Below are 72,089 nucleotides of genomic sequence, written 5' to 3'. Positions count from 1 at the left end.
GCCCCGGCAGGAAAAATAGATTGAAGATGATGAGCTCTTCAAAGTCATTTCTTGCTCTCTCATTCCACCTCATGCCCGGCGCCTCCCGCCCCGCCGTCCCCCGCTCCTGAAAATGCCTCGGATTTACTTAGCCGGCCGGACCGATGCAATTTTTATGACCTTATTGCTTTTTTACCATGGTAATAGTTTTGAATCAATTTATCAATCTGCCGGAGCCATCAGGCATGTTGCCCTCAAAGATCAAGTCCGGGTCATTCCATCATTGCACTCCTGAGCACTGAGATGGAAAGATACCCCCACCCCCCGGCTACCCCATCACTGCCACCGGTCATATGAGAATGCTCCTCAAACAGCTTAGCAAACATGCTCTCACCAGTTTAGCCCCTCATCCAGATCCCCCACCATCACGCCGCCTTTAAAAGCCCACTGCAGAGATTTCTTATTATCTATCAGAGGGGGACCGAGAGGCAGCGCCACAATAAGAGCCACTCCAGTTTCACAAGAGTGTGTGTGTGTGTGTGTGTGTGTGTGTGTGTGTGTGTGTGTGTGTGTGTGTGTGTAGTACCAGCAGCTCCTTTAATTCTGCTAGGCCATGAATGTGCTCCCCCTAATCAAATGCTGCCAGTTTTAAATACGTTCACATAAATCTGCAGAAATGCTCGTCCCAGTTGCTTTTCCACTTTCTGGATTGATTTAACTTGTTTTCAGATCAATAACGGATTGAAGAGGACAATTTATTCTGGGGATTAATATGTTTAAATGAGCGTTACAGCTCTACTGTCCTTTGTTCAGCTTCAGCAAATGTCAATTAATGTTCCATATCCTCGCCGAGATCAGGCCTGAGAGCTTTCATTCAATTAGGCTGAATTATCTGAGGCTCTGTCTACTGTACGCCACATAATGCCACATCAGTAACGCGATAATGGCAGCGAGGCTTTGTTTCACAGCGCTGCACAGCTGGGGCTCCCCGGAGATGAAAACGCTGAAATGTTCCTCAATACATTTTTAATAGTTTTCCTTCAAACATTTGACATCAGTGAGTGTGGAAGCAGCTCATCCTTAAAACATCCTTTAAATGTTGAAACGGAGAGGGGGGTGGCTGCTGGTTCGCTGTTTGCTCAGATTAAGTCTGGATACTAATATGACGTCTGTTGCTGTTTGACCTGAGAAAACACAAATGACAAGGAATTAAGGGAATTATTAAGGATTTTTCTTGTGATGTCAAGCGAATAATTGCGTGATTAACTGCTTCAGAGCACAAATACAAATATTTGCAGGTTGCAAACACAATCTGCTGGAGCCTATCCAGCTGAGACATCCGGCTTGTCGCGAATTTGACGCATATCAAAAACAAAAAAAAGAAAAGGACACAGAGAACAAAAGTCAGGCGCTAAAATCAAACATCCACCACTAATGAGGTTGTCAAAGGGACAGCGACATGGTTGGGTAGAAAAAGATAATCTTACAAGGACAGAGTCTCTGAATAAAGAAGAAAAGACGTTCATCAATCTGAAAAAATGACATCCACAAAAATACATGCTTCAGCGTGATATTACTGAGGCTGAACATCTCTTCATCTGCAGCACATTTCATCAAACCTTCCAACAATATGAAGAAATCTTGAGCAAGGCTGAAGATCAATACTGGTGATCTTTTGTGTGTTGGAAAGTTTTTCACGTCATCCAAAAGCTCTGACATGGTGGAGGAAGACATATATGAACATCTCCATCTTCTTCTGGGTCAGAGCTCATTTGAAATTGATTGAAATGAAGTGGGAAACTGTCCTGTGGTCAGATGCAGCAAAATTTGAAATCCTTTTTGGAAACCATGGTGTGAAAGAGGCTGCTCCTCTCCCTTTTCACTAAGCCCTGTTCTCCACATTATCATGATTTTGTGTGTTTATATCAGGGGTGTCAAACTCATTTTGCTTGGCGGCCCGGATTTGACCAATTTTATTTTCACATTTTTTTTTCTAATTTTTTTTTTTACTATTGTTATCTAATCCAATATCAGTTTAGTTAATTTTAAAGTAAATATGCACTTTGTTTACACTCTTATTATGTAAAATATATTTATTCAGGATCTTTTCTTGAAATTTCTCGTTTTTTTTTCAAATTATGTAAGATACTTTTAATATCATTTTACAAAGATAAACAGAAACAAGTGTTTTTTTTGTATTTCGCTTTTTTATAGGAAATTTAATTAAAAGCAAAATCTTTTTATTACATCCGAGAGTGTTTTTCTTTGTGATTTAGAGATTTTTCCAGTACTATTAAGTGTATTTATTTTATTAGAATTGGCGCAAATATTTACGCCAGTGTGCCGAAAAAGTCAGCACTTCTTTTTTAACTGTTTTACTTTTGTCACTATCCTCGTATTCAAAACTGAAATTCTCCGAATAAATATCTTCTATCATCTTTTTTAGCAGTGATATTTTTCCTGTGAAAATATATAATAGTAGTCAGTTAATAAAAATAAATAACCGTCTACGAAGAAATAAAATCGGCAAATACGTTCTAGAAAACTAAAAAAATGTCGAAAACTGCTCTCTTTGTGGAATAACGATGGATTTGTAGAAGAAATATATTATGGGATATGCTGCGATTCATGGCAATTATTTATGCCTTCCTTTTTAGTAAATTAACATTTCGTTTTTTTGCGTTGGAAACTTCTCTTGTGCCGCATGAAAATCTCTCTCGGGCCGCACATGTGCGGGGGGGGGGGGGGGGGGGGGCTTGATGTTATGACTTGAGTTACTTTTGTTGAATTTCCCAGGATTCATTTTTGCCATTGTTTCATTAATATTTTTGTTAATAAACATCACTTTTTCAGCACATAATCCAGCCTGCTGACCTGCTTTTTGGCAACATCCCTGTAAAAGTTTCCAGTGCCAAATATCACCTTTAGCCCTGTGTATGGGGCGGCGGTGCTACACATGGGTTTCCCCAGACTGAAGAGAAGAACGTAGGTTCCCTTCCAGATGTATTTTTAGGTCTTTTAGGTCTTGCATAACTCATGATGCTAAACATACTGTATCCATTACAAAAGCATATCTTCACGGTAGAAGCTGCTGAACTGACCTGCCTGCAGTCCAGACCTTTGAGCAACTGAAAACATTTGGTGCGTTATGAAATGAAAAATACGACTTCTGACCAGCTCCAATCAGACAAGAACGGGACAACATTCCCTTTTTCGATTGATCCAATTGATTCGATTGATTGGTCTCCTCAGTTCCCAGACCTATACAGACGTTTGTGAAAAGACGAGGAGATGCCACACAGAGGTGGACATTGTCCTGGGAGTTTAGATCAACAAGGTCCAGACTCCACCAATCCATGGTGCAAGACTAGCATGGAGAGAATTAAGATTAAAGAATTATGACAAGCATTAACACTAGGAGTGTAACAATATATCGTGCCACGAAATTTCGAGATACAAAAACATCACGATACGTGTCGTAGAGGTGACAAACTGTATCGCGATATTGGGTTATTAATATTCATCTATTGTGTTGACTAGTGTAAGAGGAGATATATTATGTTAAGTTTATTTTGGTAATTCATGGTTCAGTATTTTATAAATATATTTTGGTATATTCTGATGTAAGTCAGGGACTATAGTTACATTAGTCAGCATACCTGTTGTGATTAATATGTTTTACATAAGGCGGAGTGATACCGGTGGATGTTCAAAATTCCTACTCTGTTTTTGGGTCATTAAAGTACACGCCAACTCCGAAGCCGTTGTCCCCGTCTTTTCTCTTACTCACGACCCGAAATAAGATTAATTTACTCAAGTAAGGCTTCACTCAACACCAGCCTTACACTGGTGGCAGCGGGTTTTGTGGATTCCTAACTTTGCTGTGTTTGAGTTTTTGCCGGGGATAACAAGCTACCGCCGATTTTCTTTTTTTTTTTGTGTCCCGCATCGTGGCCGGCTCCTGCTACGAGCTAACGCGGAGGTGCAGGCTCGGTCAGTGCACGTTGGATTAAAGAGGACACATATATAAAAAAAAAAAAAAAAAAAAAATTCAATCACCAAGATACGAACAAAGGACAGTGTTTGTGAGTAACAGAGACTGGCAAAGTGGATACTATTTCTGCTCTTTGTGGATTTTCAAACTGCTGCATATGGGAGATGTGCTGCTGTGGACTGATCTTCATGGGGCTGCATGGTAATTTTGTCAACCTGTTACTCTGAATGCAACAACATTAAAGCGGACCCATCTAAATCAACAAAAGCTAAGACTTGGAAATTATATGGGCCCATTGTGAACTGTAACTACAACTTTTGTGCCTCTGCCAGAGAAGAAAAAGAGAACTATGACCAGTAACAGTGACTCAGGGAACGAACTGCCTTTTCACCCTGGTCCCACTCATGCTAATATGTGGCAATACTGGAAAGATTTTCCTCATGTCTTCGTGGGAGATGGAAAGGAGGACTTTTCTAGATGGTGTAGACGTTTTGAAGTGGCTGTAGAAGCTAACCCCAACTCGGACGATGACAGTTTGGCTAAGCTGCTGCCTGCACGCCTGGGTGGTGCCGCATTTAGTTACTGGGACAGCCTACCTGATGGTACGAAATCTGACTACACTGCAGTGAAAGACAAACTTAAGGCTGTTTTTGGACAAACTGCTTATCTCACTACATTTCAAAGTTATGTCAACGCACGCACTCGCCTGCCTGGTGAGGCGCTTCCAGTGTTTGCTGCTGAAATTAGCCGACTGGTGGAGGAAGCTTTTCCCACATATGGACAAAATGCTAAAGATGGAGAAAAATTCAGGCGCTTCATTGCTGGTATTGAGCCTTATCTTCAGGTGCGCTGCCATGAACAAGGATTGACGACACTGGAATCTGCTCTCAAGTTTGCAGTGCAGATTGAGAATGCTCATCATGCCAGCAGGATGTTTTCAAGCCCAAACACACTACAGTGTTTTTCACAAGCACAAGTCTCGCCTGCTGTCCCTCCTATGATGCCCACTCACCTTCCTGTATCTTCTACCTCTCTTGGGATTCACTCTGCCACCTCAGATGATCTTCAGAAAATGCAGAGAACACTAGAGACACTTACAGACAGGGTGGAGCAGTTGCAATTGGAGGTGAAACGCCAGCAACGACAAACACAACATGGTTCATCGGATTATAGACCTCGTCAGCGGAGCCTCACTCCTGATAGTGAGAGGGGCCGCAGCCGTTATTATCCCTCTGACAAGAAATCCTACAGAGACTCTTCCTATGATCGATACTCACCTCATGATGGTTACTACAGATCATCACGGCATGAAAGAGACTGGTATGACAGACGGGATACCCGCACTCGCTCTGGATCACCTGAACACTATGCACGTGCTTACAGTCCATCACCCAGAGACTACACAAGGCGTGGACGCTCTCCTGACTGTCGAGAGGACAGACAACAATCAAAACGTTCCCCAAGTTTTGGACATGTACGGTTCCATTCCCCTGCACACACCAACTCTTCTCAGGGAAACTACCAGTAGTTGACAATGAGAGCCAGTTGTCAGCTACTGATTCTAACCAGGCTCAAAAGGACCACGATGACCCACCTACTGATGTCACCAGAGACTGTTTAGCTGTGGTTGACGTGTCAAGCAGGTATGTGTCAGTTGTGATTGAGAACACTGTTGTACATGCTTTTGTTGACACTGGGGCAGACATTTCAGTTATCAGTGAAGAGTTCAGGATGTCTACACCTTCACTTCATAGAAAGCCGATTATAAAGCAGTTTATTCCTCTCACAGGTGTCACAGGTGATCCTCTTGACTCTGTTGGTTCAATAACAGTAAATCTGAGTGTAACAAGTGCACTACCCTGTTTAAAGGTAGGTCCAGTTAATGCTCGGCAAAATTATCCCTTGGCTAGAATCAGAAGGCCCAGGTAAACTCGGGAGTGGAGAGTAAGACACTGAATGCAGCTCTAGTTTAGTAAACCAAAATTTATATAAATGCAAAAAATAGAAAATACAAATGGCCATTCACAACAAAGCATTCACAATATATACAGTTCCCTTCATTAATGTTTGCAGCGCCTCGTTCCATCCATTTCCATAAAGGAAAAATTCACTCACTGATACTAGTGAGGCTCGTACACAGGGCAACGACCCAATAATTGAATGTCCAACGGGGGGGAAAAAATAGAAGTCCGTGTTGGGAGATGAGTATGAAAAAAAATGAAGGTGTAGGTCGTGCAGGTGTGGCAAGAGTTAGGGGAAAAAAGCGGCTGCAAAATGGAGCCTCCTACCAGCCCGACCAGAGCAGTGGCGGTTCAGTAGGTTCCTCAGTCCTCTTTGTGCTTTGTGCCCAGGCTAGGGCTCTAGCTCACCATCAAACCTGGCCAATTCTGGGTTTTAAATCAGTGATATGGTTCGGCATTCACCCGCTCCGTGGCTCCGGCAGTCGGCTCCAATTCTGGGTTTTAAATCAGCAACAGTCGACATCTAAGCGCTCCAGCAACCAAATCTTCAACGTGTTTCTCTCCCCGCTCCAAACAAACAATTCCTCAGCGTGCGCCTCTCCCCCTCCCGCACCCGTCACACGGCTTAAACAGGTGTTGACGGAAGTTGACGGCGTGACGCAATGACGTCCGGCAAACGTACCAAAATAAAAGTCTTTCAAAATAAGAGTTTCAAAATAAAAGTATTTTCCAATCGGGTTACATCCTCCCCCCTTTAGACCATGCAACCCCTGATGCATGTTAGACGTCGTAAACTCGAGATTGCACGTCAGTTACTGCACCGGTACGAAGTGCTTCGTTATAAACGTCAACAAAGCCATGAAATAGTGTCTGTACAACCGAAATAAGCGGATTGCCTAATGTACCATACTGAAGGCGATTAGGAGGTTGACGCTGCCGAACAGAACGTTTGATGACAGGTTCGACGACCGGATCGGGTGAGTTTGGAGCATCAACCAATGTCGGAGGTGGATTGAACAACTGTTCACTTTGGCTGGGTGTCCCTGCTTGGCCGGGTAGCACTGGTTCTTCATCAGGCAGATCCCCATGAACACCGGCAGGTGGTATTCCTTCAGTTTCAGTTAAGTCTCCACCAGACTCCAACTCCTCTTCTCCCACAGGCAGAGAAGCGTCAGGCTCATCAGAGGACTCCCCATCACCAGGTAAGTGCACGGTTTCCGGAACAGAGACCACAGGCTCCTCCTCCGACACAGGTGGACCAACAGCCCTGGGTAAAGGCCGAGAACTAAATCCAGAAGAGGGGTCAACAGAAAAACCGGGGAATTGAAATGTGGCTGGCTGAATCCGGACTTCAGGCACATTCCACTCATCTTCCTCCTCAACTGGGTCTCCAATATCATCCAACCTGGCTGGTTTCTGGCTCCGAGTTCGATGACGACGAGGGGGTGTAACTGGTTCTGGAAGTGCGTCACCACATGGTAGTAGGAAGGGACAGGGAAGGAGTAAATCTCGGTGTAACGTACGAGTTGGTCCATCCACCCAGCTCTCAGGTCGCACTGTGTACACAGGCAAATCTCCAGCACGTTTCACAACGACATACACATCCCGCTCCCATTTGTCCTCGAGCTTGTGCTTGTCTGACATTTCGCACCAAAACTCGGTCCCCTTCCTCCAGACTTGACGGAGTGACTCGCTGGTCAAAGCGGGCTTTATTCCGTTCGCCTGATTTTATAGCATTCTTTGAAGCTAGCTGGAAGCTTTCCTCAAGTCTGGACCGCAGGTTCTCAACGTACTGAGAATGAGAGGCAGATGGATGCTCCCGCACAGGCAAGCCAAAAGCTAGATCCACTGGGAGACGTGGTGAACGGCCGAACATCAGCTCGTATGGTGTAAAGCCAGTGACATCGTTCCGTGTACAGTTGTAAGCGTGCACTAACGGTTTCACATAGTCTTTCCATCCAGTTTTTTGCTTGCGCTCCAGTGTCCCGAGCATGCTAAGCAGAGTCCTGGTAAATCTCTCAACTGGGTTTCCCCGAGGATGGTAAGGGGTTGTTCAGGTTTTCTCAATCCCAGCGAGTTGGCAAAGCTCCTTGATCAGCTTTGACTCAAAGTCAGGCCCTTGGTCCGTGTGGAGGCGTTCTGGTATCCCATAGCACACTATGAAGTTTTCCCATAGACATTTGGCCACTGTCTTCGCCTTTTGGTGTGCTGTAGGAATGGCTATTGCAAACTTTGTAAAATGATCAGTGAAGACGAGAATATCTTTTGTATTGCTTTGGTCGGGTTCAAGTGACAGGTAGTCCATGCAGAGTAACTCTAAGGGACGAGTAGTCCGGATGTTAACAAGTGGTGCTGATCTTTCTGGGAGTGCCTTGCGTCTCACACACCGGTTACAGGACTTGATCGTGGTTTCAATGTCTGCTGCCATGCGAGGCCAAAAGAACCGGGAGCGTGCAAGGTCCAAGGTCCGCTCGATGCCCATGTGCCCAATGTCATCATGCAAGCTTTTAACCACTAATGACCTCAGCTCCTCCGGTAACACCAGTTGAAACACGACTTGCTCTCCATCTCGCCTCTTTCGGTACAAGATGTCCTCTTGCAACTCGAGGCGGTTCAGCTCCCTCAGCAACAGCCCCAGGTCTGGAAGTTCTTGCCTTGCTGTTGGGGGAATCTTCTCTCCCGTCTCCATCTGGTGGATAACCTCTCTTATGACTGGATCAGCACGCTGCTTTTCCTTGAGGTCCAGGTGTGACACGGAGGGAACAACTGATAAGCCATGGAGGTCCTCGCTGGCATAACAGTCAGGGACAGCTTTAGCCGACAGGCTCAGAGACTCGACCAGGGCGAAAGGACTCCCCGCCGAGCTGCCCATGACAAGACAGCGATGGCAAACGGCGGAGACGATGTCTGTGTCGAGTTCTTCCAATTCACCAGGTGTAATGACATGTTCTGCAGTGAACTTCTTAATCAGGTCCCGATCTTTCTGTTGTATCAGGTCAGCAGAATGGCTGTGAGGGCGGCGTGATAGAGCGTCAGCGTCAAAGTTCTGCTTCCCCGCCCGGTACTGCAGCTTGAAAGTGTAGGTGGACAGGGCGGCAAGCCACCTGTGACCAGCAGCATCCAACTTTGCGGTTGTTAACAGGTAAGTGAGTGGATTGTTATCAGTCACTACCACAAAGCTGGCTCCGTACAGGTAATCATGGAACTTTTCGCACACACTCCACTTCAGTGCAAGAAATTCCAACTTATGTGCAGGATACCTTGACTCGCTCACTGACAGACCCCGGCTGGCATAGGCGATTACTCTCAGCTGACCGTCCTGCTCCTGGTATAAAGCTGCTCCCAGTCCGGTGGTGCTGGCATCGGTATGTAAAATATACTGCAGCTTTGGGTCAGCAAAGCCAAGAACTGGGGTACTAGTCAACTTCTCAATTAGCATTTCAAATGCACTCTGACAGGTGGGGGACCACCTCTCCCCAAACGGCTGTTTTGGATCCTGGATTCCTACTGGACTAGACCTTTTCTGGGCCTTGGAGGTAGGTGCATAGCCCCGTGTCAGATCATTGAGAGGTTTTGCAATGGTGGAATACCCTTTTATGAACCTCCGGTAGTATCCAGCGAAACCTAAGAATGACTTGAGCTCCTTCAGGGTTCTTGGAATTGGCCAGGATTTTAGAGCAAGGATCTTATCTGGATCAGTCTCGACCCCCTTCTCTGAAACAATGTGTCCCAAGTATTTAACAGACGCTTGGAAGAATTTACATTTCTCAAGAGAAAGCTTCAGACCATATTCTCCTAAGCGATGCAGTACCCTCAGCAACCTGCGCTCATGTTCTTCCAGTGTGTCTGAGAAAACAATGAGATCATCGAGGAAAACCAAAACTTCTTTCAAATGGAGATCTCCCATGCTCTTCTCCATTAACCTCTGGAACGTGGATGGAGCGTTTGTTACCCCTTGGGGCATCCGATTGAATTCCCAAAATCCAATGGGTGTCACAAAAGCCGTCTTAGCTTTGTCTTCTTCATTCATTCCAATCTGATAATACCCAGACTTTAGGTCGAGAACACTGAACCATTTGGACCCGGACAAAGCTGACAGTGACTCCTCCAGATTTGGCAGGGGATAAGCGTCCTTAACAGTCTGTAGGTTCAGTCTTCTATAGTCAATGCATAAGCGTATGTCACCGTTCTTCTTACGCACCACGACAATTGGTGATGAAAATGATGACTCAGATTCACGGATGACACCAGCCTCCAGCAGGTCCCTTAGATGCTGTCGGACTGCTTCAATGTCCTGAGGGTGGATGGGTCCGGCTCTGTGCTTGAATGGAGTTTCGTCATGCAACTTTATGTGATGTTTCACCTTGTCTGTGCATCCAAAGTCCATGTCACTGCGTGCAAAGACATGCGGAATCTCGTTGAGCTTCTCAGTAATTCTCCTCTTCCACTCCGGCGGGATAGGTGATTCTCCAAAATCCAACGTCAGAGCAGGGGAAGTTTCTGATTGTGACTGGCTTGTTGACACAGTGTGTGATAAGATCTGGGGTGAGACTGCCAATTCAGCGATGGTGGAGAGAGGTGGAATGGTCACGTCCTGGTTTGACTCATTGCTAAGGATGACTGGGATCTTCTTGTGGCCCTGGCTTGGGATCACAGAGTTCTTGACACACAGCCCACCTGGCAGTGGTGAAGCTGGATGCTCCACAAGCAGCCATTGACCCGGAGACAGCATACTGGAGTGGATGGAGCCATCTATGAGGGTGGTATGACCAGCAGGGAAAAACTGGTGATTTGCTGGCCAACTTAATCACTCCATCGCTGCCCATCTGGTGTTGCTGGTGGCGGATCTGCAGCAGTTTTAGCACTGCTGTGTAGCCATGGGCAGTCGGCTGGAAGTTGACGCATTCACCCCCCATATACTGACTGTATAGCGGCTCTAAGGTGTTCATGCCAATTAACACTGGGGACTGATGGGCTCCGACATCAGGAACAACAAGCGCCAGTGTAGAAATACCCAACTCTGCTCCCAGGAATTCACTGGGGAATGTGACCACCATCTCCACATATCCAATATAAGGAACTGCTTGTCCTGCGGCTCCTTCGACTTGCAGTAGATCACACAAGGATTTCACTGGTTGGTCGGCAAAATGCTGGTTATAGAATGACACTGGGATCGTAGTGACTTGCGACCCGGTATCCAACAGACAATCAAGTTCTTCACCAGCAATTTTGATGTTGGCTGTGCAGCGAGATCCAACCAAGCCCGTGGGTAACCTGGCTGGAACAGAGGGAGTGATCTGGGTTACTTCATGACATTTCACTTGGTTTCTTTGGTTGGGACAATGTGGGTCCACAACAGTTCCAGTTCGCCCCACTACTGGAACCGACTCTAGTTTAAATGATGTCTTGAAGGACTGTCTGAGTGCTGCCATCTTTTCTGCTTTTCAGTGAACTGCTTCCTCTTTGTAGCAACAAGTGCAGAGTTCGGGGGATTGTCACATTGCGGCTTGATATGCCCATCTTCACCACACCGATAGCAGTAGCCGGGCTTGGGAACAGAAGGCGGGTTCTTTGATGGCTTGCCCGCCCTCTGCCCCTCACCCAACTTACAGCCAGGTGTGGACTTTAAAGCGGATTGACTAGAGCTTGACTGGGATGCAGTGAGAATCGCCAGCTGCTTCTGTACATCAGCCAGTTGTTGAGCAAGCTGCTGCGTGATGTTGATGAGTGCAGCAATTTCTCCTTTCTCTGTACTGTCTGTGTATGCATACTGTGCATGGGCCGCGGCTCTGGGGCGGGATGAGCCGAGATGTTGCTTCATGCGGATAGTTTTTGCAGCTTCACGATCTTCCTCAGTTCGCAGAAGGAGCAGAAATTCAGCAAACGATGGGGGATTATGTTTCCGTTGTTTTAATTGGAGTTCTGTGATAAGAGAATTGTCCCAACAGCCACGGCAAAACTGAGTCAGTAGGTGTCGACCAAAATCTCTGTTCAAAACACCACCTCGTTTTACAGCCTGATTCAGCGCCACCTGCAGACGTTGCAGGTAGTGGGACGGCTTCTCCCCAGCATCCTGGAATGTGTCCATGAACTTGGCGTATAGCTCATCACCATCCTGCACCGTGCCATATGCTGAGTCAAGTAACTGTAAATACACCGTTGGTGGAGTGTTGGACCTCAGGTGCTTAACCACATCCGCAGCAGGTGGTAACAAGCTGTCAAAGATCTTACGTGAGCGCTGTAGATCAGACACTGCAGGATCCTGTAAGAGCAACTCAACTCCAGAACGCCATATGTCATAATCCGACTCGTTCTGAGGTCTTGGTAATCTCCCAGAGAAGGATCTGAGACGCTGTGTGGAATGCATAGTACTATCATCATTCTTGACAATATGCTCGACCACGTAGCGTTGCATTTCAGGTGGGTTGAGGTTGGCTTGTGACATGGCTGGAAAAGGGGGTCTTGAGGTGGGTTGATCTGTGATATCTGGCTGGACCTTTGCCCATGGTTCAGTGCTCCGACCTGAAGCAGTAGACATCAGGTGTGGGTCCAGAGGAGACTCAGCATCTGTTGCAATGGGATGGAGCCGAGAGACTGACTGACCAAGCAGGGACATCCCCCCCTTAAGGACAACCGCAAAATCTTGGCCGGTCAACTTCGCAACTTTTTGTAATTCAGCAAAATAGTTCTCAGTTTGCGACCTCCCTACCTCATCCGCGCAGACGGTAGATAAATCTAAAATCTGGTAGCTAACCTCAACGCCATCACACTTGTATATATACGGCAAGGTTGGACGTAACGCAGCTAACGCAGCACCTGATTCATATTCAACCACGATTGAATGGTGGAAAACCAAATTGGGTGCATCAATACACTCAAACTTCGAAACAGAACCGTACTGCTGTAAGAACTCAATTATCTCATCGTCTGTTTCAGTTTTTGTCGCTTCCTTTATCAAAACCGCATTAGAAATCTTAATACCAAGTTTCTCGAATATGTCCATTTTTCCACAACCACATGAATACCAAAAAAAAAAATATTCAGGCCTTTCTCCACTCCTGGCTAGCTCACCACTAAATGTAACAAGTGCACTACCCTGTTTAAAGGTAGGTCCAATTAATGCTCGGCAAAATTATCCCTTGGCTAGAATCAGAAGGCCCAGGTAAACTCGGGAGTGGAGAGTAAGACACTGAATGCAGCTCTAGTTTAGTAAACCAAAATTTATATAAATGCAAAAAATAGAAAATACAAATGGCCATTCACAACAAAGCATTCACAATATATACAGTTCCCTTCATTAATGTTTGCAGCGCCTCGTTCCATCCATTTCCATAAAGGAAAAATTCACTCACTGATACTAGTGAGGCTCGTACACAGGGCAACGACCCAATAATTGAATGTCCAACGGGGGGGAAAAAATAGAAGTCCGTGTTGGGAGATGAGTATGAAAAAAAATGAAGGTGTAGGTCGTGCAGGTGTGGCAAGAGTTAGGGGAAAAAAGCGGCTGCAAAATGGAGCCTCCTACCAGCCCGACCAGAGCAGTGGCGGTTCAGTAGGTTCCTCAGTCCTCTTTGTGCTTTGTGCCCAGGCTAGGGCTCTAGCTCACCATCAAACCTGGCCAATTCTGGGTTTTAAATCAGTGATATGGTTCGGCATTCACCCGCTCCGTGGCTCCGGCAGTCGGCTCCAATTCTGGGTTTTAAATCAGCAACAGTCGACATCTAAGCGCTCCCGCAACCAAATCTTCAACGTGTTTCTCTCCCCGCTCCAAACAAACAATTCCTCAGCGTGCGCCTCTCCCCCTCCCGCACCCGTCACACGGCTTAAACAGGTGTTGACGGAAGTTGACGGCGTGACGCAATGACGTCCGGCAAACGTACCAAAATAAAAGTCTTTCAAAATAAGAGTTTCAAAATAAAAGTATTTTCCAATCGGGTTACATCAGTATTGCCCACAAACCTATGACACATGCCCTCCAAGTTGTTAGGAACTGTACTAAACCACTGATTTTGGGCTGGGATTTTCTGGTTGCTAATGGTATTATTGTAAACCCACGAAACATGTCGCTCTTGGTAGATGACAAAGTTATCCCATTGGTCAGCCCACACCAGTATGTTCCTAAACTAACTGAGGTGACAGTATCCTCCTCAGTTGCGGTTCCTGCCATGTGCGAAATGGTCATCTCTGCTAAACTAGACACGGCACTTAAAGGACTGGTACCCAACGGCTATACAGGTGTGTTTGAACCACACTACACAAACCAATCATCTACTGGTTTTGCATGGGCTGTTGCAACAGCTGAACAAGGTTTCATCTATGTAAAAGTGGCTAATCCCTCTAGTGACAAAGTCATGCTACACTGTGGCACACAGATAGGAACTTTTCATGCCACTTCTGGCAGTACCAAAGATGAGTACACTGTAAGGGAAAGCTCTGTTTGCAATGTAAACATTCAGGTGCCCGTGGCATCCAAGCCATTTGAACTACAGGATTTTTCAAACCCCGACCTGACAAGTGCACAAAATAGGAAGCTGAAAGAGACATTGCACTCATTCTCAGATGTGTTCAGTCAGCGCTCACATGATTTTGGACGGACAAACCTGGTCACACACAAAATTACTACCACACGTGACATTCCCATCTCACGAAGAGCCTATCGTACCTCTCCTGCGATGAAAACGGAAATTCACCGTCAGGTGGAAGAGCTTAAAGCTAACGATCTAATTGAGGACAGTGCAAGCCCCTGGGCTAGTCCGGTAGTTATGGTGAAGAAAAAAGATGGTACGTACAGATTTTGTGTCGATTTCAGAAAGCTGAACTCAGTTACCATCACTGATGCGCATCCTCTCCCTAGAGTCGATGATAGTTTGGATGCACTGTCTGGCTCTCAGTTTTTCTCTACCATGGACATGTCAAGTGGTTACTGGCAGGTTGAACTAGATCCTGCAGACCGACCCAAAACAGCATTTACAACAGGTGATGGGCTCTACCAATTCAAAGTGATGCCCATGGGTCTGAAAAACTCACCACCAACGTTTCAGAGACTAATGGAGCTCGTCCTGAGAGGTCTCCATTGGACGACGTGTGTTATTTATCTCGATGACATAATCTGTATGGGGAGCAACTTTGATGATCACCTTAAAAATCTGACAGACATTTTCACACGGTTCAGACAAGCAGGTTTGAAGCTGAACCCAAAGAAATGTGACTTTTGCAAATCTGCAGTCAAGTATATGGGCCATATTGTTTCACGTGATGGACTGGCACTGGACCCAGTCAACTGCCAACGCATATGTGAGTGGCCTGTTCCAAGATCACCCTCTGAGGTTCGAGCATTTCTGGGTTTGTGCTCTTATTACAGACGTTTTGTGCACAAGTATGCCTCCATTGCTCATCCTCTTCACAGACTCACTCAAAAACAGGTGTTATTCGAATGGACAGAAGAGTGCTCCACTGCATTTCAGACATTAAAGGAGGCACTCATCTCCCCCCCTATAATGGCTTTTCCCAACTTTCATCAGCCATTTATCCTGAGTACAGATGCATCTAACTATGCAGTTGGCGCAGTTCTCTCTCAGGTTCAAAAGGGACAAGAAAGGGTTATAGCGTATGCTAGTCATGTTCTGACCCGCGCAGAGAAAAAGTGGTCTACATATGACAAAGAACTTTGGGCCATTGTCTGGTCAGTCAGGCATTTCAGACACTATTTGAGTTGTAATCCATTCACTATCATCACTGACCACTGCCCCCTTCTCAGTATAAGGAAGCTGGATGTCACACATGACCCTACAGGACGACGAGGTCGTTGGGCTTTGGAGTTAGATCCATATCAGTGGACAGTAATACACAAGGATGGAAAGAAACACACAAATGCGGACGCTATGTCACGGATCCCTCCCTCACAGGGGGACACAGCAGTCCTAAAAGACACAACACCTTCTCTACGGGACGACCGTGCTTCTCCTGTTAGACTGGATACGCCTTCTTCACTTCCGGCGCTGCAGGACATGCCAACGCAGCCGCCATCTGTGGTAAGCACAACAGCTCAGGTTTGTGTATCGCAAGACAGCTCTGTTATTCGGACTGCTAACGCAGATGTTGACTTGTTGATAGACACATTCTCTTATCAGGGTAATGACATTTTGGCTGAACAACTTTCTGATCCCATTCTTTCAGATGTGTACACCTGGGTACAGCAAAACGAACGTCCGTACCTCAGACATGTAAAAGGGAAAATGCAGAGAAAACTGTGGTGGCAGTTCCCCAAACTTGTACTGTGTAATGACTTGCTCTGTCGGAAAGCCCACACTGCACCAGGACTGCCAGCTGTGTTTCAGGTGCTTATTCCCAAAACACTCATCACAGAGACAATGAACATTTTACATGGTAACCCCTGCTCTGGTCATTATAGTGCAGATCGCACATTCAAGAAAGCTCTGACTATGTGTTATTGGCCTAGCATGAGGGGTGATATTGACAATTTCTGTTATGTGTGTCATACATGTGAGGCTTATAGAAAACCTGTACCACAGCTCAGGGCTCCCTTACAGTCGATACAGGCTGAGAGACCATTCCAGTTTGTGTGCACAGATATTACTGAGCTGCCCTCCACTTCACAGGGACACCGTTATGTTCTTGTAGTGCAAGACCACTTTACAAAGTATGTCAGTGCATTCCCTATGTCAGATCAGAAAGCGGCTACTGTGGCCCAACTACTGTGTGAACGTTACATTCCTGAACATGGGGTTCCAGAAGAACTTTTTTCAGATCAGGGACGACAGTACGAATCAGATATTGTCCAAACAATATGTCAGAGACTGCACATAAAGAAGAAAAGGACCTCACCATACCACCCTCGTGGTAATGGGATGGTGGAGAGATTTAACAGGACTTTGAAAGAACAGTTGGCTAAACTCATTCATCAAAATGGTGGTGAATGGGATCACTATTTGCCAGCAGTGGTTCTCTCTTTTAACTCCACCCCACACTCAAGTACTGGTTACTCACCTTATTTTCTGGCTCATGGCAGAGAGCCTCGTCTGCCTGCTAATGTGACTCTGTCCACACCAGTAGTTTCACTAACACCACAGAACTATGGTGCAGAACTAGTGAAACGGCTTGACACCGTTTTCCAGGCTGTTCGCTCTCATCGTGAGGAACAGAGACTCAAGCGTGAGTACTACTTTAACAAGTCTGAAAGATTCAAGCCTTATCAATGTGGAGATCTCGTTTGGATGGATGATCCCACTACACAGAGGAAGAAACTTGACCCTAACTGGACTGGACCTTACAAAGTTGTCTCCTCAGACGACAGGAGGCTCTTATATGAGCTAGTGGATTTGAGACGTGCTGGGGCTGGACACAAAGTGGTTCACTATGATCGCTTAAAACCATATAGATCCTCTGGGGTTACATCCCCAGCACAAGTGGAGAAACCTGTGGTTTCACGGCATATGGAGACTCTTCCCAGGTATACCGCGTTATCTGGTTCACATCCCTTACATCACGGACTACCTGAGACGGGACAGGTTGTTGCCCCTGCCTGTCCCTCTGTTCCCCTGCTGAGGAGACCATCAGGTCGGGTCTCTCATGTCCTGCCACAACCCAACCAACAATCTGTTGCTGCTCCAGCAGTATCTGGTGAGACACGTGGCTCCTCTACAACTCGTTCGGGACGGGTTGTTCGCAGACCACAGAGGCTTTTGCTGTGAACGCCCCCCCCCCCCATCCCACTCACCTGACGGAAAAGGGACTGTTTTGCATCTAATATGGACTGTTGTTTACATTTGGTGGGACACTGTTTGAGTTTTCCACTATGTTATGACATGGTCTTTGTTACAAAAAAAAAAAAAAAAAAAAAAAAAAACATACATATCTTTGAAAAAAAAAAAAAAAAAAAAAAAGAGTTATGTGGTTGATGTCATTTGTCGTGGTTCACATTAGTGGTTATTTACATTTTCTGATTACCTGTCAGTGTAAGTTATTTTCTTGTTCGCTTTAGAGATGAGATTTATTTTTCATAACTGTTGAAATGAGGACATTTCATTTGAAGAGGGGGAAGAATGTAAGAAGAGATTTATTATGTTAAGTTTATTTTGGTAATTCATGGTTCAGTATTTTATAAATATATTTTGGTATATTCTGATGTAAGTCAGGGACTATAGTTACATTAGTCAGCCTACCTGTTGTGATTAATATGTTTTACATAAGGCGGAGTGATACCGGTGGATGTTCAAAATTCCTACTCTGTTTTTGGGTCGTTAAAGTACACGCCAACTCCGAAGCCGTTGTCCCCGTCTTTTCTCTTACTCACGACCCGAAATAAGATTAATTTACTCAAGTAAGGCTCACTCAACACCAGCCTTACACTAGTAACGACCGCGCATCGACCCGTGGACCAAAATCTTCCTCCGCTCAGAAGAAACTAGGACCGTTTTGGTCCCGATCACGGGACTCTTGCAGGGTTTTGAGCTCTGAACTTTTACTTATGTAAGGCTGGTGTAGAGTTAAGCCTTACCTTATTAAATTAAACCTTTTTGGGGTGGTGAGTAGGATAAACACGGGGACAACTTCTGCTGAGTTCCAGTGTACTTTAATGTCCCTCAACAGTGTAGGATTTTAGAACATCAACACAGCACCTAGTGCCGTACTGTGGCATATCACTCCGCCCAATCTAAAACAGACTAATCACTACAGATAAACTGACTAGTGTCATTATAGTCCCTGATTTACATCACAATATAAAGAATATATTTATAAAATAATGAACCCTGAATTACCAAAATAACCTTCTTAACAAAAATAAATCTCCTCTTACACTTATAAGGTGAGCATGAATCAATCTTTTTCATGATGTAAAATTGTATTTATTTATTTACTTTTATTTATTTACTTAATTTTAGTTGTTAAATTTCTGGAAAAGAAAAAAGTAAAATCATACATGAAAAAAAACTATTCAGTTTGTGGCAAAATATTTGTACTTGTATGAAACTGAAGATGCATAATGCAAACCTGACATTTACTTTTAGTTCAGTCTGTGGAAAATGGTTGGCCTGGCTTTCTCTTTAAAACTTAAACAGTTATAAAGCATTACAAACTGTAACAATAGGGCAAATGTACAGCATTGTTTTGTATTTTGTGTCTTTCAAATAAAAGACCATTTTTTCCAGTCATATGTTCCTCATTCAAGGTTGTTAAAAAAATACTGCTATAATATCGTATCGTATCGTTATCGTGACCTCAATATCGTGTATCGTACCGTATGGTGAGATTAGTGTATCGTTACACCCCTAATTAACACCAACATCATCCTGGTTTTACATCAGCTGTCCTTGCATGGAACCTCATCCTGCAGGTTCATTTAGTCTGGGCTGGTTATTCCCACATGGATCCTTGTCCAGTTACAGAGTGGGACTCTTACCAGCCAGGGGACACTTATTCGATTGCTAAAAAGCTTTATGTGATAATCAATAGCTGTGTGCTGATTTCATTACATGTTGTTATTCATTGTAACCTTTAAAGAGGCTCATGAGTGTGAGAGATGAGTCCATCTTCAAACACGTACACATCTCCAAACAGATGGTTTTGGCAGGGAGCTAAATATAGAGCGTGTGTGTGGAGCGGGGGGGTGGACGGCCCCCCAACACCTCAGAGAAACCAGATCTAGCTCAAACACTTCTACCAAAGATGACTGTGATCCCAGAGTGAGTCCACCATGAAATCCTTCAACAACTACCGGCATAAAAACGCTCATGTTCTTCAGCACTTCACTCAGTTTAGGAAACTCCCATTTATACTCTCAGATTTGTTAAATATTCGAAAAGTGCAAATAAAACACTGGATTATTTCAGAAGATTAAAACAGGACCTCTAACTCCTTTGTTGAGCAGCACCCCCTGGTGTTCGGAAGCTTGTAAAAACCATTTATCTACATGTAAAGAAGCTCCTTTCTGACTGTTATAATTGCAGCTGGTCTTTTCTGTTTTTCTGCCAACAGAAAATTACATTTGGACATTGATGATCATTAAAAATGTATTCAAACACTTTTATCACCAAAAATATTTTACGATTAAAATATAAACATCTTAAAGCAGCACTATGTAACTTTTCCAGCTTAATCTAATATTTCATCATTATCATTGTGATGGTACATCAACTTCCAACAGGTTTAATGAACCTCTGTCATGGTCTGAGGGGTCTGTATCTCCTTCACTGGTACTATGTAACTTTGAGGAGCATGGTAGGAACCCTGCCACACTAAAAAACTACACATTTTTACAGCTTTGACTGCTTTACGGCATACGTCACTTCCCCCTCCTTCCTGATTCGTAGTGGAGACCAAAGCTGGGCGGGGCGTGGAGCGCAGAGCTCAGCAGAAGCTGGTGTCATGGCCGAAGCAGCGGAAAAACCCAAGAAAATAAAAGTTTTATCGGAGGAGGTGAAAAAAAGAAAGTGGGAGAGTAACAAGATAAATGCCCGGACAAGAATAAACATCGGCCCGGCGTTCACTCGCTGGCGTGAGCTGAAAGATGAGGAGGGATGTCCGACAAGAGAGACAGAATTGTTATGATACAAATGTAAATGTAGAGTTCTATGTTCAATAAGAATCAACATTAGAATGTTTTCACATACAGGGGATTCGTCTTGGGTTCTAGTATTTTTCCTGAGAACTGTAAAATTATGCAGGGCTGATCTGCAAAATATAAGGAATTATTCAGTTATTCACAGGTTATAAAGTATTTTTTTATTTTGTCACTAAATATGTTGGACTACTAATTTATCACGAAGTCCCTCTAAAAAACGTTTGTAGTTTGGGGCGCATTATCTCTCTGAAACAGCACAGGGGGGCGGAGGAGACTTCACTAATAAAACCAAGTTGAACTTAGTGATTTTCAACATCGTCATATTATATTGTTTATCCATAAATAGATACATTACCTCTTCACTATCCATCCTGCAAACGACCGCTGGAAACAGAAAAGTAGTTTTGAAAGTCCGTCCCGTCTTATTTCATTCACTATCAAAACAAATGCAGCGACGGGGACAGGAGTTTTCCGGCAGTACGCGCTGGTGCTCATGGGAAATGTAGTTCTTTCTGGTAAAGCACTACCGCTTTTGTCCGAAGGAGCTGCCAAACTCAACAAAAGCTGAAAGTTACATTGTGCTGCTTTAATGGTATCATCCTCACTTCAAATTCTAAATAGTTGCAGGTGAGATATATGCAAGAAGTTATTAAATGAAGGTTTAGAACTTCTCTTTATCTCCTTATGGCTTAAGATGCCTGTCCTGTTAGATCTCATTGTGTGGCATTTTGTGACATTTTGATATCACTGATAACAATATTGGTTTTAGTTTTACTGGATCTCAGTGGTGCACTTGATACAGTTGACCACGATATTTTAGTCAAACGACTGGAGAACTGGGCCGTGTTCCCCAGTGTTCCACCTCTTCTGTTTAACACCTACATGCCACCTCTGGCACAGATTATAAAGAACATCAAAATAAACTACCATAGTGTAGCACGGCAAGTGCTACGGGGCCCGACCGACAGGATAGAGAGGACACGGAGTTTAGAGCAGAACCCTTTATTTGTCACCAACCACTCTCACACGTGCCCAAGCACCTTCTCCCACGACCAGCAGCAGCTTCTCCGACCTCCTTGCAGCTTGTCTGTCTCTCCCTTATAAGGCTGGCAGGGTGGAGAGGCTGACGAGCCAAACCTGTGTCCCGTCAGCCTGAGTGGCTGCAGCTCCTCCACCCTGCCACACACCCCCAACGCCAAACTCGCGCCGGGGTCCGTCTGGCCGAGCCTACTCCCCCCCCCGCCCCCTCGGAGTGGGAGAGGAAGCCCGGAACCGCCGTCTGCGCCCCCGGGCCTTCCTGGCCTGGACCCGTTGGGAGGCCGCCCTTGGCATCCGGCCGACCAGCGGGAACGGCCGGGAGGCCGTCCTCGGCGACGGGCCGACCAGCGGGAACGGTCGGGGGGCCGTCCTCGGCGACGGGCCGACCGCCGAGAAAGCCGCTCTTGGGACCGGGCCGATGGTGGCCCCGGGCCAGACGGTGCGTCCAGGACCACCCCTTCCTCCGTGATGAGGACCCACACCGGCTGCTGGCCCGCCTCCAGGACCGCCTCCTCCACGGCGCAGCACTGCTCTGGAGCTGGTGTGTCCAGGACCGCCTCCTCCGTAACGCCGCCCTGCTCCGGCTGCTGGTTCGCCTCCACCTCCGCAGCCCCCTCCGACTCCGCCCCCGACTCCGCCTCCGCCTCAGGAGCCGTCGCCTGGTGACCTGCAGCCACTGCCTCTCAGCTGCGGCGCCGCCAGCTCCTCCCGCGCTGCTGCGGCGAACCTCAAGCGTGGTGCAGGGGTGGGTCGCTCCGCGGCCACGAGCGCTTCCAGTCTCGCCAGCTGCTGCTCGCCCTGGTCACGGAGCAGGGCGGCCAGGTCCGCCATGGCATGGGCGAGCACCTCCAGGGCCCGCTCCGTGCCTTCCTTCTCCATCCCGTCGGGCCCCACGTTGGGTGCCAGTGTAGCACGGCGATTGCTACGGGTGCCCGACCAACAGGATAGAGAGGACACAGATTTTAGTGCAGAAAGCTTTTATTGCCACACGTGCACAAGCACAGCATCACACAGGTCAGCAGCGCCCGGCAGCAGCTTCTCAGTCCGAACACTTGCTGCTGTCCAGCCATGCCTTACAAGGCAGGCAGGGTGGAGAGGTTGATGGGACACACCTGTGTCCCATCACCTGAGTGGCTGCCGCTCCTCCACCCTGCCACACATAGCTATGCAGATGAGACGCTAATATATATTACATGTCACGAGGAGACCGAGGCCCTGTATTGGTTCTTGGTAAATGCATCGAGGAGATTGATGACTGGATGTGACAAAACTTTCTCCAGCTAAAAAAAACCAAAACAGGTAATTGTCTTTGAAGCCATAGAGAAACGATTACAGGTCACCACAGAGCTTCAGTCTATACAACTAACTAATACAACTAAAGAGTTCTTGAAATGGAGCTATTAGAGCCAGATAACGAGGTTCTAAATCAAGTTATTTCAGCATGCACACCATGGTTAGCCGAGACATTGACTGGCCTGGGACTCCCCTTACCGGAAATGACGAAACCGTGGAAGTGGGAATAACAACAGTCACGACATCACAACAACACAGTAGCAGAAGAAGAACAGGTTGAGGAACAACAAAGTTGTTGAGTGGATCATGAGTGGATAGACGGGGTCTCCTGGTAGGAAGAGCTTGAAAAGGTTTGTTTACTTATTGTTGTAACTAACCAGAAGAAAGCCAATGCGAAAGGACATGTGATGCCACCTAGCGTTGTGGAGTCAAATGCACCTCACTCAATAAATAGATTCTCTTCCTGCGCATGTATACTCGGATTTCTCGGAAACTCTAGTTAAATCATTAGCTTGATTGTCATAGATATATTGATAATATATTGAAATACTATGCCAATAGCTTGATTTAGATGTGCATGAACCATACTGAGGGACCTCCTGACCCAGTATGAACCTTCCAGACCCCTCAGGTCACCTGGATCTGGTTTTTATCAGTTCCCAGAGTCAGAACCAGACATGGAGAAGCTGCATTCAGCTTCTATCCTTTACATGTCTGGAACAAACTCTCAGAAACCCTCAGATCAGCTGAAACACTCAGTTTATTTAAGTCCAGGTTGAAACGTACATTTAAACAAAAATCTGCACTGATATTTTTAAGCTTGAGTTTCTAAATGTGATCATATTTTAAAGCAGCACAATGTAACTTTCAGCTTTTGTTGAGTTTGGCGCCTCCTTTGGACAAAAGTGGTAGTGCTTTACCAGAAAGAACACTACGTTTCCCATGAGCACCAGCGCGTACGGCCCGAAAACTCCTGTCCCGGTCACGTGCATTTGTTTTGATAGTGAATGAAGACGGGACGGACTTTCAAAACTACTTTTCTGTTTCACCAAGTGAACAGACGGAACAAACGAAATGGAGCTCCTCGTCGGAGCTCCATTCTTTAGAAAGGATTTACTGCCGCAGTTCTGCACAACCCACGTCTCCGGCTACCTTGTTTAGGAGTGTTTGGCAGCTGCTTTGGTAAATGTTTGACTCGCCATGTGTTTCAATAAATGAGTATAATAGTACAACATACAGTACATGTTTTATATTACTCTTACTTCTCTTTTCTTTTTTTTTGGACTGCTATATTATGTTGAAGAGGCTCCGAGGCGTGAGCAATATCTTTGTTTTCCTCGTGAGATCATTTTTTTCCTCTGCAGCTACAAATAAGAGTTAATATTTTTTCCTCAACAAACTAGTTTTATCTGAAGATTGGGTTTAATCGCACCGCAGAGAGCTGGCCAGCAACTGCGTTTAGCTAGAGAAGTGGAGAATAAAACCCGTTTGAATGATCCGACCCCGGTCTGTGAGTGTTTGTTTGTGGTTTAATAAACCCGTGTTTTGATCCGACGCCCGTCTGTCTGCGTGTTTGTGGTTTACTGTGGAACGTTATGTTTGGTCGTTACAGCCGCGATCCAACCAAGCCGACGGCTCTTTTACTTTGTTATCTCAGATACTTGGCCGGTCTCCGTGGTTCTGGCTCCCAGCAGGAAACGTGAAAAGTTAAACCATTAGCGATCTTTTCCCCACGTCTGTTATGTGGAGCTGCTGCAGCCACAACGCAGCAACGGGTTACCAGCTTCTGCTGAGCTCTGCGCTCCACGCCCCACCCAGCTTTGGTCTGGACTACGAATCTGGAAGGAGGGGGAAGTGACGTATGCCGTAAAGCAGTCTAAGCCGTAAAAATGTGTAGTTTTTTAGTGTGGCAGGGTTCCTACCATGCTCCTCAAAGTTACATAGTGCCAGTGAAGGCGATACAGACCCCTCAGACCATGACAGAGGTTCATTAAACCTGTTGGAAGTTGATGTTCCATCACAATGATGATGATGAAATATTAGATTAAGCTGGAAAAGTTACATTGTGCTGCTTTAACTACAGATTTTTTCTTTCTTTATTTTTCTTTAAATGTTGAATTATACTTTTGATTTTCTGCGATGTGGTGATGTTTTAATGTCTCTTTGAAGCACTTTATCGAAATAAACTAACCTTGCCTTTTTGCAGATTCATATTTTTTTTAAATACCAAAATGTAGTTCATATTTTTTGATGTGCAGAAAATTACTAGGATGGCTTACTAGGAGTGTTTCGCTGACAAGTTGACCTTGTCTGTTATATCCCAGAATGCAATGCAACACTACATTATAAGCTGGTTAGAGTGGTCACAAGACACTTGTGTCTTAATATAATTGTTTTTACAAAGACATACTACGAACTCACAACTACTTCAGGAGCAGTATACAGTACTCATTCAATACTTGTATGTGGTTTTGAAAACCACCATTATGTCTTTTAAAAAACTAAATCAAGAACAAAACTCTTGTTAAAAGACAGAAATTGTATCCTTGGATAAAATGTGACTATCATTCATTTCAGACTTAAATTGCAGTTAAATATGTTTCATTTGTGGAAAGGTTTGCTTGGAGGAAGGCTGACCTTGTGCAGAGGGACCTGGTGTTTGATATGGACCTGGAGGAGGTTCCGTATCAAAGGTTACCTGATATGAACCTCATTAGCGCACACAGCTGAATTCATCCTCTTCCTGTAATACCACCCTGATGCGTCTTCCCTATTCATCCCCTCCTAATATATTGAAATACTATGCAACGCACTTAAGTAATAGATGAGTACAATCACAGCCGGGGCGAATGATTGATTATTTGATGACACTTTGTGGAGGTTTTGAACTCATCCTCTCCAGCCTACGCGTGGGTATTGAACATGGGACACAGTAATGGGTTCATGAGGCCACATGTGATGAATATTTAAAATATAACTTACATGAATCTGTGCCAAGGGCACAGACTGAATTATTAGTTTAGCATCTGAGGTGACAAAGAGTCCATAAACAAACCATTCCTCTTTTCAGGCTCTTTACTGTTATCATTACTATTATTGTTGTCACTGTAAATACAAATAACACTTTTCTTTTCTGCTGACTGAGAGACTTAGTTAATGTTAAAGAGTGTACATCAGCGCCTCCAAGCCTGAGGTCCACGACTCCAACAACATGTTGGAGGATAAATCTGAGCGCTCACAAGATCAAAATAATAAAAAGTAAATGTGTGATACACTAGATTATTGCTTTATTTACTTGCTGGGGCTCCACTCATGAATTTAACCTGTGTAGACACAAATCCCAGCAGTTGCAATGCCGACTCTTCAATCTACGAGCTTCATCGTCTACGAGATCTGCTGGAGCCTACCCCAGCTCTCTTCAGGTGAAAGGCGGGCTTACACCTGGACACGTCACCAGCATACCTGCCAACATTGGGCTGTGAAAAAGAGGGAGGTTTTCTGGGGTAGTGGTTGGAATGCTCCACTCACAACATCTCCGCCCTGATATAAACCAGACGACTTTTAATGAGCTTTAAATCCATAGCTACAATGAAATGTCCTAAAATGTACCTCCCAAAATGATTCTACAGCCTACTTGGAGCCAAATATGTTTAGTATTAATAACAATAAAATACAATATTTGTAGAATTTTCCAGGTTCCCTTTGTCACCCAAGGACCTGTTGTAATTGTAGGTGTCAGACTTTGCAGCTTCAATCACTTTCTTGGAGGGAACATACTTGTGGCCAGGGCTGGTATGGTTTATCTTGCAAGAAAGAAGTGCGCAAAGAGTAGAATTATCCATACTCATTGTGTTTCCTGTGAGGATCTGTTCCACCATGCTGAATGACCTCTCTGAGCTTGCATTGCTGTGAGGGATGCAGAGCATTGCCTTCATCAGTGATGCCGGATTTGTAAAGCTCTCCTCTTTCCCTAGAAGAACCCAGAACCTTCAACTCTCTCCTCCTGTGGGACATCCTTGCTTGCTATGACTTGATTCTCCACCAACTCTTCCATCAGCTTTTTTTCAAAGCATTTTCTCAAACAAAACAAATTTTTAAATTTTAAAATAACAAAATAACATATTTTAACCATTTTCCAGACAATAAAATAATATATATATTGTTTTTCGCACTACCTTGTTCTCTATAGCTGATATAACATGAATTACTCCTATGTGGGATCAATAAACTTCTTATTTTTGCCATCTGAGAAAATTAAATATATTATATTTGGTGCCTAACTGTTTCCCAAGTATATTAGTGCGTTTGTGAATGAATAAATGAGACGTAAAACGTAAATTTCTTTGTAGAAAGGCGCTTTATGAAAATAAGTCCATTTACTTGTATTAGTTTACAGCGCAGTCTTGAACATCCAATATGGCGGCGACGTTGACGTACGGCTCAGCGCTCAATGGGGCGTCTACGTAGCTTGGACGTGGGCAGTGACGTATGGCACGCAAGGCTTTTGGGTTGGGTTGCCAGGTTGTCAGGAACCACGACACATTAAACACCATTGACACATTTCACTTTAAAATCGGGAGATAAGTGGGAGAAATTACAAATCGGGAGCAGGGCGGGAAAAATGGTTGAAAATCGTGAGACTCCCGCATAAATCGGCAGTGTTGGCAGGTATGGTGACTAGTCCATCACAGGACGACAAACAACTACACACTCACTCTTGAACGTGCAGCGATCAGGTTTTTTATGGTTTATATGGTCCGTCTAACATCTACAGTACATCTACTGTGCTGCTGTATTAGTGTACGGTGCAGACATATGTTCTTCACCAAAGTCTTGTTGTTACACTAAAGCGGTGGTCTCAAAGAGGTAAAGACGAACCCATGACGAGTCACAGCTAAAGGTCTGAAGTCATTACTGGAGCTGGAAACATCTCCAGGAGTGTGGGTCTACCAGCTTAGCACAAGTTGGGTGATGCATCAGCAAGATTACCGTCAACATGGAAATAAATTCACCACTGAATTGCTTTAGGAAAAGAAAATGCACCTTCTGGAGTGGTCCGGTCAGAGTCCATACCGGTAGAATGATCCCCGGAGAATCATTCACACCAGACATCCAACAAAAGTGAAGACGTTCTGGAAAGAGGAACAATGCAGACTTCCTCCTGCACGTTGAACAGCTCTGATCAGCAGTCCTGGAAGATCTTGAGGAGGAATATCAACCAGCTGCAAACTCCAAGGTTAAGGAGGCTGACACCACCTCCACCTTTAAAACTAAACTTAAAACCTTTCTGTTTAGTAAAGCCTATAGTTAGTGTTTAGTAAACCTCTAGCTGGTGTTGGTAAATCTCTAGTTAGTGTAAACTCTAGTGTGTTAGGGTCAGTAATCATAGTTGCAGCTATAGAACAAAACTATAATAGTTGGTTTCAAATATAGCTTGGTGTTAGATATGCTGCTATAGGCTTATGCTGCAGGGGGCACCAACATGATCCACTGGGCGGTGCCTCTCACTCTTCTTCTCCTCTCCTCTTCCCTTCCTCTCTTCTCCATTTCCATTTTTATTTAATATAAGTATCTCATAGCTATCATTTTTGTCCATCGTTCCTGTAGTTTCTTGTGCTGGCCCCCCTTTTTTCTCTTTTGTGCATGTTTGCAGGCCGGAGCTTCGGGAGCTGCTTCCACCTGCCTGTGACCCCCCGACACCCTTCTGGTCATCCCGCTGCTGCTTCCACCTGCCTGCTGTGTGCTGCTGACGTCCCCGACCCCCCAGTCTGGCCCTCGGCAGGAGTGTCCCCCCCTTATGATCCAGGTCCTGGTCCAGGTTTCTTCCCTCCTAAAGGAGTTTTTCTTGCCACTGTTTGGCTCCCACTAGGGGAGTTTTTACCTGCCATTGTTTATGTAATAATTGCTCTGGGGTTTATGTTTATGTTTATGTTCATGTTCTGGGTCTCTGGAAAGCGTCTAGAGACAACATCTGTTGTATTAGACGCTATACAAATAAAATTGCATTGAATTTAATTTAATAAAGACGCAAAAACTGCTTGTGGGTTCTCAGCTTAAATCCAATGTGTCTGTTATTATGACTGATGTAGAAAAACCCACCAAATGCTCTTTAATATGTTCTTTCCACTTAGGTGAATGACTGGACTGAAACATGAGTGTCTAAGTTTCCAAGAATAAGCCTTAAGAAATTACCCAGATTTCAGTCAATTAAACAATTGCATGCAAAAGGGTCAGAACATACATGAGGAGTCACTATGCAGAATGACAACGTAACAAAGGAAGCATACTGATTTCAATGCACAAAGGATGATTCATTCTTATGATTCGAGTAGACAAAAACATCTTTAAGGTCAGTGTTAATCTTTTTTTGAGCAGACTGGGCCGAGGCTATTATTTTGCTGCTCTCAGCAGTTTTGGTATAATCAAGTAGCCAAGGCTGAATTTTCCATTACAATGACTCAGGTGATGGTCAGATCACGTTTTATGGTGAAATCATGCGAAATAAAACAAAAAAACAATTACTACCAAGGAAATGACACCGTTTTTCTTGCCACTATATATCATCTTTGAACTTTCTGACTTCCCAGGTCTCTGTGAGTGTCTGAAATGGTTTGTTCCTAAAGGGAAGATATATCTCCAGAACCCCTCCACATGTATAGCAAGAATAAAAAAAGATGTTTCGGTAAAAAACATTACGGAAACCGCTCTTCCCTGAACGGGATGAAATACCGTTGACATTTGTTGGGGACTGCTCTCTGTTGTAGATGAATCCACATTTGCTGCTCCAGTGAGTATTTGTAGCTTTTGTTAGGACAACAAGTGCAAAAGTACTTGATATTTACTTTCCAAACTGGTCACAGATCAAGTCCAGACATCGCTTCTTTTTAAAAGGTTGGACTCAGTGCTGCAATGCAACGATCTGGAGGCTCTTTAATTGAATGTCATGGCAGTAAATAGGCAATAATGAAAGGATGAGGTCTTTGGGATTACAACAGCCAATCAGGAGTCAGAGCCCAGAGTCCTCCGACTGCCCTGACCTCCAGCATTCCCAGAAAGAGGTTCAGTATTCTGACCAATATGGGACTAATCCTCCCTCCATCTCCCTGCTGCTGGAGGTCAGCCTTAAAAAAAGCATTAAGCAAACAGCTAATGGAATTAAGGCTATAATAATATAGGGATATAGTGAGACAATTCTATTAACAAGATATAAATCATGTTGAGTGTGAGGTAAGTGTTTTTTAATTGATTGATGGAAACAGCGATCCATAGGTTTTCTGGAGACTAACAGCCATTTACCGTCTCCTGCAGAGTAAGTGAGGCAAAAAAAGGAGAGATAAGAAAATTACCCTGGGCTGAGGAATAAATTATTCAGAAAAGATAATCATTTTGTGCTGACATTACTAATGTGAAGAAGCATTTAATCTCCCTCCTGTGGGAATGGGGACCCGGGCAAAGCTTTTTACAAAGATTAAAACTGCAGCCGGAGCGCCAGGCTCTCATTACCCACACTGCTGTCCTCTAATCAAGGAGAGGAGGGCTCTGCAGACGGTTCACCCAGAGTTTACCCCAAAACAAACACACGGTACCGTGCATGAGCGCATGTCCGCTGGTTTGCTGAATACACCAAGACCCGTCACCTGGCAACCGCAGGCCAAACCGCTTCCACGGGTAGGCTGGGTCATGTTAAAACCAAAAACTTCATTTTCTCTTGTTTATTCATCAGTTTATACGTGCCAGAGTCCAATCAATAGAACATTGAACATCTGAACTCATTTATTTATTTATTTTATTTTTATTTGATTTTTTTAATTTTTATTTATAAAAGTGATGGTATACATTGAATACAAAAAAAAACTATTTCTGGACAAATGTGAGTCACATCTATTATTACACATCTACAGGACTGTCTAAAATTCGAATGTTGTGATAAAGTTCTTTATTTTCTGTAATGCAATTAAAAAAACAAAAATGTCATACATTCTGGATTCATTACAAATCAACTGAAATATTGCAAGCCTTTTATTATTTTAATATTGCTGATTATGGTTTACAGTTTAAGATTAAGATTCCCAGAATATTCTAATTTTTTGAGATAGGATATTTGAGATTTTTTAAGCTGTAAACCAGGGGTCACCAATCCTGGTCCTGGAGGGCCGGTGTCCCTGCAGGTTTTAGATGTTTCCCTGCTTCATTGCACCATGATACAAGTGACTGTGTCATTAACAGAATTGTGCAGCCCTGGATGACAAGCTGATGACGATGATTAATTAGAATCAGGTGTGTTAAAGCAGGGAAACATCTAAAACATGCAGGACACCGGCCCTCGAGGACCAGGATTGGTGACCCCTGCTGTAAGCCATGATCAGCAATATTAGAATAATAGGTAACACTTTACAATAAGGGTCCCTTAATTAACGTTAGTTAATGCATTATTAAGCATTAATTAACAGTTTAATAATAGTTAAATAACCATTATTATGTATTACTTAACATTAATTAGCATATTAGTTAATGCATTAATAAACAGTTAATGAATGCCTACTGCTCAGAGTTAATTAATACATTAGTAAGCATTAATAAACGTTACATTATGTAATTATGTATCCTTATGTATGCATTACTTAGTATTAATTAATACATTAGTTAATACATAAGTAAAACGTTAATAATGTCCCTAGTAATCATTTACTAATGGTGTTTATTTGGAGTGAATAAGCATTAAGTAACAGCTACCTAATACATCTACTAATCATTCACTAATGGTGTACATGTTTACTGGATGGGCATTATTAAACAACTATTTAGAGTCTTAAGTAATCATTTCCTAATGGTGCTGTGTGTGTTATCAAGTTGCTTACCTGACCTTATGAACGGTAACCTGACATAAACCTTAATAAATGTATAGGAGTGGCTCATAACCATTACTTAACCATTAGTAAAGGCTTGCTGGACCCTTATTGTAAAGTGTAACACATTTATCCCTTAGGTAACACATTATTAATGCTTAACTGCCTCATAAGCATTACTTAACCATTACTTAACCATTAGTAAATACTATTCTGGACCCTTATTGTAAAGTGTAACACATTTATCCCTTAGGTAACACATTATTAATGCTTAACTGCCTCATAAGCATTACTTAACCATAATTAACCATTAGTAAATACTTTTCTGGACCCTTATTGTAAAGTGTAACACATTTATCCCTTAGGTAACACATTATTAATGCTTAACTGCCTCATAAGCATTACTTAACCATATATATATATATATATATATGTATATATATATATATATATATATATATATATATATATATATATATATATATATATATATATATATATATATATATATATATACACATCTGTGATAACAGATACGTAACAACAATTCGAACAGAGGAGATCTTCGAACAAACATTATTTAGTAACATAATACAATAACACAGTATGATAGGCTACCCTCTGTTTATCCTCCCTGGAAATGTCTGCTCCCTTTTGACATGATGAGCTATGAGTGGCACCAGTTCCCTCCTCCCCCTCTTCTCCACCAAGCGAAGCACCGGCTTCCCTGGATGTCTTCGCCCTGGCCGCCTCCGCGTGCTTTGCACCCCCAGCATCCCGAACACCCACTTCCTCCGCTTCCAGCCCCCAGCCATCCTGCCCCTTCCATACTGTGTTTTGGGGAAAATGACAGAACAAGAAACAAGATTATTAACCTTGTGTCAGATAAATTTATAATGTTAGCAGGAATAAAGTTGACAAATCTGATTAGACAAAGTAGAATGCAAGATTTCCATGGAATGGATGATTACTATAGCCAAATTTAAGAGTTTCTATAGGAAGGATTCTGTCCCATTCTGTTTTTCATCACTATAAGCATGAACATTATAAATGATGGGCTGCTGTTTCAACTTGGCTTCCGTCGATCGGCAATCCAATCGTTTCACTGCGATTGAGAAGACAATCAACAATGTTTTTTTTTCTTGCCGATGTTATAAAACATACACACATGCTGCTACAGCTGTGTAGTGCCCCACCCATTGTGCTCTGGCTCAGCTGATCGACGCTCAGACAGCAGTTAGATCTTGCAGTTTTTAACTCTTTTTATACACACAAAGTACAGCCAAATACCAGGCTAAAAAATACAGTATAGGTCTCTACATGTGGATGGTGGACCAGAGCATGTGAGGGAAACAGAGCAGGTGAGAATTTTCTTGCTCCTTGCTCACAGACCTGTCCAAAAAAGTAGCGTTGTACACTTAAACCCAAACCTGGCATCATCAGATTCCAGTATGAGTTCTGTTTCAGGTCTCTTCCCTCCCACAGTTTGAATAATAATTGAATCAATTACATACTTTTCGATAACAAACAGATCCAGCTAGAAAACAAGCTGGTTGTAGGTCAGGTATGGGTGGCCCTGGAGCTAAATTGGAGCGGGATGGAGCAGGAGCGCTGGTCCAACTTTTAAAATAAAAATCAGCATCCTGCTCCCTGCTGGAGGCCGCATATTTGCCCTTCGCCACCAACTTTTACCGTTGCGCTTGTATTTGGTGCCTTTTGCATCTTCAATTGGTAAATGTCTTTGACATAACATTTAAACTCTTCTTTCTAAACATATTTCTGATAATTGCACATGATTTTGTAATGTTTTACCTCAAAATTCTGATCAAATTTTACATATTGAATCTTTGAATATACTAATTAATTTTTCCACATTGGTGATGTGGTTATAACTAGTCTAGTTTCCAAACACTAATATTTCAAAATGATTGTCTGGGGAAGTTCCACCTCAATTTTGAAAAAATAAGCGGGTGTCTGGGTGGAAACGTTTTGTGAGTTTAAAAAAAAACAGTGTTGCAAAACAAACCAACAGTGTTTTAGGGTGGGCCTTTCGTTGCTAACATTGCTGACGTTTCTGGTAAGGTGTGTGCAAAGCAGAGCTAACCAATCATTGGTTGAGGACGAAAGACTAACACAGATTTTCATTTAATTTCATTTAATTGTTCTGCCCATGGAAACATTCAAATTGTACCAAAGGAAATAGCAAACAATTGGATCTTTATCCATGTTCAGAAAGGAGCAGGCAAAAGAAAACTCTTATTTAACCTGCCTATTTTACCTATTTTACCTTTTCAAGGAAGCTGGTTGCAACCAGCGGTAGCACTATTACAAAATCCTGCACTAACTTCCCCAGACATTCAAGTCTTGTCCAGTCACGACCTGAACGTTGGGCATCACAAGACTAAGTCATAATTAGCAGCCTAACAATTTGTAGCAGTTAATATAAAAAGTTACCTTTCTTTTATGTCTGAAGTGACTCATCTATCACCACGAAATGCTCCTTCCCCCAATTCTCTGTCCTTCTCTATGATGCAGCCTCTCCATCGCTGTCACGCAGACCTCCCGTTGCTTTGCCATTCTTGAAAGGGTTCTTGAGGATGCAGCAATGTTGTCCATCATGAAATCAAGCTGGCGAATAATAATAATAATAATAATAATAATAATAATAATAATACTGACCAAAAAAGTTATCCCACAATGTTAGCCAAAGTTACCTACCATTCAAATCGGTCCACAGATCCACCATCTTTTTCTTCAGCTTAATTTTGTGATGACACCGGTTGGACTTGACTTTCCATCTCAGTATTTTTTTCTTTTGGAGCCATTCAATTAGTTTGAGGTGTTTGTGTTTTTTTGCCTTCTGTCAGCTCACTCAACTTGTTTGCTAACTTTAACCCACGCATGCCGTGTGCTCCTAAAATGAAACGTGCAGCTTGGTAAATGGCTATCCTGTTAAAATTACTGTCCGTCCTGCCAGAAAATTCTGCTCCTCCTACAAGGCAGTTACACCCAGGTTACACCGCGATAACTCCTGAGTTCTGGTGCGCGCCAATGCTGCGTTCATGACACCTCCGAACTCTGGGTTTCCCCATTGAAAACTCCCATTTCTGTCTTCAAAGCGTTCCAGACATTGACATTAGACATTGTTGTGTGATGTCAGAAAATTGATTCTCCAAGAAGACTCTGAATTTCCCGAGTAGGAGCACCAATATTAGGCCTTAATTAAAACCTTAGTTCCGAATTGGCCTGAACGCCGCATATAACTTTTTTTCTTTGCGCGCACTGACCGCGGCACCAGCTACAGAAGCGCCTCAAGATGGATGAGCTCGGAGTCTTACCTCCTCACAGGACCAGGCTAACCACGCACAAGGAAAAAGCGGAAAAGGGAAAGTCATCTGGAAAACATGGTAAGATTAATCTAACTACGTTAAACTGTTAGCTCTTAATGTTAACTTTATGACACTTTTTTTTTTTTGAAAAGTTCACAAATCAAGTTGTCATAACAAATACATCATTCTGACAAAATGTACACTCAAAAAGATGCTGCATATTTGACTCAGTAACACTTGAATAATGGAGAAGAAGAAGTTTACGTCGGTAAATTTGAAAGACTGACTTCTCAGTCATGTAACTGAAAGGGTGTGTGTAATACACCTTATGAAGGCTGACACTGTTTTAAACGGAAGACCTCAACTAAACACGGGAGTGGGATGGATGAGACGTCACTGAAACTTGATGTGATGAAGCTCTGCTGCCCCTGCTAGTTTTGGGGGGGTCACCAGACATAAAACCTGTTTTCTCTGTATTTTGAAGGTAGAGGCTTAGATTTATTAGGAATTCGTCTGAAAAAAATTATAATAGGTAAGAATTACAGTACATAAAAAATATGTGGTTATAATGGGAGTCAATGGGGCAAATTTGGACATGAAGGTAAAGAGTGTAAGTTTTTTTAAATGAACTGTCATCAAAAATAATAATGCATCAAAATAAATGTTATCAATTATTGACATAGTCAATGCTGTAATATATTTCACTTTGAACCTAATTTTTGAAAATATTGCATATTTTGTGATTTTCCTATTGAAAAAATCAGGAGTTGTAAAAAGAATATTTAAAGATTATAATAAACTTTATATCTATGGCTAGGTCTGAAGTTGTTGAAAAGATTTTATGTGGTGAAAGTAAAAATAAATATTTATTACATTTTTATTGCACTTTTATGAAAGGGTAGTCAATCAGGCAGTTAAGCATTAATAATGTGTTACCTAAGGGATACATGTGTTACACTTTACAATAAGGGTCCAGAAAAGTATTTACTAATGGTTAATTATGGTTAAGTAATGCTTATGAGGCAGTTAAGCATTAATAATGTGTTACCTAAGGGATAAATGTGTTACACTTTACAATAAGGGTCCAGCAAGCCTTGACTAATGGTTAACTATGGTTAAGTAATGCTTATGAGGCAGTTAAGCATTAATAATGTGTTACCTAAGGGATAAATGTATTACACTTTACAATAAGGGTCCAGAAAAGTATTTACTAATGGTTAATTATGGCTAAGTAATGCTTATGAGGCAGTTAAGCATTAATAATGTGTTACCTAAGGGATAAATGTGTTACACTTTACAATAAGGGTCCAGCAAGCCTTTACTAATGGTTAAGTAATGGTTAAGTAATGCTTATGAGGCAGTTAAGCATTAATAATGTGTTACCTAAGGGATAAATGTGTTACACTTTACAATAAGGGTCCAGCAAGCCTTTACTAATGGTTAAGTAATGCTCATGAGCCACTCTTATACATTTATTAAGGTTTATGTCAGGTTACCGTTCATAAGGTCAGGTAAGCAACCTGATAACACACACAGCACCATTAGGAAATGATTACTTAAGACTCTAAATAGTTGTTTAATAATGCCCATCCAGTAAACATGTACACCATTAGTGAATGATTAGTAGATGTATTAGGTAGCTGTTACTTAATGCTTATTCACTCCAAATAAACACCATTAGTAAATGATTACTAGGGACATTATTAACGTTTTACTTATGTATTAACTAATGTATTAATTAATACTAAGTAATGCATACATAAGGATACATAATTACATAATGTAACGTTTATTAATGCTTAATAATGTATTAATTAACTCTGAGCAGTAGGCATTAATTAACTGTTTATTAATGCATTAACTAATATGCTAATTAATGTTAAGTAATACATAATAATGGTTATTTAACTATTATTAAACTGTTAATTAATGCTTAATAATGCATTAACTAACGTTAATTAAGGGACCCTTATTGTAAAGTGTTACCTATATATATATATATATATATATATATATATATATATATTATATATATATATATATATATATATATATATATATATTTATATATATATATATATATATATATATATATATATATATATATATATATATATATATATATATATATATATATATATATAAGATGTATACATATGACAAATTATTATCTGTTAAAATCTGTTTTATTTTGTTTTAAATAAACAGTATAAACTTCTTTATGTGTGATTGCTTAATTTACTAATGGTTAACTATGGTTAAGTAATGCTTATGAGGCAGTTAAGCATTAATAATGTGTTACCTAAGGGATAAATGTGTTACACTTTACAATAAGGGTCCAGAAAAGTATTTACTAATGGTTAATTATGGTTAAGTAATGCTTATGAGGCAGTTAAGCATTAATAATGTGTTACCTAAGGGATAAATGTGTTACACTTTACAATAAGGGTCCAGAAAAGTATTTACTAATGGTTAATTATGGTTAAGTAATGCTTATGAGGCAGTTAAGCATTAATAATGTGTTACCTAAGGGATAAATGTGTTACACTTTACAATAAGGGTCCAGCAAGCCTTTACTAATGGTTAAGTAACTCTCATGAGCCACTCTTATACATTTATTAAGGTTTATGTCAGGTTACCGTTCATAAGGTCAGGTAAGCAACCTGATAACATACACAGCACCATTAGGAAATGATTACTTAAGACTCTAAATAGTTGTTTAATAATGCCCATCCAGTAAACATGTACACCATTAGTGAATGATTAGTAGATGTATTAGGTAGCTGTTACTTAATGCTTATTCACTCCAAATAAACACCATTAGTAAATGATTACTAGGGACATTATTAACGTTTTACTTATGTATTAACTAATGTATTAATTAATACTAAGTAATGCATACATAAGGATACATAATTACATAATGTAACGTTTATTAATGCTTACTAATGTATTAATTAACTCTGAGCAGTAGGCATTAATTAACTGTTTATTAATGCATTAACTAATATGCTAATTAATGTTAAGTAATACATAATAATGGTTATTTAACTATTATTACACTGTTAATTAATGCTTAATAATGCATTAACTAACGTTAATTAAGGGACCCTTATTGTAAAGTGTTACCTATATATATATATATATATATATATATATATATACATATATTTATATATATATATATATATATATATATATATATATATATATATATATATATATATATATATAAGATGTATACATATGACAAATTATTATCTGTTAAAATCTGTTTTATTTTGTTTTAAATAAACAGTATAAACTTCTTTATGTGTGATTGCTTAATTTACTAATGGTTAACTATGGTTAAGTAATGCTTATGAGGCAGTTAAGCATTAATAATGTGTTACCTAAGGGATAAATGTGTTACACTTTACAATAAGGGTCCAGAAAAGTATTTACTAATGGTTAATTATGGTTAAGTAATGCTTATGAGGCAGTTAAGCATTAATAATGTGTTACCTAAGGGATACATGTGTTACACTTTACAATAAGGGTCCAGAAAAGTATTTACTAATGGTTAATTATGGTTAAGTAATGCTTATGAGGCAGTTAAGCATTAATAATGTGTTACCTAAGGGATAAATGTGTTACACTTTACAATAAGGGTCCAGCAAGCCTTTACTAATGGTTAAGTAATGGTTAAGTAATGCTTATGAGGCAGTTAAGCATTAATAATGTGTTACCTAAGGGATAAATGTGTTACACTTTACAATAAGGGTCCAGCAAGCCTTTACTAATGGTTAAGTAATGGTTATGAGCCACTCCTATACATTTATTAAGGTTTATGTCAGGTTACCGTTCATAAGGTCAGGTAAGCTACCTGATAACATACACAGCACCATTAGGAAATGATTACTTAAGACTCTAAATAGTTGTTTAATAATGCCCATCCAGTAAACATGTACACCATTAGTGAATGATTAGTAGATGTATTAGGTAGCTGTTACTTAATGCTTATTCACTCCAAATAAACACCATTAGTAAATGATTACTAGGGACATTATTAACGTTTTACTTATGTATTAACTAATGTATTAATTAATACTAAGTAATGCATACATAAGGATACATAATTACATAATGTAACGTTTATTAATGCTTACTAATGTATTAATTAACTCTGAGCAGTAGGCATTAATTAACTGTTTATTAATGCATTAACTAATATGCTAATTAATGTTAAGTAATACATAATAATGGTTATTTAACTATTATTAAACTGTTAATTAATGCTTAATAATGCATTAACTAACGTTAATTAAGGGACCCTTATTGTAAAGTGTTACCTATATATATATATATATATATATATATATATATATATATATATATATATATATATATATATATATATATAAGATGTATACATACAACAAATTATTATCTGTTAAAATCTGTTTTATTTTGTTTTAAATAAACAGTGTAAACTTCTTTATGTGTGATGCTTAATTTACTAATGGTTAACTATGGTTAAGTAATGCTTATGAGGCAGTTAAGCATTAATAATGTGTTACCTAAGGGATAAATGTGTTACACTTTACAATAAGGGTCCAGAAAAGTATTTACTAATGGTTAATTATGGTTAAGTAATGCTTATGAGGCAGTTAAGCATTAATAATGTGTTACCTAAGGGATAAATGTGTTACACTTTACAATAAGGGTCCAGCAAGCCTTTACTAATGGTTAAGTAATGCTCATGAGCCACTCTTATACATTTATTAAGGTTTATGTCAGGTTACCGTTCATAAGGTCAGGTAAGCAACCTGATAACATACACAGCACCATTAGGAAATGATTACTTAAGACTCTAAATAGTTGTTTAATAATGCCCATCCAGTAAACATGTACACCATTAGTGAATGATTAGTAGATGTATTAGGTAGCTGTTACTTAATGCTTATTCACTCCAAATAAACACCATTAGTAAATGATTACTAGGGACATTATTAACGTTTTACTTATGTATTAACTAATGTATTAATTAATACTAAGTAATGCATACATAAGGATACATAATTACATAATGTAACGTTTATTAATGCTTACTAATGTATTAATTAACTCTGAGCAGTAGGCATTAATTAACTGTTTATTAATGCATTAACTAATATGCTAATTAATGTTAAGTAATACATAATAATGGTTATTTAACTATTATTACACTGTTAATTAATGCTTAATAATGCATTAACTAACGTTAATTAAGGGACCCTTATTGTAAAGTGTTACCGAATAATAAAAGGCTTGCAATATTTCAGTTGATTTGTAATGAATCCAGAATGTATGACATTTTTGTTTTTGTAATTGCATTACAGAAAATCACAATATTCTAATTTTCTGAGACAGTCCTGTAAGTGTGTGGTGTGTCATCAACAAGCACGACTTGTGAAGAAAAATAAGAAATGATCATAGCAGATTAATGAAAACACATGAAACAGACACGAAGGAGAGCTCCCATGAAACACCAGCTTCTTCTTCATCTGTAAATTAGTTTAAAGGCTGGAGCTTCTGTGATTGGTCGGCTCTGGAATCCCGATCTGGCCCCGCCCACCGCACTCACAACTGGAGAATGTGGTTGACGATACACAGGGTCTCTTAATGTCCCAAGAGCAGCACGAGTCATCAACATTTTTATCTTTTAATCTTTTATTCTTTTTTTGGGGGGGCTCAACGTGTCAAAGGTGCGGTGGTGAGAGCTCAAACTCAAAGATCAAACACTCCCCGCACTGAAAACTGCTGATTAGGAACGGGCGATATTTTACCGTTCACGATATACCGTCAAAAAAATTCCCCATGGTAAGAATTTGTCATCTCGCGGTAAAAAAGATAAATTCCCGTTGATGACGTTTTTGTGTAACAAACATGGCGGAAGGCGGATCTGAGAGCGAGGAGCTCGTTGTTAAACAAGACTCCAGCTCCGTTATCTGGAACTGGTTTGGATTTATAAAGAGAGACGAGGAGCAAACATCATCTATTATGTGCAGAGTCTGCAAAAACAGAAGGAAATGGTTGTTACATTTTGATATAACGTTTGACTATTTCCAAAAAAAATTGCAATAGTATCTAATTTGTGGCATGTTCCAACCACAGGTTAATTTGCACATTTTATTTATATTAGAAGGTCATCACTGATAGGATTTTATTTTTAGTGAACTTTTATTTATTTGTCCTGTTTATTTATTTATGAGGTTGTATTTTTTTCTACTTTGTGATTTTATAAGCTAAGAAAACTTGAAGGACGATGGTACTTTAGCTGTTTGCACTGTTATCCCACTGTTTAAGCCATACAGTTGGAATAAATGTTGAATCTGTTCTTACATTTCAAACTTGTTTTATTTGAGTCAGTTTTGCAGTACAGGTGTACTAATTTAATTGGTTTTTATCAATTCAATTTAATTGGTGTAGTTTAGTAGTATTTAGTATCTTTTAGAGCAGTGATTTGGGGGCTCCAAAGACTGAATGTGGTGATAGATTTATAGTTAAAAAGGTGGTATTTGGTATTTTTTTTATTGTCATTTTTATCGTTTTCGGGATAAATGCCGGACATTATCATGATACATTTTTTAGTCCATACCGCCCAGCCCTACTGCCGATACAACAGGACAGTCCAGAAAGAGGAACAAACAAGTCTGGAGGTGAGAGGAACACATGAGATGAACGGATGGGCAACAGGAAGAACGACGGGCACATCGTTGTTGGGATGCTGCGATGAGTTCATGGCTTTTGAAAGCAGAAGTGAAAGCAGTTGCATGGAGTACGACTGTGCCTGTTCTCATGTCCCTGAAGCTGCTGATGATGGAGATAAGACACACAGTACTGGAGTTGAGGGGGGATGAGGGGGGATGGATGGCATCCCCCCTGAAATAAAAACGGTCCAAATCATCCCCCCTGTAAAACTGTCATCCCTCCTTTCCATCCCTTATGTCATTTCATCAATGAATGTGGTTTTACTGCTATTTCAACATTTAGAGTCATCACCAGAAAAATAACACCAGAAAAATAACTTATTTGACAATTTTCACCTGTTTCAAGTACATTTTCACTTGAAATAAGAAGATTTATCTTCTCATTACAAGCAAAAAAATCTTGTTCCACTGGCAGATTTTTCTACTTATTTCAAGTGAAAATCTACTTGAAATAGGTGAAAATTGTTGTTTTTTCCAGTGATGAGTCTTGTTTTAAGTGTAATGATATTTTTTTTTACTAAACTGAGACATTTTAATTAGAAATAAGACAAATATTCTTGTTAAGATTGTGAGTTTTTGCAGTGATCCATTTTACTTATCCTGTGAAGGACAGAGTCATATTGATAAGTTCAGAAAAGTGTTTTTTATTGTTGTGTTTTGATGTATTTGATGTAAGCCCAGTGGATATTTAAAGCTTACAGAAGGCTGCATTTAACTGCTGCTATGTCATTCCTGCAGTATTTCTGCAGGTGTTTTGGTCAGTCCTATTATTTGGAATATATTATATTATTTGTAATCAGCACAAATTATCTGTCCCCATATGATAAAAACCACCACCCCCCCTGATATTTTTTACAACTCGAGTATTGAAGACACAGTATGTTCTGTTACGCTCTGGACGTTTTGGCAGCATTGGTACGTCACCCCCTCCCTGCACACAGCCCACTTCCTTTAGTTCAAATCCGTACATATCAGTAGCAGAGTTAACTGGTTTGAAAATGATGGCTTTCTTTATTTTTGAGTATTTGGCGTCCATCACTGTTTGGCCTGTTTCCTCCCGCCCCGTGTCCTGCTGCAACACCATGTGCAGACGAATTAAAGGCTGTGTAAAGGAAAGAGGCTGATGAAGAGAGCAGCCAGCATGACAGATTCTGAGCCTCACAAACAGGAAGCTGGAGGGAGCGCGCTGCAGGCGGCCCGTGTTATCTCCCCGTCATGTTTATTACCGCCGGCCTCTTGTTGCTCGTGGGCCGCGCTGACAGTGATGGACAGCTCCTATTAAGACCCTCTCTGCCCGGCAGCTGGCAGCGGCAGATACATTAAATACAACAGTTATTACTTTTCATTGGCTCGCCCGTAAAATATGGCCACTAAATAGCTGTTGCCATCAGATGCAGTTTGATACAAGATTTTAATTTGAGAGACGGCTCCATAACACGGCAGCTATTGACACCAGGCTTTGTGCGAGGACAGTAATGATGGTGTACATGTGTGGGTATTGATGCTCTGTCTCCTGTGGGCTTTGTCTGCCTGTTGTATACGAGCGGGATGTTATCAGAGCTGCCTCCTCCCTCCCTCATTCACAGAGCTCGTCTGCTTATCGCAGCATGTCCCACTGTGGTTTCCACAGCGTTTAACCCCATGTCACACCCTCTTTAGATCAGCACCAGCTCCTCAACCTAGCTGTTTTCATCAATGAACTGATACCAAAATAGTGAAATAACCACAAGAGGCGATAGTCCGGATCAAAGTGGCGTCACAGCAAAGGCGACCCTATGTTATGTGTTCATAAGACTGAATTCAATTTAGCAGACACCAAATTACTATTTTTTTATATTTACATAAAAAAAAAGAACAGGACAAAGAAGCAGCCTGTTACTGCAACTACAACTACTTTTGGTTTGTATTTTATTATGTTTCCTATGTTGGTTTGGATGTTGTTCTTTCTGGATGATATCAACTAGGAATTCTGGTATTCTCCATAAGTGGTTACGATGAGTAAACATGAAAACAGAAAGTTGTTTACATGTAGAAGCAGCAGAAAGAGCTTTCTAAAGCCCATCTCTGCGTGGCCGAGACCCGCCATTGCTGAAAATAAAAGTAAAGCTGCAAACAGAAACAAACGCCGCTGCAAATAAAATAAACGCTGCAAATAAAAACAAACACCGCTGCAAATAAAAGAAACGCTATGCAAATAAAATAAACGCTGCAAATAAAAACAAACGCCGCTGCAAATAAAATAAGCGCTGCAAATAAAAGAAACCCCGCTGCAAATATAAAGAAACCCCGCTGCAAATAAAAGAAACGCTGCAAATATAAAGAAACCCTGCTGCAAATTAAAAAAAACCCACGCAAATAAAAAAAGCCACAAAGGAAGTGAATTACCGGGGACTATTTTGCTGATGCACCGGTGTTTTTTACGTGAGAGGAGAAGTCCCTGACCACCACACACAGCTTCAACTTCACATTCATCCAAATAACTATTGTTACCCACGCTTTAGATTATTCTTGGCATTATTACTAATGATAAAAACAACAAAAACAACAACACCGGTCTCCTCTCACATAAAAACACCGGTGCATCGGCAAAAACAGTCCCCGGTAATTCACTTCCATTGTGACTTTTTTATTTGCGTCGTTTTTTTATTTTATTTGCAGCAGCGTTTCTTTTTGTTTGCAGCGTTTATTTTATTTGCTAAGCGTTTATTTTATCTGCAGCGGCGTTTGTTTCTGTTTGCAGCGTTACTTTCATTTTCAGCAATGAAACAACAACAAAACAACTGAAATCTAAAAGAATCAATGAGTTCACCTGTGTTACTTGTCAGTGAGGAATATGACATCATCACCATATTTGTACCTAGGCAACAAATGCTAATGCATTCATCTCTGGAGATTTCAACGATGCTCCTGAACTGACATTTTCTCACCTCATGTCCTGTTTGGACAAGAGGTGACAATTGTTTTCAATGTCTGTGTCTTTGTATCTCGTTTTTTATTCTGGACCCAGTGTCTGCAAATAAAGTTTATATATAAAATACTTTATTGGGGATTGATGAATTATACTTCACTTCACCAATGTGATTGAAGTTCAGCTGAACTGAAACCGGCCTACACACCGCCAACAGAAGAGAAGGAAACTAAGATTTACAGAATATACATAATGCAAAAAGCTTTAGGTTAAGTCTGTCCAGTTCACCTTTTCATCTGTTTCATCTGGACATTCAATCTGGACCTTCAAGTAAGTTACCAGAAACAGACAAGCTCAGAGTAGAGAAAACATGCTAAGACCCAAGAAAACCAACATAAAACTAAACCCAGATCCGACCAGAAAACACCAAATCTGAAGCACAACGGATGACAAAAGTATAAGAAACTCAAAACCGAACCACCATAACCCGACACGTTAGTTAGTTAGTTAGTTAGTTAGTTAGTTAGTTAGTTAGTTAGTTAGTTAGTTAGTTAGTTAGTTAGTTAGTTAGTTAGTTAGTTAGTTAGTTAGTTAGTTAGTTAGTTAGTTAGTTAATCTTTATTAATCTTTCAATACACGTCCCATCGGCGTTGTTGCAATTCCTGTTGCACCCAGTACTGGAGTTGAGGGGGGATGAGGGGGGACGGCATCCCCCCCTGAAATAAAAACGGTCCAAATCATCCCCCCCTGAAATAAAAACGGTCCAAATCATCCCCCCCTGAAATAAAAACGGTCCAAATCATCCCCCCCTGAAATAAAAACGGTCCAAATCATCCCCCCCTGAAATAAAAACGGTCCAAATCATCCCCCCTGTAAAACTGCCATCCCCCCTTTCCATCCCTTATGTCATTTCATCAATGAATGTGGTTTTACTGCTATTTCAACATTTAGAGTCATCACCAGAAAAATAACACCAGAAAAATGTGACAACTTTCACCTGTTTCAGGTAAATTTTCACTTGAAATAGAAAAAAAAATGATCCACCAATCCAATTTCCAGTTAAATGTGCGACTGAAGACTCCAACGTGTTGGGATGTGAACGACTTCCAGCTGACTTCTGTCCATCTAGCCCGGGGGTCGGCAACCCGCGGCTCTAGAGCCGCATGCAGCTCTTTAGCGCCGTCCTAGTGACTCCTGGAGCTTTTTCAAAAATGTTTCACCTTTTTTTCATTTTTTCTTCTTTTTTTTCTTTTTTCTCTTCTTTTCTCTTTTTTCCTCCTTTTCTCTTTTTTTTCTTTTTTCTTCTTTTTTTCCTTTTTTTCTCTTTTTTCTTCCTTTTTCCTTTCCTTTTTAATCTCGACATTTCGACTTTTTTCTCGACATTTCAACTTTTTTCCCGAGATTGTACTTCAACATTAATCTCGACTTTTTTCTCGAAATTTTGACTTTTTTTGAACATTTCAACTTTTTTCTCAGCATTTTGACTTTTTTCACGAAATTTTGATTATTTCCTCGATATTTAAAATTTCATTTTTTGCGGCTCCAGACATATTTGTTTTTTGTGTTTTTGATCCAATACGGCTCTTTCAACATTTTAGGTTGCTGACCGCTGATCTAGCCTGTGAGCTGCCTCCTCTAAATGCTCGTAACATCATCTAATGATGATGGACAGGGACCAGGCCCGTCCAGGCCCACGTCTCAGCAGTGATGCTGGGACATTTGCATGTTGGCCGGTGGCGGGGGCTCCGTGTCACGTCGGCCGATCTGTGTGCTGCATATGAAAAGCTTTATGGAAGCAATTAAATGTGTGCTTAATGGCCAGGAGCTGGCAGAATGATTGTACAATTGAATTAGCAGTTATGATGCGGCACATTACAAGATGAAGTAAATGCAATTAGCTCATCTCCCCTCCTCCTCCCCGCCTCCAGCTTCAGCTGCATGATGGGACTTAATTAGCTCTTGTCACATACACTCTCCTGCTGATCTAATTCTGCGACAGCTCAAAGTGGATGTGAAGCCGAGCTGGCCATCGATGCTACAACGTGATGCATTACAGCTGACTCATCCAGATAATAACGACCGCACAGAGATCAGAGCTGCAGCTTCTCTCTGCAGGATGCAGACGCTGCTTCAACGCTCTCAGGATTAACACAGCCATCGGTCTGGTTTCAAAAGAGTTCAGGGGAACCAGGCAGGAGCATCAAATCTCTTCTGCTTGGTTTAGTTATAAATCCCACAAGAACGAGTGTTCACCCCACGGAAATGTCTGTTGGCAGTAAGACAAATGGATCTTGATCGTGATTCTCTCATGTTAAATCTGTGTGTTTTTCTCTATCATCCGTCTTTGTTTCCATCTCCTCATCAACATCTTCTCCATCTGAATATTTTGTTCCTCTCTGTTCCACCTCATAGATTTCTGTGGCTTAAATCTGTCATTTGTTTTTTTGTTTGATCCTTTTTTCAACAGACACAAGTACAAAGTGTCTTCACGGACCAAAATCATTACATTTATAGAATACAGGACTGTCTCAGAAAATTAGAATATTGTGATAAAGTTCTTTATTTTCTGTAATGCAAAAATGTCATAGATTCATTACAAATCAACTGAAATATTGCAAGCCTTTTATTATTTTAATATTGCTGATCATGGCTTACAGCTTAGAAAACTCAAATATCCTATCTCAAAAAATTAGAATATTCTGGGAATCTTAATCTTAAACTGTAAGCCATAATCAGCAATATTAAAATAATAAAAGGCTTGCAATATTTCAGTTGATTTGTAATGAATCCAGAATGTATGACATTTTTGTTTTTTTAATTGCATTACAGAAAATAAAGGACTTTATCACAATATTCTAATTTTCTGAGACAGTCCTGTATATTAATGACCAGAATTTATAGCAACAGCGTGCAGAAAACATGGATATTATAGAAATGTTGACATTTATCAGTTGTTTGGAGAATAAGGCTCAGTTTAAACTTGATATTAAACCTGGTCTTGAGTGATCCAGTCTCACCGGGCGGGCTCTAAGCAGGTGTGTTCACACCGGACATGAACATGCGTTTGGAGTGTCGCGTTGTGACTGGATCTCACTGTCCCCCTTATAAGAAAGACTAGCGATTTCTGCTAGCAAAGACTAAAGGGGTTGTTTTCCAACATCATTTAACAAAAGAACTCATATGTGCGCATTAACAATGGCAATGAGAATGCACAAACTTGGAACATAACGAAACGCCTCAAAACAGAAAGTAATGTGTCTAATATTTATTGAAAAGAAGAACTAACGTAGGTAAAGGTAAACAGACGAGTCCATGATGTGTGTTAGTGACTGAGTTTCCATGCATCAATAAACCTTTTAAAACACGAATATTGGCAATAACCCGGTTACACGGCCATGTAAACACCAATAACCCCTTTGAATAACCAGAATTTGCTCATATTCAGGTTTTTAAAAACCCCAATATGAGCCCTGGGTTACTCCTTTTAAAACTGAATATTGGGTCATGTAAACACCAAACGTAATATCCCCATCAAACGGAACAGGAATTTGTTTTCTGCACATGCTCTGTTCACAAGGAATCCTGGTGTTTTGAGTCCAGGAAGTTCTTATAAACACGGAGAAACCAAGACCAGGAGGAGACTAATCACTTCATAAATGTAATGAAGGATATGAACATTTCTGCATTTGTAGACGGTAGAAAGTACCGGGATAGAAGATTTACAAGAAGGTGAGAGAAAAGTTGCGCGAAGCAGCATTTGTTTTGAATTTGGATACAGGAAGAAGAAGCAGAAATGACGGGAATTGCGTCATCACGTTCTCCGTGCGTCGCTGGTTTGATCCAGATATCCCCAATGATTAATTACCATGTAAACGGAATATTCCCAATGTTTCAGTAACCAGAATATTAGCAATAACCCAAATTTTGACTGCATGTAAACGTAGTCACAGTCATCAGGGGAGTAAGTGGCCTTTATGTGGCCCAGAACACACTCTGTTTACACGGTTGAAAGAATGTGGTCACATGTGGTCCACACCACCTCTGAATCATATCTCAGCGCTGGTTTCATTTACACCCGTATTTAAATCTGCCCACAAAATCAGATCAGGTATTTTAAAACCTTTTAAACCGGACTTATTTGTTGCATACGTAGAAGAATCGGAGGAATCTGTCCAGTTGTATTCTGATGCTCTATAGTCCTTTGGTGATCTAATTCTCTTCCTCATGATGTCCTGTCAATAGTTGACAGATCTGGACAGTCTGGATATGAAGCTATCCTGTTAAAGACCAGCTTGTTTTTGTTTTTTTTGTGCACTAAATCTGAGAATTAATCATGGTATCATAAGAACCAAATTAGCATAGTTTAACTCGTGTTTATCTGGAAGATTCCAGTTTAATTCAATTCAATTCAATTCAATTTTATTTATATAGCGTCTAATACAACAGAGTTGTCTCTAGACGCTTTACAGAGACCCATACCCAGAACATGACCCCCGAGCAGATATTACATAAACAATGGCAGGTAAAAAACTCCCCTAGTGGGAGAAAAACCTTAAGCCAAACAGTGGCAAGGAAAAACTCCCCTTTAGGAGGGAAGAAACCTTGAGCAGGACCAGGCTCATCAGGGGGGACCCTCCTGCCGAGGGCCAGACTGGTGGGTCAGGGACGGCAACAGCACAGCAGGCAGGTGGAAGCAGCAACGGGATGACCGGGGGTGGGGACCGCAGGCCAGCACACAGCTCCCGAAGCTCCGGCCCAATCAGCAAGTCCCAGGTTGGGGTGCAGGGTCAGGAAAAGACTTGTGCTCCGTAATGCAAGCTACAAGCCACCCATGGCCACCTGCAGGACAAAAGAGAGAAAAGGGAGGAGAAGGGGGGGGCAGCAACGGGATGACCAGGGGTGGGGACCGCAGGCCAGCACACAGCTCCCGAAGCTCCGGCCCAATCAGCAAGTCCCAGGTTGGGGTGCAGGGTCAGGGAAAGACTTGTGCTCCGTAATGCAAGCTACAAGCCACCCACGACCACCTGCAGGTTCCGGTGTCCGGCAAAGGATGCTGCAACATGGACAAAAGAGAGAAAAGGGAGGAGAAGGGGGGGCCAGCACAAGAAACTACAGGAGCGACTCTGACACACTAAAGTTTACACTACCTAGAGATTTACCAACACCAGCTAGAGGTTTACTAAACACTAACTATAGGCTTTACTAAACAGAAAGGTTTTAAGTTTAGTTTTAAAGGTGGAGGTGGAGTCAGCCTCCTTAACCCAGATTGGAAGTTGGTTCCAAAGTAATGGTGCCTGATAGCAGAACGCCCGCCCTCCAAATCTACATTTAGATACTCTAGGAACTACGAGTAAACCTGCACTCTGAGAACGGAGAGCTCTGACAGGAACATAAGGCACTATCAGGTCTTGCAAATAATGCGGAGCTAAGCCGTTTTGGGCTTTATACGCAAGTAATAAAATTTTAAATTGGATTCTGAATTTTACGGGTAACCAATGGAGCGACGCTAACACTGGAGAGACGTGGTCTCTCCTGCTAATTCCTGTCAGTACTCGTGCTGCTGCATTTTGGATCAGCTGGAGCCTATTCAGCAAATTACTTGGACATCCTGCTAACAACACATTACAGTAATCTAGTCTAGAAGATACAAACGCATGGACTAGTTTTTCTGCATCACTCTGTGAGAGGATTTTCCTAATCTTTGCAATATTACGGAGATGGAAAAAGGCTATTTTACAAACCTGATTGACATATGGTTTAAACGACAAATCCTGATCGAAAATAACACCAAGATTTCTCACAGTTGCACTGGAAGCCATCGCAACACCATCTAATCCCTTCCTAAGATGCTCTGGACCAAGAATGATAACCTCTGTTTTATCTGAATTTAGAAGCAGGAAATTTCTGGACATCCAGTCCTTGATGTCCCTAAGACATGCCTGAAGTTTAACTAACGGTTCTGTTTCATCCGGCTTCATAGACAAGTAGAGCTGCGTATCATCAGCATAACAATGAAAGTGTATGCCGTGATTCTGGATTATACTTCCCAACGGCTGCATGTATAAACTGAACAAGATTGGCCCTAGCACTGAACCCTGCGGAACACCATAACAGACCCTTGACTGTTCTGAAGAAACCTCATGTACATGAACAAACTGGAACCTGTCAGATAGATATGATTTAAACCAACATAGAGCTGTCCCTTTAATCCCAACAACATCATGCTCTAACCTGTGCAGTAAAATGCCATGATCTATAGTGTCAAAAGCAGCACTGAGGTCCAGTAGAACCAGTATGGACACTAATCCCTTATCTGAGGCCATAAGGAGGTCATTCGTGACTCGAACAAGTGCTGTCTCTGTGCTATGATGCATTCTGAACCCTGACTGAAAGACTTCAAACAGATCATTTCTATACAAATAGTCACATAACTGGCTTGAAACTGCCTTTTCCAGAATTTTAGACACAAATGGAAGGTTGGAAATTGGTCTATAATTAGCTAAGGTGTCTGGGTCAAGAGAAGGTTTTTTAAGTAAAGGTTTAATTACTGCGACTTTGAAAACCTGTGGTACATATCCTAAACTTAGGGATAGGTTAATTTGGTCCAGTATTGTCGTACCAATAAGAGAAAAAACATGTTTGAATAGACGAGTCGGGATGGGGTCTAACATACATGTGGTTGACTTAGCTCTATTAACGAGTGAAGTCAGCTCAGGGAGGTCTATAGGATCAAAACAGTCTAGAGACAAGTCAGAGCCTAGGGAAGTCGCTAAAGCTGAAGAAACACCTACAACCGGCTGGTTGATTTCTTCTCTAATTCTCGCGATTTTACTGTTGAAGAAGCCCATAAAGTCCTCACTACTGAGAGCTGCAGGAATGCACGGCTCAACAGAGTTGTGACTCTTTGTCAGCCTGGCTACAGTGCTGAACAGAAAACGTGGGTTACTTTTGTTATCCTCTATCAACGTTGAATAATAAGCTGTTCTGGCTTTGCGAATGGCTTTTTTATATACTATTAGAATATCTTTCCATTCACGATGAGAGTCTACAGACCTACAAGAGTACCACTTCCTTTCCATTTTACGCACGTTTTGTTTCAACATGCGGATGTCTGAATTGTACCAGGGAGTCAAGCTCCTGTGGCTAGAAACCCTCCTTTTCAAAGGAGCAACTTCATCTAAAGCTGAATGCAACAAATCAGCAGTGTTACTAGCAAGGAAATCAACATCTGCAGAGGTAGAACCCAGGTCACAGTTTAATCATCTGAATGAGGCTTTGGCCTACAGCTGACAAGGCTGTGGTGTTCCACAGGGTTCTGTACTCTTGCTTGCACTTTATTTCAGTTAACTTACTAGTCTGTGGCCATAAACACAAGTTTTCCATTCTTTCATCCTCTCTCACTCCATTTCCAGACTAATGTGTTTCAGTAGGAAGTTGATGATGCCCTTTTCCTTAAATATATCTAAAAATATCTGTAATTCCAATTAATCTGACCAAAATACACGTTTCCATAAGAAATGTCGTCTCTGGTTAAGAAGGTTGATATTATTTTTTTTCTTTGTCGCAGTAACGTTTTAAGTGTCATTAGTTAATGTATCTCTGTAATCCAGTGTTGACAAAGGTTTCCATGGTAACCCCTTAGCCATGTTGTTCAATCAGCTATTGGTATGGTGAATGATGGTTTATGACCAATGTCGTTAGAGACTATATCTTGCTTAGATTCACTCTCTTAGTCCTTTACACTGAAATGACTTCAGATTCCTGGAATAATTTAATGATATTTTTGTCTGGAGGAGAAGAAATATGCAAGTCCCTTTAACTCTTTCTTAGAGAAACATTGGTTTTAAAAAACTTCAATGATTTTCTCATACATTTAATGCCAAACTCCAGATTTTCGGTCCATTAACTGCCACACAAACATATACATACACACAAACACATAGCCACAAAGACATGTACACACACACACACACACACACACACACACACACACACACACACACACACACACACACACACACACACACACACACACACACACACACACACACACACACACACACAAATACACACACGCATGATCATATACATACCCGCACACACACACACACACACATAGACATACACACTGGCTTGTTCACCTGCATGCTTGCTCTGTAGTTTTGGGGTTAGTTAGCGGTAGCGGTAGCTTAGCTCAGACTGCGATCAGATCTCGAGATTTGGGTCGATCGCTGCTCGTGTTTTGGTCGGCTCCGTGTCGGTTTTGTCGGTTTGTTTGTGGTTTTTGTTGCAGATTTCCAGTGCTTGACGTGTGTCTCCGTGTGTTCCTGCTTCCTGGATTGGCAGTGGATGTCACTGTCTTAGTAGATTCACTCTCTTAGGGCCCGATTTACTAAAGGTTTGCGTGTGTAAAAACGTGTGCAAACTTGACAGCACCCGCAAACCAAAGTGCCAGCTGATCTATTAACAGCGTGCAAAGAGGACTACGTCTCTCAAATGTGCAAAATAGCACACGCTGTTCATTTAGTACTTTTGCCCTGATGAATAATCAATATGGGGCGTACCCGGCAGAAATCGCTAAATACTGGGAGGGGAAAGATGCAAATTGGTCCATTTACCACGCGCAATGAGATTTACCAAGCCTGAAAGTTATTGCGGGGATTGTGATTGCGTCTGTATTTAATACGTTCGAAAGGAAGGTGCTAATCTCCACATGCAAAAGGAGAAATATTTTATTTGAATGTTAAATCGAGTATTATTCAGCAAAAGGTTGCCACAGGAGGCACCTTCATTTTTTTATTTGTGATAATAAATAAATCACGTGTTTTCATGGAGAAAAAAGTGTTTCTCATTGTGCGCCTATACTTGTTCTGCAGTTGTCATACCCCAGTGTTGTGCCGCATTCAGCACCCCTGCCGTGAAAAGCACCCCCTCGTCTGACAAAAATGATATTCTCATTCCGTGTCACGTTCTGTTTAGCGTCCAGTTTTGTGTTAATGATTCATGTTTAAATGCGCTCATGGATTCGGGTAAAAAAAAAAAAATCGGGTAAATGGTTATTTATGTCATTAATTAATAGCCTGCTTACTGTGTTGTCTTCCATAATATTTGTAAATATATATAATATAAACTCCTAAGTATGTGTTTGTGTGAGTGTGTATATATAAATATATTGAAGTGTCAGTGTGTTGTTTTTTTTCTTGGTCTACTTATCATTGAATATACGAGGGGGTGCTTTTCACGGCAGGGGTGCTGAATACGGCACAACAATTTGCCTCTTCCACTAATATCTCTATAACTCCAACTCGTCAAATTTCATTTTGCGCTCGCAACTATATCTTGCTTTCCATCCACTCTCCATGGCGCAAAGTTTGCGCCGCAAACCGTAAGACGCGCAACACCTCATTTAAATACTGCTGTTTGCACCTGTTATCAATTGCGCACGCAATCTTAGTTGATCACCCGCAAAACACACAACAGCAGCACGCGCAAACTTTTTCAGTGCACACGCAATTTAGTACTCTTTATTTAGGATCTTAGTAAATCGGGCCCTTAGTCCTTTAAACTGAAATGACTTCAGATTCCTGGAATAATTTAATGATATCTTTGTCTGCAGGAGAAGAAATATGCAAGTCCCATTAACTCCTTAGAGAAACATTGGTTTTAAAAAACTTCAATGATTTTCTCATACATTTAATGCCAAACTCCAGATTTTCTGTCCATCAACTTTCACGGAAGCTGCTTCTTTACCAAAACATAAATGAAATGAAGTTGACAAGAAAAGATAACATGACGTTTACTGGGTTAATGAAGGGAATGTCATTATCAACTTTATATTGTGAACCTTCCTTTTTACCCACCGTTACTTTAAAAAGAAAAGTGCCCGTTCTGTTTAGCCACGGCTGACAGGTCAGGTTCATCCACTTTTATGGACTTACTTCAACACGAGATCCATTTTTGTGATCAGCAGCGATAGCGACCTCAGGTTCCTCTGTCAGTCCGTCCATGTTTGAACTGAGCTGCACCCGAGTGAAGCTGCAGTGCCAGGATTCAAATCACGCTGGAAGTTCCGCCGCTCTCCCTCTGCTCTCCCTCTGCTCTTCCTCCTCCTCTCCCGCTGGAGCCATTGATCAGCTCTCAGAGATGGTCATTTGCCGGCGACAGAGGCTCAGCCAGTGTGAATGTGGTGTCCTTGCAGATTTAGTGGTCACTTCTCTCAACTTTGCCCATTAACCTGAGTGCAGCAGGCAGTTTGCCCCCCTCCAGTCCTGGAAGCTCCGCGGGAACATTTATTACCCTGGGACACTCTAATGGATCCCAGTTAAGGTGTGTTAACAATTTTTCTATTGATTAATTGGAAGAGAATCATAGCCAGACTAACTTAGCCTAGAAGATTTAGTGGCTTTTAAGGTAGTAGCGATGAATATAATGCTTTAGAAAGAGCTTCTCTACATTATATATATGACACCTGCTACATTAAGCTACATTAAGCTTTAATACGTCTTCATTACTGGCACTCTGCCCAACCCCTTCAAGGTTGAAATAGAGATCCACCTTTCATTATAGCGGCCATCATCGCTCTATGGAGAGATATCAAATAATAATGGAACTGTTGAGACAGTTCTGCCTCACTTGTTAATGTTAATCGATGTATTAAATATTAAATATTTCCATAACAGGACTTTGAACTGCTGCCACGCTTCTCCCATCAGGACCACTGGAACTGCTGCGCCTGCGAAACGCTCGTCTCTGCGGTAATTAGGCAAAGTAGAGGATGATGGCGCCCCCGCTACCTTCGACCTGCTGATGCGGGGCTGAGGGAAGGGGAGCTCAAAGGCACATTTCACCCTCGGCCGGCAGGGAGGAGCACCGGCACATCGCCGCCCGCCGCTTTGGGTTTCCACTCCAACAAATGGGAAAAGTGAAGTCTGTTGAAGGAGCGTCCTTCAGGCCGAGAGGCCCCAAACCCATGCTGCTGCTCTTCACAGATAAATACTCTACCACCAACTGAACCGCCACAGGTACAGCTAGCCGCGTTTATGGGTTCTCATGTCATGGTTTATCAGATTTCTTTGTGCATTCTGTTAAGTTGTGACATGGGGTTTTTATCTCCTAATTGTCGCTGTTTGTTTGTGGTGTCAAATTAATGTCAAAGAGCAATAAATAAAACCTGGGAGAGGGCTGTATCATTCTCGTGGACGAATCCATGACTACGTTTACATGCAGTCAAAATTCAGGTTATTGCTAATATTCCAGTTACTGAAACATTGGGAATATTCCGTTTACATGCGTGAGCAAACAGGGTTAATCCTGTTTACATGGTAATTAATCATTTGGGATATCTGGATCAAACCAGCAAACGTGCGGAGAACATCATGACGCAATTCCCGTCATTTCCGGTTCTTCTTCCTGTATCCAAATTCAAAACAAATGCTGCTTCGCGCAACTTTTCGCTCACCTTCTTGTAAATCTGGCTATCCCGGTACTTTCTACCAGACCAGGATTCCTTGTGAACAGAGCATGTGCAGAAAACAAATTTATGTTCCGTTTGATGGGGATATTCTGTTTGGTGTTTACATGACTGAATATTCAGGTTTTAAAAGGAGTAACCCAGGGGTCATATTGGGGTTTTTAAAGAGAGCAAATTTGGGTTATTCAAAGGGGTTATTGGTGTTTACATGGCCATGCACATTCGGGTTATTGCCAATATTCGGGTTTTAAAAGGGTAATTGACTACATGTAAACGCAGTCAGTCACATACGGCTGCAGAATTAACCATCCCATGCAAAATAATAAAAACATATAACCACATGCTCAAGAGACCACATCACACAACAGACATTTTTAGCTTGGACCCCGTTACTTTCCACTGATGAAGAATGGTGGTTTAGCTGGATCCATGCTACCCTGAATAACAACGCCATTTGCAAAGTGGCTTCCCCCGAATCATGTAGCACAAATTAAATTATGTCCGGTCTTCCTCTGCTTCTGTGCTCGTTGACCCCATAGCACGTCTTTCCAACCACTTTTGGTCTGCATAGTCAACTGTACGGGGGATTGTTATGTCCCACATCAGATAAAATGGGATAAAACAACAAATCATACACAATTCAGGGTTCAGTCTTTTGCTTGATGGCTGGTGCTTCCCGTGTTCTCTCTGTGCTCTGTGTTTTCTGTGTTTCTTGACATCCACTGCCAATCCAGGAAGCAGAAACACATGGAGGCACACGTCAAGCACTGGAAATCTGCAACAAAAACCACAAACGAAACACAAAACCGACACGGAGCCGACCAAAACACGAGCGGCGATCAACCCAAATCTCGAGATCCGATCACAGTCTGAGCTAAGCTACCGCTAACTAACCCCAAAACTACAGAGCAAGCATGCAGGTGAACAAGCCAGTGTATATGACAATTGTTGAAGAATATTACAAAGTCCAGTTCAAGAGTCCGCTGTGGTATTGAGAGATTTTATTCTAGCCGGCGTTCAGCTGACAGATACAGACAGTGTCTGGTTCGGTGGCTGACACCGAGTGAAATTGGAACAAGCTTCTTATACAAGAAGTTAAAGCAAGAATACACCAATCAGGCGAGAGACAAAAAGTAATTTACAGTCGGATGTGACTCGGGCCAAATGTCATTATCAGACATTTGTCATGACTGTCACAGACCTCCAAATCACCCCATAGGGTGCTCTCGTTGATTCAAATCTGTTTGAACCAACTTCTGAGGTGTCGGGACCTTCACATGGGGTAGGAAATTGGAGTCTCAACAAAAGTTGTTGAGTCCAGTTGTCTGTTTGAGCCAACTTCCGAGGTGTCGGGACCTTCACATGGGGTAGGAAATTGGAGTCTCAACAAAAGTTGTTGAGTCCAGTTGTCTGTTTGAGCCAACTTCCGAGGTGTCGGGACCTTCACATGGGGTAGGAAATTGGAGTCTCAACAAAAGTTCTTGAGTCCAGTTCAAAGCCCTGTAGGGGGTAGGGGCTGGAGCTTCCCATGACAATGTGGCTCGACAATTCACAATTTTTTTTTTTTTTTTTTTTTTTCACTTAAGTACAGTCAATCCCAATTTTGAACAGAAAGTCTGAATTTTCCTCCTCCACTGACGGTAGAGGTGGAATTACAGTGGAGTACATGATTGTAGTAGTAGTTTGAGCCATACATATTTTGCAAGTGAACCTTAGACATGTAATCAGAAGCCAAATAACAATTAGGAGTACAAACCCCAATAAAGCAAATTCAAATATCAAGTAACCAACGTGTCCTAACTGTTCTCTAAACCAACCAAACAAACTAGTCGTGACAGGTGTATGTAATGTGTTAGCAATGTTTTTCAAGTGATCTGTTATTTCTTGGATGGTGGCATTGTGGTTAGGTATAAAGGTACAGCATTCAGTTTTAATCACAGCACAAGTTCCCCCTTGAGAAGCTAATAAGTAGTCCAATGCAGCACGATTTTGCAAGGCCATCATCCTTACAGCAGTCATCTCTTGTGAAAGCATAGACATGCCCTTTGCTGTGGTATTTGCTAAGTCTTCAACTGCATGAGATAGGTCCCTTATCTGATCCAAAGCTGCCATGACTCCGTAATTTGGAACGAGGGCACCAAAAAATCTTGTCCATGGTGTTTGGGTGTGAGTGTACAATTCTCTTTTAACAATGCGAACTTTCGGTGGTACAGCGACGATTCTCATGGCTGGTACCACATGGCCCAGACCACATATACCAGACCAATCGTTTGGAAGATATTCGTAAGCCTTCATGCCACAAATCCAGTAAACACCTTTTGGTAGAGGTATGGAACAGCGATTAACCATTGTAGCAAGGTAGTTATAATCTTTAATGGAATCGGGCAGTGGATTTTGGCTTGTTTTAGGCTTAACAAGCGGTTCTTCAGAAGGAGAGTATGTGGAGTCACAGTTTGATATTCCTAGGTGGATAGTTCCTTTGCCTTCAACACACCACTTTAATGTCTTTGGGATCATGGTGAGGGTGAGAGGAATCGGTGTGCTGCAGGAATAACAGCTAGTGTGAATTTTATCACAATACATTTGTCTCATTTGGGGGGGTTTGTGACATTTGCAATGCCCATAAGAGGAATTGAGGTTCAAAATGTAACAGGTGTCACATGAAGTAATGGGCAGAGTCATTAATGGGAGTCCTTCTTTTGTGCTGTGTGGAATGAACCCACACACATAACAGTTATCAGGGTGTGGGCTATTTTCAGCAACCATTTTTGCCAGTTGGAGGTATGTGTTTGTTGAGGGTTGTGTTTCATATATTTTAGGAGTTATTTTCTCCTGGTAAACGGTTAGGTCTCGTTTGTGGTGTTTGCAAGGGTGTCTGTTTTGTTCCTGCGACAGATGTGAGTGTTTTGGCGTGTATAATGCATCTGCTTCTGGGCCTCTGTGGCCTGCGCTGCTCCCCTGCTCCTCTGCCAGTCGTCGAAGTCTGGGGTGTTGAAGTTCATCTACTTCTGGGCTGTCCGAGCCTGCGTGGTTTCTTTCACTGGCTCCGACGGTGGTGAGGACGAAGACCCCCAGGAAGAAGATGGTACCAGCTGGTTTCCGGTGCATGGCGGAGGAGTTGTTTTCTTGCAGTGGGATGCGTGGATCCAGATTAGACGCCCCTCACACTTGACGGCGGTGTTGGTGGTGAGCAGGACGTGTTGAGGTTTAGACCAGCGAGGTTTCAGGGCGTTTTTCCGTCGGAACTCCCTGACACAGACCCAGTCGCCGGGTTGGAGGTTATGGCACGGTTTGTCACTAGGAGGAGACTGGACAGCTTTTACTTGTCTGTGGATTGACTGGACAGCAAAAGTTAGAGCAGAACAGAATGATATCATGGATTCATCCATGGCATGGAGGTCCATCTTTTTCATACATAGAACTGAATTACTTGGTATAGTCATAGGTCTACCCGTAATAATTTCATGAGGTGTGAGTTTATGCTTCCTAACGGGTGTTGACCTCATCGACATTAGGGCCAAAGGCAACAACATTGTCCATTTTAGCCCAGTTTCAGCACACAGTTTGGCTAGTTTGTTTTTCAAGATGCCATTTTGTCTTTCAACTAGCCCTGCAGACTGCGGGTGGTATGGGCAATGCAGTCTCTGTTTAATACCCAGTGATTTACAGAGTTCAGTCATTATTTGTCCAGTGAAATGAGTACCTCGGTCTGAGTTGATGCTGTGTGGAATGCCGAACCGTGGAACAATGTCTTTTAATAGGCATTTCACTACAGCAGTAGAGTCCGCCTTCCTGCAAGCCCAGGCTTCAGGCCAGTTTGAAAACATATCCACGCATACAAGAACATTTTCATATCCCTCACATTTTGGCATATGAATAAAGTCTATTTGCAGAGCTTCAAAGGGTCCCCGTGGGGGGGGGGTGTGTTGACAATGTTGTTTGTACTGTTTTCCCTGGGTTATGTTGTTGACAGATTAGGCATTGTTCACAATATTTTCTTGCATAGGATGTGAATCCTGGAGCATACCAGTCTTTCAACACTATCTGACACATTCCCCCTTTGCTTACATGTGACAAACTATGTGACATGCGTGCTAGCCACGGGTACAAAGATGTGGGTGCAACAACGCGGCCGTCGTTGCTGACCCACAAATTATTTACATTTTTACAACCATGGGAAAGCCACAATCTGTGCTCCTTCGCATCAGCAGTCTCTTGTAAGAGGGCTACATCATTAGGAGAAGCCAGATCGTTAGCGGGTATAGAAGGGCAGAGCTTTACATGGACAGGTAAGCCAAATTTGGCGGCTTCTTTTGCTGCATGGTCAGCCGAAGCATTGCCTAGTGAAACAGGGTCCTTGAATTTGGTGTGGGCTTCACATTTAACAACAGCAATAGATGAAGGTAGTTGACACGCTTCTAACAGTTCACCAATCAATTGACCATGTTTAACGGGTGTCCCCGAAGATGTGATAAATCCTCGGTTCGCCCACAATATACCAAAATCATGTACACAACCAAAAGCATATCTGGAATCTGTATAGATCGTAACAGTTTTACCTTTTGCTAGTTGACAGGCTCTCATCAGTGCATATAGTTCAGCTACTTGGGCGGAGTTGGAGGAGGGCAGGGCGGCACTTTCAACAGTTGAGAAATTATCACAAATTGCATAACCTGCATATGGTATTCCATTTTCTCTATAAGCAGAGCCGTCAGTGAAGAAAACAAGATCAGAGTTAGAGAGTGGAGTTTCAGAAAGGTCGGGACGAGGTTTAGATGAACATGAGGTGACATCCATACAATTATGGGGTTCACCATCATCTTCGGTTGGAAGTAATGTAGCAGGGTTAAGGATAGAACATCTTTTTAGTGTAATGTGTGGAGCAGTGAGAGTTAGTACGTATTTTGCTTCTCTTGTCCCTGTCACATGTCTATGTGCCTCTCTGGTAATCAGGGTGAGTGCATCGTGTGGGACCATGACTGTTAGTGGTGACCCTAAAACAATATCAGCAGATTTGTTGATAGCAAGTGCTGCTGCGGCTACGGCTTTGAGACAAGGTGGAAGCCCTCTCTCGACGGGATCCAGTTTAGAGGAAAAGTACGCCACAGGTCTGTAAGCAGAGTTATGACGTTGAGTGAGAACAGATTGGGCAAATCCACATTTTTCATGTACAAAAAGAGTGAATGGTTGATTGTAGTCGGGAAGGCCGAGCGCAGGGGCAGATAGTAATGCCTGTTTTAACTTGTTAAAAGCATCGTCAGCTTGTTGTGACCAGGTTAAGGGCTGAGTGCAGTCTGAGGGTTTGCATATGTCTTGGAGTGGCATTGCAAGTGATGCATAATCCATTATCCATTGTCTGCAATAGCCCGTCATACCTAAAAATGTCTTCATCTGTGACATAGTTGTGGGTTTGGGCATTTCTATTATAGATTTTATTCTGGAGGGAGTAAGGACCCTTGTGGAGCCAGATAGTGTATGTCCCAAATACTGGACTTCATTCTGACACAGTTGAGCTTTCTTAAGTGAGGTTTTGTGGCCTTTGACAGCTAAAGCGTTGAGAAGGGTAACTGTGTCCATTTCGCATGCAGGGGCAGAGGGACTGGCTAAAAGTAAATCGTCAACATATTGAATCAGAGTGGAGCCTCCAGGAAATGACACGTCTTTGAGGTCATTATTTAGAGCACGAGAAAAAATTGTAGGTGACTCAGTATACCCTTGGGGTAATCTGGTGAATGTGTATTGTTGTCCATCATATGTAAATGCAAATAAATATTGGCTATCCTTATGTAGAGGGACAGAAAAGAATGCACTGCAAAGGTCCAACACAGTATAGTGGGTGGAATTGGCAGGTATTGACGACAAAACTGTAGTAGGATTTGGAACTATAGGGAAACGTGGGAGTACCACTTCATTTATAGCTCGTAGGTCCTGTACAAATCTATATTCTGGTTTACCTGGTTTTTTAACAGGAAGTATAGGCGTGTTGCATGGACTATCACACGGCACTATTATTCCCTGGCTTAACAGAGATTGAACTATAGGGCGGATGCCCTCTCTCTTTTCCTGAGAAAGAGGATACTGTGAAATCTTTGGCAAAGAGACATTCTGTTTCAGCAATATCTGTACTGGTTCAGTAGATTTGATCAAACCAATGTCATTAGAAGAAGAAGACCATACTGATGGGGGCACGCTGGACACTATTCTATCCTGTGTTTTCCCTTTTTCCGCATCCATCAGCTGGTTCTGATCTATCAGAGCTGCTAGTACAGCGGTTGTGTTATCTTGGTTAGTCTCTAAAAAGATACCGTCTGGTGTGCAGTAAATGGTACAATTTAGTTTGCACAACAAGTCTCTCCCTAATAGATTTACAGGTGTGGTATCTGACAGCAGAAAGGAGTGAGAAGTTGTGAAGTTTGACATGCTTTCAGTAAACGGGCCTATAGATACTGTAGTAGGCTCAGAGACAGGTAAACACATGGGAATCCCTCCAACCCCCACAGCTCTGACAGTTTCTTTAGATGATTTCAAATTTGTAGAAGTGATTGGTCTTAAAGTTGAAAGAGAAGCTCCTGTATCTACCAGAAATGATGTAGATTTTCCATTTACATCTATTGTTAAGTTAGGCTCTTCATTTGTTTTTGCTAGTTTTATCAGTGGAGCTACTGTTAAAGTTATTTCTGTTTCAATTTGGGCACTGTCCTGACAGCTCTATGGATTGTGCTGTGGGGTTTGTTGGACCTCCATGTGATCACTTGATGGAGTTACCATAGGCAGGGTAAAATTAGGTTGGGATGTTCTATAGGGGCAATCTTTTATCCAATGATCTGGTTCACCACAACAGAAGCAGTTCCTATTGTTTTTGTTTGGGAAGTGCGACGTGTGACCTTTGTTGTGGTGTGAGTGATTCATTGGTCCACATCTTTGGTTGATCCCTCTGCCGCTGCGTCCTCCTCTCGGTACTCCGCCTGTGTAGTGAGACACTTGGGCAAGCATTAGCGTTTCATACATTTTAGATTCCTTTTGTTCTGTGTTGTCCCAGTGGTGTTGAGCTATTTCCACTAGTTCAGTCATTGCTTTCCCCGCCCACCCAACTGTCAGTACTACTTTAGCCTTAACCTTTGGTTGAAGGCAGCTAACAAATATATCTTGCAAGTAACCTGGAGGAAGTCCATTAATCTGATCTTGTGACAAACCACAATTTTCTTTTGCTGTCAACATCATTGTAGCATAGAGTTCCCTGGGATTCTCATCTTTTCCTTGTTTAAGTTTTGTGAGAGGAGTATAATCCACTTTTTGTACTACTTCCTTTTGAACTGCTAAAGTGATGAAGCTGTAAAGGGTCTGAGCTTCTTCTGGTGTGATTTTGGCAACAGCTGTAGGATCAGAGGAAATTCTGCATGCATCAAGTACTCTGCTTTTTAAATCAGGTGGCAAAGTTAGCTTTAACAGTTGCATTATGTCAGGCATGTGAGGTGTGTATATTGTGCATACTGATTCCCATTCATCTAGCCATTTTTGTTTATTTTTTCTGACATCCTTGGGAAAATCTCCTACTATCGCTTTTAGTTCTCTTCGGCTCCAAGGTTTGTAGATAACATCTTTTCCCATTGTGATCAGTGGAGCTAATTTTACTGATTGTGTTTTCTTTGGTTTTCTGCCTCTTTTCACAACCCACTCCTCTTCACTGTTTTGGCTATTGTCTTCAGACTTGGGATGTTGTAAAATCCAGTCATCATCAGAAGTGTCATCGTCACTTGATTCTTTAATCTGTTTTACCGGATAAAGGTTTTTGATTTGATCATTTAAATGGTTTTCCACTTTCATTTTTGTCTGCGTTGTGTTTTTAAGTTCTTCCAATTCTTTCACAGGGTACATAGTTGTGGCATGATTGTTTTTGTTTATTTTAATGTTTGTGGAGGACCCGGTTAATGGGTCTAATTCCTTCTTTGTCTGCGTTGCGTTTTTACACTCTTCTAATTGAGCCATCAGCTTTTTGTTCTGATCCGTAAGCGAAGCTATTTGGGATTCTGCATTACGGCGTCTGCTTTCATCCCTCCAAAATCTGAAGGAGTTGAAGTGCTTTTGTCCATTTGTTTGAGAATTTAATTTTTCCTTTAAATTTTCTAATCTAGTCCGGTCAAAGGTCCCACTTGGGGGAAATTTTAAGAGACCGTCGTCTTTAGTTATCTTAACCCATGTTTTAACAAACTTAGTGCTATTGGTACCGTAGTTATCGTACATGTATTTAGAAGGACCAGTCAACTCTTCCTCTGACTCTTTACTGAGAAAACTTCCCATTTTTCCTTCTGTAAGATCCCTCCCAGAGAAAAAAAACTTCAATTACACTTACTTTTACCCACAAATCACTTTCTGATTCTTCCAACCATCAGTCTACTTGAGCCTACAAATCATTCGGCTTAATGTAAGGAGAGCAAGTCGATTCTTACTGAAATGAAATATATCTCAAGTATTTGGGAGAGCTAGTCATCCCCATTTATAAAATAAAACCAGTTCTTCTACATATATGTCCGTTTTCCACAAATAACTCAGTGTTCCAACACTTTTATGGACCTCACGTCCTGCATATGCAAGTCCCACTGGACTTAGTTTTGGTACTCAGACCAACCGTTTCGTTCTGGCCATTTCTTTCTTTTTAATGTTACCCGAGATATTAAACCTTTTAGAAGAGCTAGTCAATTCTAAGGCAGGAGAAGCAGAACATTCTCACAACACAATCAGATTCAAGTGTTATGAAATTGTCAGCGTTCCTAAAAACATCTCTACAATAACCTTCCCAATAACACAAAATAATAACAAAAAATATAACCTTCACAACCACACAGCGGACTTACCTAAAATCTCAGGATGACGTCAACCATTCTCCGGCACTCCAATTCACAGACTTTCGACAACAACTCAGCAACAATAATTTGGGATTTTGTAAGTGGATCCCCTAACCTCTAAAATTTTAGATAGAGTCGCTGATTGCGCCGTTGTTCTGGAACAGGAGTTTCCATCGAAGGTCTATTGTCATCCGGGTCACGGCACCAAATTGTTGAAGAATATTACAAAGTCCAGTTCAAGAGTCCGCTGTGGTATTGAGAGATTTTATTCTAGCCGGCGTTCAGCTGACAGATACAGACAGTGTCTGGTTCGGTGGCTGACACCGAGTGAAATTGGAACAAGCTTCTTATACAAGAAGTTAAAGCAAGAATACACCAATCAGGCGAGAGACAAAAAGTAATTTACAGTCGGATGTGACTCGGGCCAAATGTCATTATCAGACATTTGTCATGACTGTCACAGACCTCCAAATCACCCCATAGGGTGCTCTCGTTGATTCAAATCTGTTTGAACCAACTTCTGAGGTGTCGGGACCTTCACATGGGGTAGGAAATTGGAGTCTCAACAAAAGTTGTTGAGTCCAGTTGTCTGTTTGAGCCAACTTCCGAGGTGTCGGGACCTTCACATGGGGTAGGAAATTGGAGTCTCAACAAAAGTTGTTGAGTCCAGTTGTCTGTTTGAGCCAACTTCCGAGGTGTCGGGACCTTCACATGGGGTAGGAAATTGGAGTCTCAACAAAAGTTCTTGAGTCCAGTTCAAAGCCCTGTAGGGGGTAGGGGCTGGAGCTTCCCATGACAATGTGGCTCGACACTATGTATGTGTGTGTATACGTGCGTGTGTATGCACATGTCTGTGTGGCTATGTGTGTGTGCATGTATGAATATATATATATATATATATATATATATATATATATATATATATATGTGTGTATGTGTGTGTGTGTGTGTGTGTGTGTATGTGTGTGTGTGTGTGTGTGTATGTGTGTGTGTGTGTGTGTGTGTAATAGTCCTATCAAAGCTCCACCCGAAGTGTATCTATAGTGGGGGAGGGGGGGGGGGGGGGCAACCCCACCACCTGCGAGACCAGGGGCCGACAAGGAAGAACCCGGAACCCAGGCCACCAGCAACCCCACAGAGGGGAGAAGAGGGCGGCCCCGGTGGCGGCCGAGCGGGCCCCCACGACAAGGGAAGAAGCAGCCAGGGATCCCACGGCGGCGGACCGTGACCCAGGCAATCCCCGTCCACCCGTGTCCGGGCCGGACACGTGGCCAGGAGGCCCTCACCCTCCAGGCCAACGACCCCCACCCGGCGAGGGGCCAGCCTGCCCGGAGAGACAGCCTCCCCGGCCGCCGACGCGGGCAGGTGCACCCGTCCCCATTAAAGTGGCCCTCCAAGACCAGGGGGGCGCCCCGCCGCAGAGGCAGCGGGGGGGACCAGAGACGGGCCCGGAGAGAGGGAACCCCCCAACAGGGCGACACCCGCGCGGGCCCGACAACGGCTGGCGCCGTTTCCTTTGCCGAGATCGCAACCAAAGCAATGTTAGAATCTCCTCTCCATCCAATGATGTCATGTAAACTTGTTTATTGTTCTAATCTGCTACTGCTACTACTGCTGCTACTACCGCTACTACTAAATATTTAATCATTTTTCCAACTGTTGCTCTGCTTACTGCCCCCTATCGGTCACCACCGGTACGACACTCTCTCCTCACGTACTACGCGAACAATGTTACAGTTGGTGGTGCACGCGAACGGACGCGAACGCAAGCACCAACAAATATATTATATTATATATTATATTATATTATATTATAAGAATATACAAGTATATATAATATAACCCCAAGTATATCTGGGGTTTAAGGTGTTTCCCCCTCCCCCCCACACACTACTGACCCCCCCACCCCTCTCCCTCTGCCAAAAACAGAAGTTTGTTTGTGGCTCTGCTTGTCCCCTCTGACTGTGTGCCACTAACGGCCTCATATCCATAACAAAATAAGTGATTAGGGTATTAACTAAAAGACTTCGGGTCAACTGGCCCTGCTGTGGGTCTTGTAGGTAAACAGCAAAACGCTGGGACTTGTGTTAATGTAATGTTGTGACTTTGCTTTCTCTCGCTCCTTTTCTTTTAGTAAATCCATCACGGGTGTGCAAACGTGTGTTCAGCCTCCGCAGCCGATAGCAGAACCCAACAGATCTGCGTTCAGGCCTCGATTCAGGACCGGCATCGGTCTGGATGAAAGAGGTATTCACATGCCGCACACGATGCAACAAAAATAAACGGCTCGCAGCGAGCTGACGTCACGCTGCCAGGGAGGGGAGGCGTGCTCGGTGCCCGATGTGTGGAGAGAAAACAGCCTCCTCTGCAGGACGCCCCCGCCGCCCACGTTCAAGCTCAAACTCTGTTTCTTTTTCCCTCCGAGCATCCAAAGCCTTCCTCTGATTTGCTTTGCAAATCTTTTGACGACAGCAAGTTCTGCTGTGGTTGACGTCCAGCTCTTTAGAGAGACTACGCTCCGTAGTTCAATTCTGCTCAGTTTTCCTACGTTTTCACTTTTTCATGTCATGCAGGTCTCTATCCTGTCCCAGTTGGTGGAGTCAGCTGTCCTCCAACCAGAAGTCACATGTCAGCATCCTTGGACAGAACTGTTATTACCTCCGATGGCTTGTCTGGGTACAACGACAGATATAGAGTCAATTTGTAATGTCAAATTCTAGGGGTGAAACAATATATCGTGCCACAAAATTTTGCGATAGAAAAACGTCACAATACGTGTCGTGGAGGTGACAAACTGTATTGCGATATTGGGTTATTAATATTAATCTATTGTGTTGACTAGTAACACACATCCGACCGATCACGGGACTCTTGCAGGGTTTTGAGCTCTGAACTTTTACTTATGTAAGGCTGGTGTAGAGTTAAGCCTTACCTTATTAAATTAAACCTTTTTGGGGTGGTGAGTAGGATAAACACGGGGACAACTTCTGCTGAGTTCCAGTGTACTTTAATGTCCCTCAACAGTGTAGGATTTTAGAACATCAACACAGCACCTAGTGCCGTACTGTGGCGTATCACTCCGCCCAATCTAAAACAGACTAATCACTACAGATAAACTGACTAGTGTCATTATAGTCCCTGATTTACATCAGAATATAAAGAATAGATTTATAAAATAATGAACCCTGAATTACCAAAATAACCTTCTTAACAAAAATAAATCTCCTCTTACACTTATAAGGTGAGCATGAATCCATCTTTTTTATGATGTAAAATTGTATGTATTTATTTACTTTTATTTATTTATTTAATTTTAGTTGTTACATTTCTGGAAAAGAAAGAAACTATTCAGTTTGTGTCTAAATATTTGTACTTGTATGAAACTGAAGATGCATAATGCAAACCTGACATTTACTTTTAGTTCAGTTTGTGGAAAATGGTTGGTCTGGCTTTCTCTTTAAAACTTAAACAGTTATAAAGCATTACAAACTGTAACAATAGGGCAAACGTACAGCATTGTTTTGTATTTTGTGTCTTTCAAATAAAAGACAATTTTTTCCAGTCATATGTTCCTCATTCAAGGTTGTTAAAAAAATACTGCTATAATATCGTATCGTTATCGTGACCTCAATATCGTGTATTGTACCGTATTGTGAGATTAGTGTATCGTTACACCCATATCAAATTCAGAGACCATCCATTCCCAGGGCAGCTAGAAGAGATGGGACGTTATCAGTAGAATTATGATTCCTCCAACTGGTTCAACATTACGGATGACAATTTAAGTCCTCTTATGGCAAATATTATTCTAAAAAAGCAACTCAAGTGATCCATCTGACGTTCTTTCAATAACTGACACATTAAAAAGCAACTGTATCGTTGTTGAAGGTCTTCAGCCGTGGGTTTGCTGTCGCTGCAGATCAGCATGTACCTCAATCATCATGGCTTGTGGCAACATTTCTCCTTGTTTTTTATTATTCTGGCGTGTTTTCTCATTATTGTAAGAAAAAGTCAAAGCATGCTTTATTTTAATGTGGATGTCCTTTGATGAGTTGCGTTGTGCCGAGCTTTTAGGGACATTTTCACTTCCTCTTTATGTCCAACGAAGCAGCCAAAATGTTAGGCTTCTGCTCCGAGGTGTAAAGCATGAATGTTCTCGCCACAGATGTGACACGGAGCTATAAAGTGTCCGAAAATCTCACTTGACTTTATGAGACTTCTTATAAACTTTGGGGACACGAGTGACTTCAGCCTAAAGATATACAGAAATGAGTGTGACTGTATTTCTCCAAGTCCAGCCTGAAGATGAAAGCCCCTGACTGAACTCATTTGTTATAAAGTGTGCGGTGAATAAAAGTGCCTCCTGTGATGGAGTTCAGAGTAGAACCAGCGTGCTAGTTTGTGGTTTATAGGTAGAAACAAAGCTGGACGGTGCAGCTGACGGCTTCAAGAAACCACCGAAGGAAGAGCCAGTCGTCGATTTATTGTTTAATGTCACATTAGCAATCTGCAGCGCGGTGGAGTCGCTGCCAGCGGAGGCAGCGCCGGACAGATGGGTAGGACAGATCCAGCACCACATAAATCCCCCCTCTGCCAGCAGAAGTCGGGGAAGGAACAGCACTAACGGCGTGTTATGTTGGTCAGAAGCTGCTGCCAAAAGCAACAGTTCATGCTTTTTCCCTGCTCAGACATTTGAAGGATAGATTCAGATGTTGGCTCTCGTTAGTATCACTGGACAGCAGAAACTACAGAGAGCACTTACTGTCAGGGAGGACGAGCAGTCAAATAATTACCCTGCAGATGTGCTGAGTTTCTCTTCCTTTGTCCTCAAAGATTTAATGACGTTAATGAATCGACTGCAAGTCGGACGACTGAAACAGCTGCTGGCTGTGGTTTTAATTTGTGCCGCTGAAACTGTGACTCTGCCGCCACCCAACACAGAACCAGTCGCATCGCCATCTTATTTTATGGATCCAAACAAAACCAGAATCCAGAAGCAGCAAGTCCAACTTTTACTGCTTCCACAAGAACCGGGAAGGTAAGCAGCAGCCAGGTGATGCTTATCGAATCAAACTGATTCATTCATTATCAGGAAGGCTGCAAAATATTAGATGCTGCAGTTTTCATTGGAGTTAATGGGCATGTATGAGAATTATTGGAAGTAAACTGGTCATTTGCATAAATGCAGGTGTCTGTGGAGGATGGCAAGATGCATGGTCTTTCTGCAGACACATTCATGCTTTCTTCTTTTCCTGGATGACATTGACATGGAGGTTAATGTAGGACAAACACGTTCATTCTTAAGATCAACAGCTTTAATTAACATCTGTAACTGGCTTGTAACTAACTTATGAGCTGTCTCTGTTGCCATTACTGCTGCTTTTTGAAGCAAAATACATTCTGGGACAATTTGTCATCTCAAGTCTACACAAGCCCCAATGTAGGCATGTTTAATAAAAGTAAAAGTGTTGTGCTGTACCCTCCTAAACAAGACCTCGATATATGCTAAAATGCCAACAAATATCCAATTAATTCTCATGAATTCCTGCTAATTGTCATATGTTTATGTTAATTCCCATGCTGGAATACATCTCAGCTTAACTCCCCATGGAAAGTTTCGGCAAAGAGGAGGGACTACTGCAGCAAGAGAAGCTTGGCTGAAACCTCCAGAAACTAGTGATCCATGGGGGTTTTGTGTTAGTCGCCTGGTGACAACTGGAGGTGAACTCTGTCAGTATCAAAGGTGGGTAGAGTAGCCAAAAATTGTACTCAAGTAAAAGTACTGTTACTTCAGAATAATATGACTCAAGTAGAAGTAAAAAGTAGTCATCCAAATAATTACTTGAGTAAAAGTAAAAAAGTACTTGGTGAAAAAACTACTCAAGTACTGAGTAACTGTTGAGTAACGTCTGATTTATTTTTTTAACACAATCATTCAATCAGACAAAAGTACAAAATAATCATCTTCAGGCAAATTAAATCAATAAAATAAAATTAATTAAAATCAATAAAAAATACCTTAAATTAAAATAATCTTAAAGTAAATTCAAGTACTTTAATAATAAAATAAATAAAATAATAGCACAATAAAAAAATAAATTAAGCACGAGTAGCACAAAATTTCCAGCCTTTGTACTTTTCTTTTTTAACCAGCAGAACTAGAACAAACATGAACTCATAGAAACTCTGTGTGTGTTTGAGTCTGTGTAAATGTGACAAAACATGTAAAAACAAACATTTTTCCCAAAGAATCACCCAGTGATGTCATGAGATTTAGGGGCACTAAATTGTGGAATGATTTTTCCCACCTGGCAAAAAGCTCGTCCTCTCTGAAATTTTACAAAAGACGTTTAAAGGACCACTTGACTGCTGTTTTGTAACTGTTTTCCCAATGTATTGTTGTTTATGTATCCATGTTCTTTTTGTTTTTTTCTGTGTTTCACTCATAGTGACATGTACAGTCTTATTTGCTCAGGAATCAATACAATATAAGTTGTAAAAACAATATCCCATGCACACTCACACACACTTATTTTTTGTCTTTATTCTTTATTATTTATATATTGCATTATTAGTTTGCCATCACTTTTGTGTAGTTATACTTTCTGTTTTTTGTATGTTAATCTTGACATGAAATTTTAATATCTTCAGTGGAGGCTTCAAATAAGCCCATTGGGTTTTTTGCCTCTTCCTGCACCTATAGTGTTTATCATTGATATTTCCTGTATATTTTTAAAAACTGTGCAAAACAATAAACTAAACTAAACTAAGATTGACGCGTACGCGGATAAAAGGGATAAAAGAAAAGTAACAGCTCAACGTAGCCTAATGTAGCGGAGTAAGAGGAACAGTTTCTTCTTCACAAATCTACTCAAGTAAAAGTAAAAAGTATAGTGATTCAAAACTACTCCTAAAAGTACAACATTTCCCAAAACTTACTCAAGTAAATGTAACGGAGTAAATGTAACTTGTTACCACCACCTCTGGTTAGTAGACAGCATAAACCGGTGGTAGTTGACTGAAGCAACAATCAGTTGAACATCTGGGGTGCAGAGCTGCTCCTTCCCTGTAGCACGGTCCACCACCTGTTGTCTACAACTGCAGCGTTCCTGTCCT

General features: G+C 41.8%; 2 protein-coding genes and 1 long non-coding RNA gene across 3 annotated transcripts; all 3 read right to left on the bottom strand.

Annotated features, from left to right (window-relative positions):
- Positions 1-11,323: 11,323 nt before the first annotated feature.
- Positions 11,324-12,379, bottom strand: LOC133454476 (paraneoplastic antigen Ma1-like). Its single transcript, XM_061733205.1, has one exon. It carries the CDS (start codon positions 12,377-12,379, stop codon positions 11,324-11,326), a length of 1,056 nt encoding a protein of 351 aa, XP_061589189.1.
- A 19,929-nt stretch (positions 12,380-32,308) lies between these two features.
- Positions 32,309-34,450, bottom strand: LOC133454785 (uncharacterized). The gene is made up of 3 exons (XR_009783444.1): positions 34,411-34,450; positions 34,147-34,320; positions 32,309-32,522 (listed from the first exon to the last, which is right to left on the bottom strand). It is a non-coding gene; the product is annotated as an uncharacterized LOC133454785 (long non-coding RNA).
- Positions 34,451-57,135: 22,685 nt separating this feature from the next.
- LOC133455489 (endogenous retrovirus group 3 member 1 Env polyprotein-like) lies at positions 57,136-65,061 on the bottom strand. The gene is made up of 2 exons (XM_061734560.1): positions 64,983-65,061; positions 57,136-59,438 (listed from the first exon to the last, which is right to left on the bottom strand). Exon 2 carries the CDS (start codon positions 59,236-59,238, stop codon positions 57,712-57,714), a length of 1,527 nt encoding a protein of 508 aa, XP_061590544.1. The 5' UTR covers positions 59,239-59,438; positions 64,983-65,061; the 3' UTR covers positions 57,136-57,711.
- Positions 65,062-72,089: the final 7,028 nt, after the last annotated feature.

The sequence above is a fragment of the Cololabis saira genome, chromosome 11, assembly GCF_033807715.1.
Source record: "Cololabis saira isolate AMF1-May2022 chromosome 11, fColSai1.1, whole genome shotgun sequence".
Taxonomy (NCBI): Eukaryota; Metazoa; Chordata; class Actinopteri; order Beloniformes; family Belonidae; genus Cololabis; species Cololabis saira.
Note: the sequence above shows the minus strand (reverse complement) of the source record. Positions and strands in the feature narration are given on the sequence as shown.

What these genes read in the sequence shown, in the direction of transcription:
- LOC133454476 (XM_061733205.1), bottom strand. Translation starts at nt 12,379, where the DNA reads ATGTCACAAGCCAACCTCAACCCACCTGAAATGCAACGCTACGTGGTC.
- LOC133455489 (XM_061734560.1), bottom strand. Translation starts at nt 59,238, where the DNA reads ATGCACCGGAAACCAGCTGGTACCATCTTCTTCCTGGGGGTCTTCGTC.